At 45.2% G+C, this 72,089-nt stretch overlaps 2 long non-coding RNA genes across 6 annotated transcripts; one reads left to right on the top strand and one right to left on the bottom strand.

Moving 5' to 3' along the window:
- Positions 1 to 22,059: 22,059 nt before the first annotated feature.
- LOC102122087 (uncharacterized) lies at positions 22,060 to 38,872 on the bottom strand. 5 transcript variants are annotated; one of them, XR_012417237.1, is made up of 6 exons: positions 38,818 to 38,872; positions 37,917 to 38,062; positions 36,417 to 36,465; positions 36,087 to 36,184; positions 23,858 to 24,121; positions 22,890 to 23,354 (listed from the first exon to the last, which is right to left on the bottom strand). It is a non-coding gene; the product is annotated as an uncharacterized lncRNA (long non-coding RNA). The 5 variants fall into 5 exon arrangements; XR_012417238.1 differs by having other exon boundaries at positions 22,060 to 23,354; positions 36,005 to 36,184; positions 37,917 to 38,872; XR_012417239.1 differs by lacking the exon at positions 38,818 to 38,872 and having other exon boundaries at positions 23,899 to 24,121; positions 36,005 to 36,184; positions 37,917 to 38,756.
- LOC123575550 (uncharacterized) lies at positions 26,468 to 68,478 on the top strand. Its single transcript, XR_006700827.3, has 3 exons — positions 26,468 to 26,718; positions 66,047 to 66,217; positions 68,368 to 68,478. It is a non-coding gene; the product is annotated as an uncharacterized lncRNA (long non-coding RNA).
- The last annotated feature ends 3,611 nt before the right edge of the window (positions 68,479 to 72,089 follow it).

Genomic DNA, 72,089 nt, shown 5'->3' with positions numbered 1-72,089 from the left:
TCAAATGCCCTCAGCTGCACCTGCCACTCATTCCAGCTATGCTCTGTGGGACAGCCACCCTCAACTCCATGCCATGTGCCTCTGGTCTTCTGCCCCAGGGTTTCCCTGTGAACCTGCTTAGTGCCCACAGGTACACAACCCAGAGTTTAGGAGGATCACACCCTATGTGGGGCTCTTTGACCAATGGGGAATGGGAGCTGGTGGGTAAACATTTCCCTCTTTCTCTTCTGTAGAAAAGTCCCCGAGACCCCTGTCACATGGCTCCTTCGCTGTCCCTGGGATCAAGCACACAGTTGCCTGCTGCAGTGACTGACACAATGACAGACTTTGCACAGCTCTTCTTCTTTCCCTGCTTCACACCCCCGCCTTGCTCCTGTGCCCTGGACAGCACTTTCACTCCTGCCTCCCTTTCCAGCCATGCTTTCTGGGGAAGCCAGGTGTAGTCATTTAATTTTAGATGTCAACTTGACTGGACTAAGGGATGCCCAGGTAGTTGGTAACACGTTATTTCTGAGGGTACCTGTGAGGCTGTGTTTGGAGAAGATTAGTGTTTGAATTGGTGGGCTGAGTAAGCAGAGCCTCTTCACCAGCATGAGCAGGCACCAGCCAGCCACTCTGTTGAGTGCCCAAATGGGACAGAAATGAGGAGGAAGGGCATTGTCTACTGTTTAAGCCAGGACTCCCACCCTCTCCCGCCCTCAGACATCAGTGCACCTGGCTCCTGGCCCTCTGGGCCCAGACTGAATTGCACCTGGCTCTTCAGCATGCAGATGGCACATCAAGGGACTTCTCAGCCTCCACAGTCACGTGAGCTAGTTCTCATAATAACTTTACCTATATGTGTACATATATCTCCTAGATGCTTGTGTTTCTCTGGAGAACCTGACTATTATACCAGGACAAGTCATGTTACCCATTCCTAACTACCACTGAATTTGACATTCAAGTCCTACACCTTGAGTTCTCAGTCCCTCTATCAGCTCATTTCCAGTGCCTTCGCCTCCATTCCACTTTATCAGCTTGCCTCTGGTGCTTCCTAGAACACTGTCATCGCCCATGACTGCTGTATTCATGAGTCCAAATGTAGACATCCCTCTCTCTTCCTCAACCTTCCCTCAGTCCTTTCAATCAGTCCTTCTGCACCAAAGGCTTAGCATCATCCACACTTTCTGGCTTGGGAACCATCTCCTTTCTTGTTATCTAGCAGCCTCCTCTTGTCTTTTATTTGTTGGTTTTTTTAACCCAGTTAAGATTCCAGAGAACAATATTTCTTTCACACTTGCCAATTTCCATAATCCCCTTATTCTCCTCTCTCATTTCTTGAAAAAATCCCCTCAGAATTAATAAAACTCTTATATTAGTCCATTTTCACGCTGCTGATAAAGACATACTTGAGACTGGGAAGAGAAACAGGTTTAATTGGACCTACAGTTCCACATGGCTGGGGAGGCCTCAGAATGGAGGCAAAAGGCACTTCTTACACAGCAGTGGCAAGAAAAAGTGGGGAAGAAGCAAAAGTGGAAACCCCTGGTAAACCCATCAGATCTCATGAGACTTGTTCACTATCACGAGAATAGCACAGGAAAGACCAGCCCCCATGATTCAATTACCTGCCCCTGGGTCCCTCTCACAACACGTGGGAATTCTGGGAGATATAATTCAAGTTGAGATTTGGGTGGGGACACAGCCAAACCCTATCATCTGCCAACTGTTTCGTGCTTACATCCCAGGTGCTAATCACTGTTAGAGAAAAACCACAAAACTGAACAATTTGGAGCCATTATAATAGCTTGCCGTGTCTATTGAGAGCGTAATCCTCGCCAGATATTCTTCAAAGTGCATTACATACAATTATCTTGTTCTGTGCCCTGCATCCTGCTGGAAAGCTGCCCAGAAGCCCTGCCCTCCAATCTCTGAAATGCATTCTCAGAAAACTTTCTCTCCTGCTGCTCAGAGAAAACAGAAGTCATCAGCTGAGAACTTGGTAGACGTCTTCCTTCACATTTCAGTGTCATTCAATGGTGATTCCTTTCTTTTAATCCAAAGACTCTCTTTGGCTCCCTTAACCCCATCCTCTGCTAATTTTTATTCTGCCCCTTTGACACCCTTTCAGTTATCTCTCTTACCCCTCTGCTCATGCTTTCTTTTATATTTTGAATGTAATAATATTGAGGGAAAAAAACAAACTTAGTTTCTCCTGTACTCTCACAAAGCCGAGTACTTCTGACACCAGGTTCTGTAGGGGATTTTTTTCAGCACACCAGGCGAGTAACCAATCCTGCAGCAGTGGACACCAGCTGTGTGTCCTCCAATTCAATTCTGACATTCTATCGCCAGTGGTAGCATCAGATCCCACACGGTGAAGGCTCAGTCCCACAAGATTGCGCCCGACTTCCGATGGTGATTATAAGCCCCAGGTTATTTTACTTGTGTTTCTGACAAACTGGCTATAAATTGGATTTCCCATGATCCCCTCCTCAGTTTAGTTAATTTGCTAGGATGGCTGGCAGAATTCAGGGACACACTTATTCTTAGCAGTTTATTACAAAAGATATTTTAAAGGATACAGATGAAGAGATGCATAGGGCAAGGCATGTGGGAAGGGATGAGATGCTTCCATGCCCGCCCCACGGACCACCTTCCAGGAACCTCCATGTGCTCAGATATCCAGAAGCTCTCCAAACCCAGTCTTTTGGTATTTTTATGGAAGCTTCATGACATAGGCATGACTGATTATATCACTGGCTATTGGTGATGGACTCAACCTTCTGTCAGTCTCTCCTCCCCAAAGGTCAGGGGTGTGGGATGTGGCTGAAAAGTCCCAATACTCTAATTATGCTTTGATCTTTCTGGCAATTGGCTCCATCCTGAAGACATCAGTCAATCATTTGCACATGAAAAGCATGCTTTTGGATATTCCAAGGGTTTTACGAGTTGTATGCCAGGACACAGGATGAAGACCTATATATATTTCACAGTATCACAGTGGTCCTTAGACTAGTTCCCTCTCTTCTGAATCATTTTTTTTTCTGTTGATTTCCTTCAATTACATGGATTCCATTACCATCTCTTAAGAAAATGATTTCTGATACTTCAATAAAGCTGGAGAACAAAAACAAAAAGGAAGAAAATGATTCTCCAGTTGGATGCTCAACCTAGATGTCTCTCCAAAACTCAGATTCGCTCAACATTTTCATTCACGTCTAACAAACCCATATCAGAAAACAGAATGATCTTCCCACATAAACTACTTCTCTATCTCTATCAGCATCTAACAAGCCCTACAAGTCAGCAACATGACCTCACCTTTGACTCTCCCTCACCTCCCCCTCTATCCCCATACCTTCCAGTCACTTACTTCTTAAATATCTTTGGAAACTAATCTTCTGTTCATGCTCACTACCATTTCTGTAGTCTAGATCATTATCATCTACCTGCCTGACTGCAAGAAACTTCTAGTTAGTCTTCTTACCTTCACACATAGCTGTGATGGTTAATATTGGGTGTCAATTTGATTGGATTGAAGGATGAAAAGCATCGTTCCCTGCGGCAGCTGGGTGGGGAGATGGTGTCTATGAGGGTGGTGCCAAAGGAGATTAACATTTGAGTCAGTGGACTGAGAGAGACAGACCTACCCTCAGTCTGGGTGGACACCATCTAATCAGCCGCCAATGTGGCTAGAATAAAGCAAGGAGAAGAAGTTGAAAGAAACTGACTCACTGAGTCTTCCAGCCTTCATCTTTCTCCCGTGCTGGATGCTTTCTGCCCTCGAACACCAGACTCCAAGTTCTTCAGCCTTTGGATTCTTTGACTTATATCGGTGATTTGCCAGGAGCTCTCAGGCCTTCAGCCACAGACTGAAGGCTGCACTGTCGGCTTCCTGACTTTTGAAGACTGGCTTCCTTGCTCCTCAGCTTGCAGATGGCCATTGTGGGACTTCACCTTGTGATCCTGTGAGTCAATTCTCCTAATAAGCTACCCTTCATATATACATCTATCCTAATAGTTCTGTCCTTGTAGAGAACCCTAACTAATGCAATGCCTGTATTAAATTTAAGTACTTCTTCAGGCTCATGACAAGCCTTTTCTCATGTTTATCAACATATGTTGACATGTGTCATTAAGATTGAGTCCTCATCCCTGAACTCCCCCAGAACATGCCCTGCCATGAGCTTATTTTCAATAAACTTCTGTTGAATGAATAGATGGCCATTAAATAAATTAAAGAATTACTCCATCAATGAATAAGTCAATCAGTGTTGTCTACTTTAAATTCCTTGAGAGTGAATCAATTTCTATATTTTGTTTACTTCCCATCATAAAACCAAGCATTAACTTGAAATTATAATCATTATTAAATTTATCAACTGAGTGCATGCATCTTGGGTCTGGATAATAATCCTAAAATCTTTAGACATATTTTTGAGCCCACCAGATCAGAGGTTTCTATGGTCAAATTTGTTGGACTTCAAAAATGCAGATATCCCATATATCTTCATCTTTATTTTGTTTCTGTAACCAGTTTTGTGGCCTACAGAAAGGGTGAAAGTAGAGTCTGAGTATCCTGAGACAATGAGTTTAGAGGCCTGGATTCTGGGCATGTTGGCTGAGCTGTGTCATAGACAAGATATGAGGACATGTCCAACAAGGGTGGCCAGCAGCAAGGGCATGGTTACAACAGTCTTTAGGCTCTTGAGTCTAGAGGCCTAGATGTTAAGGGGCAAGAGTGAAGGGCTATAGCAGAAATGAGAGGACCTTCGAGGAGAGGCTGAGAACGTCAACTGTAGAGAGGCCAGGGGGCCTTAGGTCTGGGGCTCCACTCTAAGATGACTGCGCTTCAATCTCAGGTTTTCATAGTCCTGAGAGTGAGAATGTGATTGGCTGAGCTTGGCTCAGGCTCCTTTCCCTAGAATCAATCAGCCATGGCCTGGAGTGGAGTGACTGAGCACCACTCACACCCTGCAGGAGTTGTGAGCTAGATAATTCTGTATTCTGCACATCCCAGAATTCTTAAGTTTTTATTGAAGCTTGCTTAGCCAATTCAAGCCCAACTTCAGTGATGCAAATTTCACATCTATTACATGCAAATAGTGTGTGGGTCCCTTTTCTGTTGATGTATTTAGTCTTCAGAAACACAGGATCATGGGCCAGATCAAGTAGCAAATGAGTGTTAACACTAGAGGTTCAACCAAGCTCCGAGAACAGTTATAAGAAAACAGAATGAAGGCAAAGACTTTGCTCCAAAAGGAGCGGCTGAAAGGGAGGGGTTGCTGTCTGCAGTCCAGCACAGAAAAGGGCCAAGCTGGGAGCCTGGGAGTCTGAGCTGTCTCTCACATGTGCAAGTCTGCAGCAGTAAAGAATCCAGAGCATTCTCAGTGACACCAGATCAGCCTGTCGCCATTTAGCTCTGACATGCCTGAGTGTGAATTCTCCATAAAATGTCACAGTGCAGAGGGAACAAGAGTGATAGCAGACCCGGTGACCTCCCCAAATCACACACTGCCCATCTCTGGAAGCTGCTGGGAGGCATGGGCCTCTCAGCAGAGCACAGTTTAATGTATCTCATGGGATCTACTCCCACACAGCAGCGTAGAAAATGTTTGGGAAAGGAGAGCTTTTTACTGAGTGCCCAGCACAGATGTACTGCATCAGTGGCAGCACTGCCTGGGGACTTCCCTCCCCAGTCTGCACTCTGAAGGGCAGACATTGTCTGTCTGGGCCATGGAGTCACCCATCCCAGGAATTTGGTCACGACCACAGACTTCTAATTTGTAATAACTGTCATTGTTCTGCAGCCATGCAACAGAGCCCAAGTGCACATGACACAATTTCTTTTGGATAAAAAGTGTGGTGTCTCAGAGAAAGTGGGATGTTTTACCAGAAAGCACTGCCCTGCAGTGACCACCTTCACTGACTCTAAGAACCTCAGCTCAGTGTGTGTATAGTAGTTGGTAATGCTCAAAGTGGCTTTTTTATTGTTGTTAATTTGGATTTTTAATTTTATGTTAGATTGGGAAGTACTTGTGCAGTTTTGTTACATGGGTATATTGCATGATGCTGAGATTTGGGCTTCTAATGAACCTGCCGCCCAAGTGAACATAGTACCCGATAGGTAGTTTTTCAACCCTCCCTGCTTTTGGAATTCCCAGTGTTTATTGTTCCCATCTTTATGTCCATGTGTAGCCAATGTTTAGCTCCCACTTATGAGTGAGAAATGCATTTGGTTCTTGGTTGATATTTGGTTTTCTGCCTCTGCATTAATTCACTTAGGATAATAGCGTCTGGCTGTACCCAGGTTGCTGCAGAAAACATGATCTCTTTCTATTTTATGGCTGTAGTATTCCATGGTGTATGTGTACCACATTTTCTTCATCCAATCCACCCTTGATGGGCACCAGGGTTGATTCCATGTCTTGAAGTGGCTTTAGTCTTCTCACTTAACCTCGCACTTCTCTGTGAGACAGGTCAGGAAGGCATTCAGTGGTTCGCCCACTCATTCAGCAAACACTTAGCTAGCATCTTTGTGGTTGCCTCCCTGGTTCTCACCTGAAGTAGAATCAAAGCTCTAGGTTCCCTCCCTTGCTCAGCATGCTGTATGCCCAAACACAAGGTCTAACACATTCATTTAACTTATATCCTAAGGAGACGCTCAAAGTGATGGTTAGGTAAAAAAGGTGGGGAATCAAGAAAATTCTACTCACATTATTTTGGTTATCGAATTCAAACAGAACTGACCCTATTCAAAGGTGAATACAGTCATTCCTCGGTGTACACAGTGGGGGAGAATTGGTTCCAGGACCCGCCATGTATACAAAAATCAACACATACTCAGGTCTCCACCGTCAGCCCTGCAGAACCTGCTTCTAGGAAAAGTTGGCCTTCCATGAAATGAAGTTTCACATTCTGCGAATATTATATTTTAAGATCTGCCTTTGGTTGAAAAATAAATCCACATATAAGTGGACCCCTGTAGTTCAAATCTATTTTGTTCAAGGGTCAAAAGTGTATTTAAAATCACATCATTCAATATGAAGTGAAATTTGAACTAAAGAAGGAAGAAAAGTAGAGAGAAGAGAAGGAAATAGAGAATGAGTAGGAGAGGAGGAGAAGCAGAAATAGAAAGCAGGGCAGAAAAGCATGCAGGATGCAAAAGGTACCTGAAGTGAACACTGTAGGAGAATTGCTCCAGGAAAACAAAGAAGAAACTAATGACAAGGAAGACAAAGGAACGTAAATAAAGAAATAAAAGTGACAAAGGTGAAAATAACAGAGACAAACAGAAAACTGGAAATTTAACATAAAAATAATTATATACCTAAAGAAGAGACTAGAAAAAATTGTAATACATAAAATTGAACTAGGATTTTTTTCTACAGTGAAAGAAAAAATAAGCATAATTCAAAGGTTTATTATACCCTGATAAAAAGAATATAGGATGAAATACACTAAGACTTGTCCAACAAAGAACCACAGATACTTTGAGAAAGTAAAAGCCAGTATCCTAAAAGGAAAACTATTAGCTGACTATCATACTCTCCTCAGCATTTTCTTCTTACTGGAATGCAATGAAACAATCGAGATTTGAGGAAAGTAGGACTCAAGAGCTCTATTATTCACAGCTGTCATGTGTCTATGGCAAGAGAAATACATTCTAAGATAGGTAAGTCATCCAAATGTGGATGAACCACCAACTAATAACATAGCTTCAAGATACATGAAGCAAAAACTGCTAATAGAACTGTAAAGAGAAATAGAAAATGTCACAGTTAGAATCTAAGATTTGCAAATCCCTATCTCAATAACTAATAGAACAAGTAGAAAGAAAATCAGTAAGAATACAGATTTGAATGAAATTATCTATCAGCTTTAACCTGGTTGACACTGATAGAACACTCTACCTGACAAGCATGCACATCCTTTTTAGGTGTACCCAGAACATTTGCCAAGGCATACTCTTAGCCATAAAGTCTCAGTGAATGTAAAACCATACAAGTCATACAAAGCATGTTCTCTGACCACATGGAGCTACTTTAGAAATCAGTAAAATAAAGGTATCTTTAAAAATCCCCAATTATGTAGAAAAAAATAAGTAACACACTTTTAAATAACTCAGGGATCAAAGAAGGAATTAAAACAGAAATTAGAAAGTATTTTGAAGTAGTTATAAATGAAAATGCAACCTATTAAAATTTGTGATATGCAGCTAAAGTATGATTTTATAGCACTAAATGCCTGTATTAGAAAAGAAAGGTCTCAAATCAATAACCTCAGCTTCAACTTTAAGAAACTAGTAAAAATATTTCAAAATACATGTTGTATACAGTAACTATATACAATTTTTGTCAATGTTTAAAAATAAATAAATTAGAAAAAATATTAAAGACAATATTTTTGGTGTTATTTTTAAAGAAACTCCGAATAAGCAGAAGACAAGGAATAATAATAAAGATCAGAGTGGATGTCAATAAAACAGAAAAAAGAAAAACAATATAGGAAATTAATAAAGTCAAAAGTGGGATCTTACGGAAGGCCAATTAAATTTATAAACCCCTATTCAGATTGATCAGGAAAAAAAAGAGAATACACAAATTAATGATATCTGGAATCAGATCACACATCACAACATATTTCAAGAATCCAAGAAAGTGAAAATGGGTCCAAATGCATAAACCCCCCAAAGTGAGGCTAAGTAACGGTGCATCTACACCCAGAATGTGAGAGTGGAAAACAATGCATGTTCCCCAGAAAACGATGGTGCACGTCTCCATTTGTTGGCCCACAAAGGGGCTCCCAATAGCGTTAAGCTTAAAGAGTAGATCGGGCCGGGTGCGGTGGCTCAAGCCTGTAATCCCAGCACTTTGGGAGGCCGAGATGGGTGGATCACGAGGTCAGGAGATCGAGACCATCTTGGCTAACACGGTGAAACCCCGTTTCTACTAAAAAATACAAAAAACTAGCCGGGCGAGGTGGCGGGCGCCTGTAGTCCCAGTTACTTGGGAGGCTGAGGCAGGAGAATGGCGTGAACCGGAGAGGCAGAGCTTGCAGTGAGCTGAGATCCGGCCACTGCACTCCAGCCTGGGCGACAGAGCGAGACTCCGTCTCAAAAAAAAAAAAAAAAAAAAAAGAGTAGATCGAAGAACAGTTGTTTCAGTCCAATGCCAGTCAGGAAAAAGTATTGACATCTATTTCAAGAGGCATAAAGAAATAGCTGAAAAAATGCTAATCTGAGAGTTAACAATGGCCATCTTAGGCTATCAGGACTCTGGGGATTTTTAGCAATGAGCTTATTTCATTACACAATAAACAATAAAACTATTTTTGAAAGTTTTTATCTTCAGATAGAAATTCATGTTATTGAGGGTGTGGGCAGTGTATTGCATACACTGTAGTATTACAACTTTTTTGGAATATGATTTGGCAGAAGCCACTAAAATTTGAAGTATGTATCCACATTGACCGGGAATCTGATCTTACATAAATAATGGTTTTAGTATGCGAGGACTGCTGCATAAAATTTTGCAACCGTGAACTCTAAGGTGCATCATTTTCCTGTTAGTCATCACGGATCTGTATATATTTTATAAGAGTTTTCTGGCGGTAAAATGTCTTGGGAGATGCCTTTTTCTAACTGTCACCATTTGGACTAGCAGTGGTGCTCAAATGATGCAGGGATTTTTTTACACGGTTATTTGTATAGACCAGAAGAAAGAGGAGGAGAAGAGAAAGGAAGGAAAAGGAGAGAAAAGGGGAAAAAAAAGAAGAAGTAGAGGAAGAGGAAGAAGGAAAAGAGAAAGAAGGAAGGGAAGAGGCTCAGGAAGACTAAGTTACAGAATACTCATATCATGAAGTATTATGAAATAATTTTAAAAGAATATACTAGATCTATTTGAATTGACCTACAGAGATGTCCAGGATTTATTTGGGGGTACAGAGGCAAATCTGCAAAACAAATGAAATAGTAAGTCCTTAATTTTGTTTTGGTGGGGTTTTTTTAAGGAAAGAAAACATCCTTTGCATTTGCTCATATAAGTCTTATGACCGCTAAGAAAAATGTGGAGGGATACATACCAACAGTTAGCTCTGTTCTGTGAGTTTGGGGATGTGGGCATTATGTTTTTTCCTTATTTTTTAAATTGTATGTATTTAAGGAATACAGCATGATGCTTTGATATTACGTATTTATAGTGAAATGGTTACTACAGTCACGTAGGTTAACATATCCACCAATCATCTCACATAGTTACATTTTCTTTTGTGTGTATGTATGTGACAAGAGCATCTAAAATCTACTCCAGCAAATTTTCAATATACGACACAACAGATTTAACTCTAGTCCACTTGCTGTACATTAGGTCTCTAGACTTATCATTCCACATAACAGCAAGTTTATATCCTTTGACCTATATCTCCCCACTTCCCCCACGCCTGCTTCCACCTCTGGTAACCACCCTTCTACTCTGTTTCTACATATTCATGGCTTTTCTTTTTTAGACTCCATATCTAAATGAGATCATGCCATATTTTTCTTTCTCTGTCTGGCTTATTTCATGTAGCATAATGTCCCCTAGTTTCACCCATGTTATCATACATGGCAAGATTTTCCTCTTTTTAAAGGCTGAATAACATTCCATTGTGTATATCTACCACATTTTCTTTATCCAGTTATCCATTGATGGACACGGCTTGTTTCCATATCTTGACTATTGTGAGTAATGGTGCAATGAACATGATAGTGTTCATGTATCTTTACAACGTGTATCTTTACAACGTAGTGTATCTTTACAACGTGGTGATTTTATTTGAGTATATACCCAAAAGAGGGATTGCTGGTTCATATGGAAGTTCCATTTTTTTTTCTTTTTTTTTAGGAACCTCCCTACTGTTTTCTATAATGGCTGCACACATCTACATTCCCACTAACAGGGTACAAGGATTCCCTTTTCTCTGTGCCTTCATCAACACTGGTTATTCTTACTGGTTATTCACATCAACACTGGTTATTCTCTTGTCATTTTTACAATAGCCATCCTAACAGGTATAGGATGATACTTCATTGTGGTTTTAATTTGCATTTCCCCAATGATTGGTGATGTTGAGGACCTTTTCATATACCCTTTGGCCTTTTTTTTTTTTTTTTTTTTGTCTTCTTTGGAGGAGTATCTTTTCAGGCTATTTGCCCATTTTTTTAATTAGGTTATTTGTTTTTTGGTTTTTTTCTTTGTTTTGTTTTGTTTTTGTTTTTGTTTTTTTGCTATTCAGTTGTATGAGCTCCATGGCGATTTTAGTCTTTATCTGATATGTGGCTCACAAATATTTTCTCCCACTCCATTGGTTGCCTTTTCAGTTTGTTAATTGTTTCCTTTGCTATGCAGAAGACTTCTAGTTTGATGTAGTCTTTACTTTGTTTTTGCTTTTGTTGCCTGTGTTTTTTGGAGTCACATTAAAAAAAAAAAAAAAAAAAAAAGATCATTGCCAAAGACAATATCAAGGAGCTTTTCTCTGTATTTTCTTCCAGGAATTTTATGGTTTCACACCTTACATTTAGGTCTTTAATCAATTTTGAGTTGATTTTTGTGAAGGGTGTAAGACAAAGATCCAGTTTCATTCTTTTGCATGTGGACATCCAATTTTCCCAACACCATTTATTGAAGATATTATTTTTTCCCCATCTTGTCTTCTGGGTGGCCTTGTCAAAGATTAGTTGACCCTGTATACTTGGGCTTATTTCTGGACTCTTTGTTCTGTTCCATTGGTATATACAGTATGAGTGTTTTTATACCATACTGTTTGATTATTACTGCTTTGTAACGTAATTTGCAACCCAGAAGTGTAATGCTTCCAACTTTGTTTTTCTTTCTCAAGATAGTTTTGGTTATTCAAGGTCTTTTGTCATTGCATAAAAATTTAAGAATTTTTTTGATTTCTATGAAAAATGTCACTACAATTTTTATAGGATTGCATCGAATCTGTATATTGCTTTGAGTAGAATGGACAGGTGGACATGATTTTTTATGTATACATCTCTATCACATAAATTGATACTTCAAATATGTATCACTCTTTGACATCTAAAAAAAATTAAAATTTGTAAGCAAATCACAACTACGTAGGCCAACGATCTTTAAGGTTTTCTTCAGAATACTTCAGAATTCTATTGTCCTTTTGTTTTTCTAATATTCAGTTAAACTTACAGTTATTCCTTTATCTATGCATCCACCTGCCCTCAGCCCACACTCCCAGCCATCAACCAAGCATTTCGTGTCTCCACCCATCCTCTCTGCAAGGAACTGGAGACTCAGAACCTCCTGAGGAGTTGCTGGTGATGCCACAGGTAGCAAGGTAGACAGCAGCAAACAGGCACCTCATCACCTAGTGACAGCCTAGGGTATTGGAGCTAATTAGTGCAGAGCAAGGCCCTGCTTTCTCCTGTTTGGTAGTCAATACACCACTGGAAAAGTGAGTGTGGATTTCAGGTGACACAGTAAATCTCAGGTGGACTTGTCATTTTGGAAGGATTATTTCTCAATGACAACTCAAGGGACCAGCTATGTTAGAATTCACTGTGAGTCCAGTCAATTTCTTTCAGGCAGCCAATGGTCTCAGTCTCTCAGGCAGTGTGTTTTTGAAGGAGCCCAGGTAGAGGATCTTTTAACACAATCGACGTTTGAGAATCACTTTTCTACAGACTCTGCGAACCTCGGGTGGAATCATATATTACAAAGTGCTGAATGAAAGCTTCCAAAGTGTCCTCCTGCATCTACGTTCTCTGGGGCAGAAAGAATCAGCCCAGTTAAGGGCAGCTGCTGCCCCAAGGGCGAGGCATCAAACCTGCTGTTTGCAGGCTGGCCTGCAAGTGTGGAAGCTCAAGAGCCACGGTCCCCACGAGGTTCAGAATGGCTGAGCTTGGAGACCCAGCAGAGGGAGATGAAGGAAACTATGTAGGCTGGAGACTGCCCATTTTTCCCTCTCCTGGTGAGAGCTTCTGGTGAGAGAAGAGAACTGAAGTCACTGTCTTTATGTTTAGAGAGGTGAGTGTACGGTGGCAGGTCAGGGAGAACACAGCATAGCCATTTATGCAGTCAGTGCTGCTGCCCTCGGCTCACCAGGGAAAGCTTCAATGTGCTGCTCAGAGAAGCGAGCACCGTTTTCCTGAGACCCTGAACACCCAATTCCCAAATCTCGGGAGTTGGACCACGGCCCTGAACACGCAAGCTTTTGCTCTGGAAAGCTAAGCCATCCAGAGAAGTCTCTGTGTTTGTGAACAAGCAGAAGAGGGAGAATGGTGTTTTCAAGACTGGGAAGATGCCCCGGGCAGGCAGGAAAGAGCAGGTGAGCCCTGGGAACCTGTCCCCATCCAAACCAAGGTCTGGGGGTAGTTAGGGCTTTGGAGAGTGGGAAGCCAGTCCTTCACAGCTGCATGGAAGCTGGAAATTACCCTCTGCTGCTTCTGAGCCAAGGGGGAAACCTTCCTTCTGGCCAAGAACAATGTGGTAAGAGTGGCATTTCTGTGGCCCCTGAGCCGCAGAGCCCTAAAGATGACAGAATCATGAAGCCAAGAGGACACAGCAGTAGCTGTGATGCTGATCACAGGCTGAGGAGCAGCTCCTGCCCGTTTCCAGGGCTCTTGGGCTCCAAGATCCCTGCATGATCTAATTGAAGAGGAAGGACTTCAATTAGATGAGAACAGCCAGCATCGTGTTTCTTCTTAACCCTAGGGAGCAGATGCTCGGAGCCAGGTGTAATTTGATTTGAAAAAATAAAGAAATGTGATGCTTCTTGCATCTGATTGTGGAGGAGCAACTCATAACTTACACCCTCCGCTTATTAATTCCTCCATCTGCATGTGAGCGATTTTAGATCACCTTAACTCGGCTGCTGAAAGCTGCACCCTCCTTATCGCTCAACACCCAGCATACTCGACACACCTCTTGCAAGAGCTGAAGTTTATATAAATATTATGTCTTACGTTCTTATCAAAAATCAGTTTTCCAGTATTTATGTTTTAGATTTCTTGCCACCCCTTGCAGGTGGGACCAGGAGGGGTGGGGTGAATTCTTGGCCAGAAAATTTTTGAAGTGGCTCCCAAGAGAGTGAGGAGCTGAAAAATAAAGAAAGCAAACCTTGAATATGTTTGCAGCAGCCTGAAGCAATTTTATAAAGTAGGGTGAGAGGGCTTGCCAAAGATACAGGCATGGAAATTATTTCCCTTTTTAATGCAGATAGATGAAAATGAGAAAATTGTAATCCTAAGAGGTAATTCACCCAAATGGAAAGGTCTCTTAGCATGCCCACTAGTTATATGTTTCCATTTTTTTCTAGTAAATATACATATATATATAAATTGATACAAAATTCAAAGGAACCAAAGAAATACAAAATAAAATAAAATAATTGGTCTTCTCCCCTCTGCCTTTCAGTCCCTCTGGTTGTCTTCCCCAGAGGAGAACGTTACTGTTTTCTTCTCTATCTTTGCAGAAATATTCTATGCACATCTAGTTATATACGTATATAAATATATTTTAATACAAATGAGACCTTACTGCACACACTGCTCTGGGCCTTGTTAGATGGACCATACTTTATTAAACCAGATCCCTCTTAATGAACATCAGAACATGTCCAATAGTCCAATATTACAAATGATGCTGAAATAAATATCGGTGATGTATTTCCAAGTCTCTAGAATACTGAATGCAGGGTTTACCTAAGACACAGGAAATGTTTTTAAGGGCAATGTTCTGGGTTGAGTTGGCTCGTGGAAGAAAATATGAGAGCCGTGTTCAGGATTCCCTCGGGAACAGAATGCTGGCCCCTCCCCAGCTCAGACCCATGCCCAGCACTGTCGGGGGCCATTCATTTCTCCAGGACTCTCCTGGGAGAGGTCATACCGGGATGCCTTCATTAGTTAGGGTGGAAAGATGTTTCACCTTTAAGAGGAATAACTTTCCTCTTCACAAGTGGTCTAGAAAAAAGAACGTAAAATTGAAAAAGTGGAAAACACAGGTCAAGATGAGGCAAAATCCAGAATCACTTCAGACCTGAGCGGGGAATCAGCTCAACACGCAGAGAGAGAGAGCAGGGACCACCAAGGCAGCTCGAAACCTGAGCGAGTGTCAGAGAGGCAGAGTGAACTTTTGTAACAGGCTCGGCTATAGGAAATTCTTGGGACACTTCCTTTCCCAATAAAACTTCACGTAACAAAGCTGTTTTTGACAGGGTTGAAGATTTTGTGGAAGGGATACAGAGGCCTTCACTTTGCAGGTGCAAGAGATCCCTGAGATAAGTCCACTGGGGTTGTCGAGGTCATTTCATTTGTGGCGCAAGGTTGACACATTTTGAGGACAAGGAAGAAAACTAGAGAAAGCCTTGCCCTGGGAACAAGAGAATCCAACCAAGCCCCATTCTCCCTCTTTTTCAGGACAAGGTCGTCAGGACACAATGGGGTTATGGAGAGGGGAGAAACAAAGGAAAAAGCACTTTATAATCATTACCTCATTTAATTCCTGCAGAAGGGGAGGGAGAGAGCATTGTTTCCATTATGTGAACCACATTCCAGAAAAATTGGAGAATAGTAAAAGAGAGAGAAAAAAAATCAGCCCTAATCCCATAATTGAAGCAAAGTTATTGTTACCATGCTGGCAATTGTTTTCACACCGACATCTTAATGTGTTTATTATTATTTTTATATAATTATGGTCAAAGTGTTACAACTTAACTCTATAGCCTCCTTTCTAATTTTTCGTTAACCATTACAGCGTATACAATTTCCATGTTGCCAAATTCTCCAAAATCATCACCTTCCTGAACATGAACCAATCATCGCCACAGTGTCAGCTTGACTTGGACAGTTCCTTACTGTTGAACATTTGCATGGCTCTTGGGGCTTTATTTCTGCATTATTTTAAATAATAGTACAATTTCAGATTGTTTTGTTAAGATAAATTTCCCCAACGGGTAGGGGAGTAAGGGGCAGGGGAGAGGAAGTGAGTGGACAACCATCCTAAGATGCCCTCAGGAACTTGGAAATAAGATTTCCTTTGAGAGTTCTGCTGTAACAGCCGACCCATAATCAGGGAGTATAGCAATTTGAGACGTTACCCTGAAGGGTTAGAGGCAGCCAAAAGTGAAACAGTGTTGAAGGCACCAAAGTAGGTGAAGAATGTGACCATCAGAAGAGGGTGGGCTGACCCGAGGAGCCCAGAAAAAGTGGTCATACCAGTTAGAGTGTTGGGGGGATGCTGGGTAACCCTGGTTTACTCCTGTTTTCTCAGTGTCATCAGTAACAACTCCCTCCCCATCTCACTCTCAAAACTGTCTTATTTTAGAAAACAAATTACACAGTCCTCTCCTATGGATGACTTGGCAATGGGCAGGCCTCTCTCTTCCAGAGGGACCAGATGGATGCACCCTATTTTGAACAAAAGAGTTGGAAGAGGACAAGTTGCGTCTGAGAGAGGGGTGATGGTTACTGCCCCAGGAGGCTGGGTGCCAAGCCTGCCTGGACACATGTGCTCCAGTGGGACAGGGCCCACTGTACCTCCGGAGGTACGGCTGAGGAGGGAGCTGCAGAGATAAGCATGGCTCTGCACCCCAGGAGCCGCTGGGGGGACTCTGACCACCACATCAGGGGAAGGGTCACCCCAAAGCCTCCCCTTGCCTGCTGGGGCCCAGCACTGCCCTGCGGCTATAACACCTATGAACTGAAGGACCAGAGCCTTCCTCCTGGAGAGAGGGAGGCTCACCAAACACTCTCTGGACTTTGCACATGATCCTAAAGGCGAGCTGACCTTGCAGTGAAGACGTCTGCCTGCCCACCAACACTAGGGCAGTGTGCTCAAGCAGGTTTTGTGACATCTGGGAAAATAAAGGAATGCAGTGCCATTGGCTGGATCTGAGTGTGTGCAGCAATTCAGGCTTGACAGATGGGTGCAGCAGCCTGCAGGTCCCACACGTCCCCAGGTGCAGCCTTTCCCCACTCTGATGCCACACTCACCATAGTTCCCTGTGGGCGTGGCAAGAGGACCCCCAGGCAGATCCATGTCTCCCTGTCAGTTAATTAGGCACTATATTTTATGCTTTGGTTTTATGAATTTGGACAGCTCAAATCAGTGTACAGGGGTTCACTCAACCCTGAGATGGTTAAAAAAAAAAACCGAGTTTCTGAGCCACAGAATGAGGGGCAGACCCATCCTCAAAACACTTGATGAAATTTTTTTCTTTTGTCTGCCTTTGGTTGCTCTGTATTTTAACTTTTAAATTAATCTGAAATTTGCTTTTTGTTTAGGACTAAATTACTCTTTCTCCCCAACTGCAAGCAGGTTATTATCATGTGATTTGTGGAAAATACTTTTATTTATGAGTATTTGTGTTGCTTTATGAACCATATAGCTTATTCATTCATGAGCCAAGGTCTTTGAATTATTTATTGTTTCGTTGATTTGTCTATTCATGAACAATGACCAAATTGTTTTGAGCATCATATCCTGATAACATTAATAATTATAAAAACCAATCTTTTTATTCAAAGATGTATGTTGAACACTCATATTATTATTTTCACAGTTACTTCAGAACTTGTTCTATTTCTGAAATAGCCAGGAGGATATTGAAATGACCTACACTAAGTGTGTGCATTAATCTAGGAACAATTGATATTTTCACAACAGTCATTTTCTTATTCAGGGATATGATATTGTTCAAATGTGTATGTTATTTTTTGTGTACATTTTATATGCCAATGAAGTTTTGTAATTTTCTTGGTTGCAATCACACTGATTTTCCTTAAAAATGCTCCAAGGTGTTTTATGATATTTGTTGTTATTCTTTATATGTTTTTTCTCATTAAATCTGCTTATTGCTAGAGAGGTATGTAATTTAACAGCCATCTTATGGATGACAAAACTGGGGCTCAGGGTGGTTCATAAATTGTTCAAGATTTATGAAGCAATTAAGCTGGGGAGCAGCAGCATGAAGCAAATGAGGACAAACCCCGACACCCACACGAGTGTTTCCTTATTCTGCTCTGTGTCTGGGCTCTTGGCAGCCTGTGGTGTTGTGAGTGGGCCTGTTCCCTTCTCCCCTCCATGCTGACTTCCCTCCCGTGTCTCCGTGGAGACTGGCTTTCCTTCCCACTGTGCTGCACTTTCATCTCCAGCCCTTTCCAAAGTGCCCTCCTTTTCTGAGAATGCCTGCAACTCTGTCTCCCACAGGAAACGTTCATCATGCTCACCATCCTTGCCTTTCGTGTTTTCCTTGCGACCATTGGGGAAGAGACCTCAGTGAGCAGAATGCACAACCATGGGGCGGAGGTCTGAGCGTGGGGATCAGCTCAGAACAGGAGACCAGATCACAGATACCCGAGTCACCAGGCTACAGCCTGTGCAGCTGGACACGCTCGCCATCTGCTAGGGGTGCCTGGGGCTCTGCGGGTGTCCAGTTGGCTGTGGGGCAGGAGTGAGACTGGATACTCTGCTTCAGGTGATCCATCCAACTCACATTTGGTTTATACCCATGGAGCCACAGGCTTTTCCTGAAGGAAAGCTGTGGTGTGTGGCCTCCCGGACTGGCCACCCTCCCCTGGTTGTGATCAGTGTTCTGAAGCCAGTACCAGTGGTGGACAAATCCCACTTAGTGGTGATCTCACTCAGCCATGGCTTTTCACTCAGTTGCTCCTACAAGAAAGATGGACACAGCATGGTTATCCCACATCCATGGAACTTCCAGTTTTGGGAGACAACTTCTCTGGGTCCCTTTGTCACCACTCACAATTCTCTGTGCAATATCTTACCGCAATTCAGATGGATTAACTGAAGCATGGCAAAATGACAAGACTGGCCAAAGCCCACGGGGAAGCCGAGAAAGGGAAAGCTGGCCTCGAAAGCCGCAGACTGATGTCTGCTGGGGCTGCAGGTCAGCTGCCCTAGGTCTGCAGGCATTCAAAATGGAGCAGAGGCTCGGCCCCTGCCCTCCTGAGATGTGCCAGAGGCAGGCACCTGGGAGTGTAACTTGAAGGAGGAGCTAGAGGCACTGTGGGTCTGGTTCAGCTTCCCAGAGGGCCTCATAAGAAAGGTGTGGTTCAGAGGGAAGCCTGGTGAGGGCTTTGCGTAGAGAAGGGCAAGGAGGGCATTGTTCTTTCTTAGGAAGAGTCAGAAAGCCACTGAACCAGCACATGCTCTGTCCCCAGAAGCGGTGGCACTCTCACCTCACTCTTCCACCACCTGCCTCTGTAACCCAGTTGAAGCCACTTTCCCCTCACAGAAGTCCTGTCACTGACTTCCCAGAAATGAGGATAGGCACGTTCACCACTTCAGAAGAAAGGACTCTATAAGCACAAATGATGGGAGACTCTCAGCCCCAAGAAAGATGTTTTTCAAAAGACCAAAGAGGGTAAATAACAAAAGCACGGATGGTGTGAGGTCCAGGCGCTATTTTTAGGGTGGTTCAGGACAGACGGAAGATGGAAGAGGTGATGCTGGCTGCCGGTCCTGCTCCGTTTTGGTCCTCACCCCCGGAAAGCACTGAATCCTTGATTGTTTGGTTAAAAACATCCCAGAGTGGATTTTGTTGTTAGCTGCTCTTGATCTTTTAAAATTTCCTGCATGTGCTATTGACTGCACCCCCGGCCTTGATAGAAATCCAGACAAAATTGTCAGCCTATGAGCTGTGGCTTTGTCATCAGCAGGCTCAGCCGTTCTGGCGACAGGGGCAGGAGGCTGCGGGGCAGGAAGTCGGGCTGTGAGCCAAGCCTGAAGTGACTGGAGAACAGCCTCAGACCCACCCTGGCCTCTCGTCTCTCCGTTCCTGCTCCTGCACCGGGCAATGGATGATATTCCTACGTAGGAAACCAGAGGAGAAATTCTGCCGCAAGCACAAAACGGCCTTACACAGTGAGTTATCAGAAATGCCACTAAATGTTGCAGGTGTGCATTTGCAACTTTAAGGAACACGCGGCCCCGGGCTTCACTGGGCCCCTTCACCATCCAGCCCTATACCTGAAAGGTGGGGCCTACCAAAATGCAGATGGATGAAACCACCACAGCCGGATTTCTCCGTGTGTCCTAACTTCTGCATAGTCTAAGCTGAGTTAGCCTCACTCTAAGGAATGGCATGATGCGAGGTTCTCCTGGAAGGAGGGGGTTATCTTAAGACCCTCTGGATCTAAGTGGGGCCTAGCACATGACTGGCACCGACTGGTGAAGGAGAAAGAGAAATGGTGAAGGAGAGGAAGGGAATGGAGGAAGGGGAGAAAGGGAGAGGCAGGAAGGCGAAACCAGAAAACAGGCAGACACGAAGCAGAAGACCTTCACCCACCCAAACACAAATCTCCAAGCCAGAGCACTTCAGCAGCCGGCAGGGCTGGAACCAAAGGGGTCATAGCAGGAGGTGGCCTGAAGCAAAGGAGTCAAGAAGAGAGGACGGTGAAGTCACTGAGGACGTCTCATGCTCCCTCCATCGAGGCCTCAGTCACAGAGGCCTTCTTGCTGCTGAGTTCCTAAAATGGAAGAACCACAGCGTGGCAATGACTCGGAAATGTTTGCTCACGGCATTTAACAAGAGTGGCTCACGCCTGTAATCCCAGCACTTTGGGAGGCCAAGGCAGGCAGATCACAAGGTTAGGAGATCGAGAACATCCTGGCCAACATGGTAAAACCCCGTCTCTACAAAAAATACAAACATTAGCCAGGAGCCAGGCGTGGTGACCTGTGCCTGTAATCCCAGCTGCTTGGGAGGCTGAGGCAGGAGAATCGCTTGAACCTGGTAGGCGCAGGTTGCAGTGAGACGAGATCACGCCACTGCACTCCAGCCTGGCAACAGAGCAAGACTCCATCTCAAAAAAAAAAAAAAAAAAAAAAAAAACCGGACGCATTTTTGCCATTCATTTCTTAGCATGCAGACTTCATCAAAAGCAGCATTTAACTCTTCCTCTTCCTCTTTATCTCCCCAAGGGATGCATTATGATCTACAGCTCTACCCTTAGTCCTGAAGGAAGTTAGGTAAACTCTGGAGTGGGAAGACTGGTGTTTCTGTCTCCTCAGCTACGTAAACACGCCTTCAACTGTTACATGCTGCAACTATAAAATAAAGTTTTATAACAGCCCGTTTCATGTTTCACAGCCCGGCTTGCATTTCAGTTTGTGGGAGGGTTGCGGAGGGAGGTGGGCCGGGAACTGGGGAGAATACACACGGGGAGTTCATCAAGGTGTAGTTTAACGGTAACTGTTGAAATAAAAGATGAGAGGAATACCAATTTCTGTGAAAGGCAGACGTTAACACAGCCCTGTCAAAGCTCCAGACGGATATTGGCATTGAATATGTGCAAGGTGGGCTCCCATGACAGGCCACCCCCTAGCATTCCTCATGACCAGTTGTACAGTTATTCACAAGACAAGACGAGTGTGAGGTGCCTCCTCTGAGCAGGACACGATGGAATTTGCCCCGTCTTGTGTGAACCAGAGTCTCTGAAACTCACCCTTGAGTTAGAAGAAAGGTAATCAAATCAGAACACCCCTGAACAGCACTGTTTTTTAAAAAAATCTTTTATTTTAGCAGAATCTCCCAGTGGCCATTCCGACTAAGAAAAAAACTGAAGAGACTAATCTTCATTTCCATGGCTAGAAATACAATTTGAGAGCACATTTTACCTAAGGGTATTAAATTATTTGACTACTCTGAAAACCTTTCCCAAACCTTAAGGATTTTAAAAGGAGGGAGTGCCATTGCCTCTGCTTCACAGAGGGAGAAACTGAATGAGAGGAACAGGAGTTTAGACAAGTTCACCCAGCATTCATTTGAAGGAGTCAAGGTTAAACCTCAGCATTCCCAACAACGCAAATTTGACAGTACTAGAACCTCAGGAATTCTGATTTCTAAAGATCTACTTTATCGAAAGGTAAAAAATATAAAGAAAAATCTCCCAATATAGAAAACTGGGATCCCAACAGTTAAATATATGTTCTGCGTGTGTACAAAGTCAGAAGTTTAGAAAAAAGGCACGTCAGAAACTGTGACCTCCCTTGCCAGTGTAGCTCTCATGAGTAGCATAAATAAAGTGCCTGAGAATCCATTTTAAAGAATTATTTAATCTCTTGTAAGTCTGGAGTTAAGTATTCTGAATTCAGTGCAAACTCGTCTATATTCTTGTTGAGAATACATTCATTTACACTAATGTCAAACTTCTAAGGCCCCAGCATCTACATAGTTTTGGAAAATTCTTTCATGCTAGAACCAGAGAAGTCTCAGGCTTCCTTTACAGCCATGATTCCTGGTCACCCTGACACTGAAAGTGTCAAGTTTTGAACGTGAACAGAGTTGGTCATTTTATCAGTATTTCAGGACTCAGCAGGTTTTTTCTTTTTTCTTTTCTTTCTTTTTTTCTTTTTTCTTTTTTTTTTTTTTTTTGAGAAGGAGTTTCGCTCTTCTTGCCCAGGCTGGAGTACAATGGTATGATCTCAGCTCACTGCAACTTCCACCTCCCGGGTTCAGTCAATTCTTCTGCCTCAGCCTCCCGAGTAGCTGGGATTACAGGTGCTCGCCACCACGCCCAGCTAATGTTTGTATTTTTAGTACAGACAGGGTTTCACCATGTTGGCCAGGCTGGTCTCGAACTCCTGATCTCAGGTGATCCACCCGCCTTGGCATCCCAAAGTGCTGGGATTACAAGCACGAGCCACCGTGCCCGGCCCTGGGACTTCGCTATTTCTCACCATAAATCCAAAATCTGAAAATTCTCGTTTCAAAGAACTAGATTTGTTTGTGTTCATGCCAGCAATTTTCTAAGCTGAAGATGCTTCCTTGCTGTGCACTGAGATGATATGTAGGTCAACTTGACTGTTTTAATCAACTACAAGCTCATGTAATTTTCTGTGTCACAACAGCTTTCCAATATAATACTCTTATCTCTGAAAACACTGTATTTTAAAAACAAAACAAAACAAAAATTGGTCATTGATTTTTAAAACACAAAGAAACTCTCCTGTTATGTATTTTTTGTAATTTAGTAAAAGTGAGCACTTGGGAAGAGCTCCCTGCAACACACGATGGCCCTGGTGAGGCCTGCGATTCACATTCTGGGCTGTCAGCTCTGATCTCACAGTGCCCACAGCACTTGGCCACCACCGCTTCCTCAAAAGAAGCATTTAACTCTTCCTCTTCCTCGTGAATGCATCAGTGGCTAACCGGAGAGTGCGCTCAGGGGCCCTTCATGGAGTCTCTGTGGGGAAATCTGATTGTCTCCACGTCGCAGAGGGATTTGTGGAGGTCCAGGATCGGGTGGGCTGCCCCATGTCACACGGCTTGCAAGTGGAATCCTGTCTGAGAGGCACCAGATCCCATCCTCTTTCCACTGTATTGCTTTTCTATGCAATGGAAGAAATTGAAGTACACCTTTCATCAGGTGTCCACCATTGGCTCCAGTTTGATTTCTGAGTCTAATCTACATTACATATAAACCCATCTACCTAATCCATATTATAGGTAGAAATACATCCTTCACCGGCCTCATCTCCTTCATCCCCAATGCCTCCCAGTTTGAATCACAATGAGCCTGGCTCTGCAATTGGCTCTTAGCTGTGGTCTCTGCAATTCCACCCTTGCCCTCTGCCCCTATAAGCATTCACCACCCAGCACCCAGCATGATTTCATAAACACGTAAATAAATCCATCACTCTCTGCTCAGTGCTTTCTGGTGGCTTCCCAGGCCCTCAGAAAGAAACCCAGATTTCTTAGTGTGCCCTTTGTACCCTCTACTGAAGCACACACATGACCCCAGCCACTCATGCATGAATCTGATACAAAGGGCCATCTCATTCACCACGCTCCACATTCTTTGCATTCCCAAATGCTCCAACCTCATTCGCACCTGGGGACCAGTCTGTCCCTGCCTGGTGTCTTCTGGCTTACTTTCATGCCATCCGGTTCTCAACTAAAATGTTCTCATGGAAGCAGAATGGTCTGGAAGCCAAGTCCTGTGATTTTGCATCACATCCTCTTGCCTTCTCTTCTTCACTGCACTGTAGCTCTCTGACATTGGCACTCTTTCCCTCCATTCACTGTTTCCCACCATGCACCGTCAATTAGAATGTTGGCTCTCTGCAAACAAGGCTGTGTCTGCTCCAGGACTGAACTGTAGTTGGAAAAAACAGATGTAAAACTCACCTGCTGAATTTCCTGATGCTCCATAGGACTGTCCTCCCAGCACTGGACCAGCCTCCTCCCCTCTGGGTGGTCTCTTCTCCAGGTCAAATGTGCCTTGTGTGTGAGCTGTCCCCCATGCCACGTCTAAACTCTACCCCATGTGAGGGCCCCCTGAACTCTGCAGACTCCAGATCTGAGCTCAGCCCTGCAAATGCCACATAACTGGACGATGTGACTCCAGGGAGAGCCTTGAACACATGGAAAGGGGCCCAACATTAGCAAGAGGAGCCCGGTTCTGCAGAAAGCCTCGGTGCAGTTCAACTAAGATGGCTATAGTCCTTTCACTGCCCCTCACCCTTCACTCTACCATTGCTGGGGCCGGGGGTCCTGGATGGTGGGAGCTCTCTCTGCCCCAGCTGCTCCAGCCAGATCCTCCTCTCCCGGCCTCATCCACACAACCTCCAAACCTTCATGAGTGGCCTTATTGGCGAAGATAAGACTCCAGGCTCAGAGGAAAGCACCTACTCTTAAGGCTGAGAACCAAAAGCAAGGGCTTCTCTCCAGGAATGCGCCCCTCAGAGGGAAGGTTCTAGTGAGGCAAGGAGTGCCAAGCTCACCCTTGGAAGTTTTCTATAAACCTCTGGCAGGCCTCTTCTCACTTCTCAGGAGGTGAGCTAATTTCTTGGTTGAGTCAATGTAGTAGAAAGTCAAGATGGTTTGATATCCATCTGACTCGGAGTCAATGTAATTTGTCAATTCAGAAAACTCAGTCTACGACAGGATTCGTGATCTGGTGAATTTGACTTTTCTGCCTCAACAGCCACGTGTGGCAAATGCCCCCTCACTCTTGGTTTCTGAATTCTCCTATCTAGGAACTGGAAAGGCCCTTAGGTCTCAGAATCTACCTTATACTGTAGAACCCATGGGCGAGTCCCCCTGAAAAAGGCAGGATGGCACTGGGAGTCCAGTCTCCTGGGTCCTGGCCACGGCTCTGCCTCTACCCACAGGAGGTTCTGCTCTGATACTGCACATCTCTGCATCTGTGATCACAGCATAGTTATACCCTGTGACTTCTGAGGCTACTTTTAGCTCTGGGATTTCATACTCAGGATTTATAGTTGTAACTGGTTTGAGGCCTACCTCCTCAATGAGGTCTTTTTGATGGCCCTGTCTAAACATGTCCTTGTCTCTCCTCTGTGGCTGCACACTGCTTGCTTCCTTCACACCCTCACCTGCCCTACCATGACTCACCCCCTCCATGTTTGCACTCTCCACCTCCTGCGTGGTTCTCCAGGCACCAAGATGCCAGGGAGCCAGTACTCTCCTTCAAGGCCACAGCCCCAGGACCCAGCACAGTGTGCCTGGCACCAAGGAGGTGCTGGACATTTGCTGAGTGAACTGATTATAGCCTCTACCTCTGAGGATGCATTTGTGGGAAAGGGCAGTTCACCCTTCACAAGGCTGGGTATGCTGTGTGTGAGCCTAAAATATCCAGATTGAGCTCAAATCAGCCTCAGTCCAGTTTGGTCTCAGGTCTAACCATTGACTCTTCTAACCTTATTAGCAATTACTCAAATTAAAAAAAAAAAAAGCATAGAGTTTCTTTAGAATCCTCTTTTAAAATCCTTCCCTTTTAATTTGGAATATAGTGGCTTGGGAGAGCTGGAAGTCGAAAAACAAAGCGATTCATTCTCTGGCCAAGAAATGTTCAGAAGCAACAATGGTCACGTTTATACTACCATGGCAAAAAGAGAATGCTTAAATTAAACCATTACTGATTTAAATTCATGAACTAAGATAATTGATATTGAATATTGAAATTAAAGACTGCATTTGTGTTCTTAAGTCTGCCTGGTGGAGAACATTTGAGTAATATTTGTCTTTAAAGAGTACGTGGGTGATGAACCCTGAAAATAGCCTTCCTTCTATATCAAATATGACTTTAACAAAACAAGTTGGACTACATTCAAATCTGCTTACATAAATGGAGTTTGTAATTTTTCTTAATGATTTGAGATTCTATAGTAATTTCACGGCCACATGTGGATTTGAAGAGATATAAGCTTTACAAAAATCTAACATAAATTAAACTTCATTCTATATTTATTCAATACATATTCTTGTTTCAGGAGAAAATATTTACTGGATGATACCTTTGTGAGAACCATTCTCAGTAGCAGATTGTTATAATGACATGGTTTCTTGCTTTAACAAAAAATAAATGGTATCATTTAAAAAAGAAAAAGAAAAAAAAAGCTCTCCCCATTGGTGGCCTGGGAAGGGAGCACATGGTGACGCTCAGCAGCTATCTCAGCTGCAGCCCTCCTGGCAGGGTGGGGTGGAAGGCAGGCAGTTCTCTGCTCTGAGGCTGCAAATGTGGAGGCAGCAGAGCCCAGGGAAGTCAGGTGCCCTGGCCGCTGCCCCTGTACTCCAGCCACTGTCCTGGGGGCAGTGAATGCTGAGACAGGGTCCAGGTGGAAAGCTGGAATCGCTTGGATTTCCCCAGAGCATCCCTTGTCACCATGTCATATTCTGCCAGGCAGCCTACAGCATCCAACAGCATCTCAGAAATGGGGACTGTCTGGGGTAAGTGCACGTTTTTTGTGTGTATTTGGTGTGTTTGGTTTATTTTAATTATTTTAAGCTCAAAGTCGAACTCTACTCTCCCATCCTCCTGAGCTGTCATTTATGGAAATCGCAATGTCCCCACAGGACCTGTGTGTGAAAAGATAAGGCCATGTGAGAAGAACTTTGCCCATGGGCACCCCTCTGCGGGCTCAGCCAATGTAGGACTCTGTGTTCACCCTGCCCTGTGGCACAGCCCTCTCTGGCACTAGGTGACCTTGGGATGTTGTCCTCCTCTCAGCCTTGCACTCTCCTCTCAACTCTGAGGCCAGTAAAGGAAGGGAGTCCACTTGAGTGGAAATGCCGAGGGCGTGGCCCCAGGGGCAGATCAGAGCAGGCCAGCCGCGTGTACAGAGCTCCGAGTCTCCAGTGGGGCCGGGCAGTTGGCAGCTCTAAGCGGCCCCCGCGGAGCGCCCATCCTCTGTGGTTTAGAAGCACGTTTGCCTCACATGGCAAGCACTGCTGCCTTTGTTCTCCTACAACTCCTCAGGGGCTGAGCCCTTGGGAATGAACATGCACAATAACAGGTTGCAGAGGCCTAAGGATTGTTTCTGACAACAGCAGCTCTCTGTGACCGTGGCTCCCAACTGCATCTTCCCCAGGTCCTTTAGGCGCAGACCTGGGGAGGCGGTCACCCCTCAAGTAAGAGGGCGACAAAAACTAAATGAGTCAAGCCACCCCACCCACCACCCTCCCCCTGAGGCAGGTGCATGTTCTCAGCCCTTTGACAAGGCTCCCTAGAAGTTAGTCCCTTTATGCAAATCGGCCTCCCCCTCTGGCGTGCGCGTGTGTGTGTGTGTGTGTGTGTGTGTGTGTGTGTGTGTGTGTACACAATGGCATTGACCTGAAAGTAAAATCCAATAGGTAAGAAACATCCTATTCCAACCATGACAGACCCTTCCCCCAATGCACGTGGGTGGAGCTTGGTCACCATCCCCAAGATTTCTGGCTCTCAGTCTCAAAATGTGGGCTTAGCAATGTATGGAGTAGCCTTTCCAAGTATCCCCTATAAGCAAAGACAGTCTAAAACCAACATAAAAATGAGTGTGCATGTGGGTTGAGAGTTTTCAAGATCCAGGACGGCGCATTAAAAAGACCTAGAGAGCTTCAGCAGTACTGAGGCCTGGCCCCACCACAGACCAGTGAAAGCAGAATATCTGGGGAGGCATCAGGCATCTTTATTATTTGAACTCCTCAGCTGATTTTAACAGGTAGCCGGGGTGGAAAATTCTGGGTCAGGCCTTACAGAGACTGGAGTCCATGGCTCCTCCAGCTAGCCTGATAACAATTCTATCCACACAGGGAACCATCCTGTCCCCACACACTGCGTGTCATCCAGCCAGTTGTTCTCAGGCTTTGATGTGTGTCCAAGTCACTTGGGAGGATCATAAGGACCACAGAGCCCCAGGTTCCTTGGAGTGGGTGGGACTCGGGCCTGGGGATTTCTCAGAGCTCCCGTGTCAGTCTGATGCCCATCGGAGTGTGATCACCAAGGGCCTTGTCCTTACAGAGAGTAGAAGGTGGTTGAGCAAGCACAGCAATTGATGGCAGTGCTCCTTGCCTGTTTCACAGTAATACCAGCCAGGAGCCAGCTGAGCCTCCTGCAGAGGTGAGCCAAAGAGAGCCCCCCACTCTTTCACCTCCTCCTCCCACACACACCAGAGATCCGTTCTGGAGCTGTGCCTGTGCAAAACCCAGTTTCCTCAGCCATTGCGGGCTGGGGTGGGCTTCTGTGCTCTCCACCTGTCATCCCAGGAGCGCTGTCCCAGGCTCCACCTGACTCAGGGAAAGGTCTGTTTCCTGTGCTCTGAAATGCTGGGTCTCCAGACACTCCATCCATGAAACAAACAAAATAGTGTGAGTCTGTGTTCTCAAATGGGAAGGCCCCAACACACTCTGCCTCCTGGCCCCTTGAATTGGTGCTCCCCACCAGGCCCACCACGCAGGCTCTGTGGTCCATGAGGAGACAGGCTCATGATGGGGCCTCCTCCCAGGAGACCAAGCTCCCAAGAAACTTCCCCTCAGACCCAGGGCTCTGAGCTGGGTAATGTCTAAGGAGAGGCACAAGAATGACTGGTCAGGGACTGGAGTCTCTGCCTGGCCTACCTAAGGGTATCCTCAGCTGCAGGTCCCCTTACTCAATGAACAGAACAGGGAGGGGATGCCTCTGAGCATCCACCCCTGAAGCCTATCTGTCTCAGTCTGGCCACAGCCCCTCCAGCACCTGAAATGTTAACTCTGCTTCCTTCTAGAAAGCCTGAGGCCATGGAGGAGGCTGGGCGGGGGCAGGTGTGGATAGGTGGACTCTGGCCAGACAGGGCCCTAAGGTGCCGCCTTGCCTGGGTGCCCAGCCCTGATTCTGGGACAAGGACCATGCTCCACACCAAGCACACTTGCCAGCCTGCCCTGTCTGCTCTGAGCCATCTCCTCAACCCACTGCCTCTTCCCTCTGCTGGACACCCACCTCTGACGCCTCCCCCACAGCTCCATGTCAGCTATATGCTGTCTCTGTCTTCTCATTAGGACTTTAGGCACACTCCAAACAACATCTCTTTTAATTTTTATTACTAAAAAGTTCCTCTCCAGCAACACCAAACCACCAAGGGGTGGCCGGCAGGGCAGCACTCTCTGGGTCGGGCCAGCAGGGGTGCCTGGGAGGGGGCTTATGGCAGAGGGGCAGGGGTGGGCCACTCCCTGGATGCATTTAGGACTATTTTGCAGATAGGTGATGGGGAAGCACCCACAAGGATAGTGTTTGAAATAAAAAGCAAGCTAAAGCCAGGACTTTGAGGAATGGAGCTCAGATCCCCAAAACTTAGCATGTAGAACAATGTTTTTGAATCTTACTGGGCATAAGACTCACCAGAAAGAGATAAAAATGCAGATTTCAAGGCAGCCGAGGAAGCTGCTCCCACAGCAAGCCCTGCTAGGCCTGTGGTGTGTTTCCACGAAAGATTATGGGAGACTCGATGAAGAGAAAAGCAGAATCCAGGGATGGGTGAGGTCGGACAGCCAAGGCCAGAGCACAGGGTGTAAACCAGAGAGGTCCTGAGGTCCCAGCTGATGGGAAGTACACGAGAGGTAGGAGGGCTGTGAGTGGAACATGGATCCTAAAGTCACAGATCTCTGGGCATGACTTCCTGCGATTCTGAAAGCCTCCAGCCTTCAGGTCAACCCTTGAAATGTGAGCAGGTCATACAGAACCTCGGGGCCTGTGAAATCTTCCTCCTTAGAAATAGACTCTTAATTTATAGAGTTGAGAGTCCACCCAAGAGGAAAGAGCTGGATTTATTGCTGGCAAAATATGAAGGTTGTAACACGATACCTCTTCAAGTCTCCTTGTATATTTTCACGGGCCAGGCAGTAATTGCCTCCAGAGGTGAGGCCCTGATGGGTTAGGGGAGGAACCCTACCCACCCGCCCACCAGCTAGGAGGAGGGGGTCTGGGGCCAGGTACAGCTGTGGTAAGGATGCAGGACAGAATGCACTGAGAAAAATAAGTCATGGTAGGGTCCAGCAGGCCCAGGAACTAGCAAATAAGGAAGCCACAGAAACAGAGGGAAGGTGGTAAACACAGCAGAAGGGAGCCGAGAACTTCCTCGTTACAAAAGCAGGAGCCCTACTCTGTTCCCAAAGGCCTGAAATCTCTCCAGAGGGTAGCCGTGTCCACACAAGGCTTCCTTTGGGTGAATCAGGCACAATGAGGGTCCGGGATGAGTCACTCTCGCTCCAGCCTGGCATCTTCCCTTTGGGACCTTTCTGCAGACAGAAAACTGTAGCCAAATTAGGACACTCTAAGGATCTGAAGGCACCAAGACCTGCTGGCCTGTGACCAGAAGCATCCAGATTTTCCGCCTGATTTGGGGTGATCCTTAAGTCATCCGACTCTCATTTTCCTCATGGTGAAGGGTGTTTATTAAAACCCAGTGACTTGTGAAGACCACCAAATGGTACCTATGTGATGTCAAAGCTGTGCTGGAAGAAGGGAAGTGTATTCTCCCAACTAGTGGTTCAGGAGAAAGAGGCATGACTCCCACAAGCACTGGGAAAACTTTCATCCACCAAATAATCACACAAGTCATGCAAATGAACACTGTGGGAGGTGCCTCAAAGGAGAGAACATGCACCTGCCCCTGCCCCCTGCCCCTGCCCCTGGCCCTGGCCCTGGGGACGCTGGCAAAGATTCTGTGAGGAGCTCACCTTTGGACTGAGGTCTGGAGGATAAGCACATGCCAACAGGTCAAAGAGGGGGCAGACAGTATTGGGGGCAAACAGAGCACCATGCAGATGCCTAGAGCAGGGGTTTATGGTGAGCTCAGCCTCATGAGAGGTTGCAGCCAGAATGGGGAGGACTGTGGACCAGGTAAAGATCTAGCCATGGATCTGGGAAAAAAAAAAAAAAAAAAAGGCACGTGAAGCATGTAGAGCCATTGAAGGACTTTAGGCAGGACAGCGGCATAGTGAAGCTTTGAAAAAGGCCACGCTGGCCAGAAGCAGTGCAGGGAAAGGCCTGCAAGTTGCAGGACCAGCACAGAGAGGCGTCCTGGCCATTTCCACCAGGCAGTCTCAAGAGGGCTGCTGCAGCTCCAACTGAGACGCTGGCTGTGGATAAAGGCGGATGTGTGAGACCACCTGACAGACAGAATCAGCGGGGACAGACTGCATTTGGGGTAGATGAGGGTTTGCTGTCTCCACGGCAATATCCTAACAGGAGGACCACGGGAACAAGGTGTGACTTGGAGCTCCAGATTCAGGTTCTGTTTTTATTATGTCAAGATCCAGGTGCCATCTACATGGGAGCTTCAGGAAGGCAGTTGGCTGTGTGTTTCTGGAGCTGAGGAGAAAGCTCTAGAAGGAGATTTCAGTGTCTATGTCAGCTGCACACGGGAGTTCACGAAGCCAAGCTCCTGAATGAGGCGGCCAGAGGAGAGCTCCGCATGAGAAAGAGTGACAGCCAGAACTGAGTCACAGTTGCACCCCATGGACAGTAGCCGTGTGCAGTGCACAGAACAGGAGAGAATGGGGTCTGGAGGCCAAGACGGTGTGTCAGAAGGAGGGAATCGTTAGCAATGACAAAAGCTGCTGAGACCCTGGAAAAGAGAGACAACAAGAGAACTCCAAGGGTTGTACGGAGACATCATCCCGAAAATGCTGAAAAGTCAGTAGGCGACAGACTGTAGGGACATAGGGTTGCATGTGAAAACAATTGGGGTGAGTGAGGAAATGTCAACGCTTTTGAATATGTGAGAAGTAGGATTGGAGCTGTGCTTGGGAAGATCATGGTGGCTTGAAAGGAGAAGAAGCTAGGAATTTCATTCTCCGCGTTAATACTGCCATCTTGTAAGAAATAACGCGGTGTAGGACAAGGTTGGAGCAGTCCAAGAATGGATGGGAATGATCAAATCACAGCCACTAAGCTTGCGGGAACTGAATTAGGGGGTGACTCCACAGATATGGAAAGGAGAGCAGCTGGACTTAGTGTTGAATGGGCCACTACAGGGTGAAGGCACAGACAACTAAGAGACTGGCAGGAAGGAGAACAGAATCCATGCCCCTGTCAGAGCTGGATGGCCAGGGATTCTCTGCTGAGCCATTGTCAGGGGCAGCTGTTTCAGGCTCCAGTAGAATGTCACAATGTGGAGACACCCACCAGTCACTGTTACCTGAAGACCTGTGCTCAGGACACAGGGCAAGTGGGTGTGGGGCCGGCAGGGACTGCAGAGTTCACTCAGGGACACGTGTGGAATGCACAGAGGGGCTGTGGGAACACAGAGCCCCAGAGGAAAGGACAGTGGACAGCAGGAGTGAGCAGGAGACGCGGAGAAAAGGATGGATGAGGAATGGAGCCCTGTGGAGAAGGGCAAAGAGACTGCTTCCACCGTGGCTTTGCGGGGAGATGCCGGGCAAGGCTTCTGCAGTCCCCTGGGTTTGGAGGGCACAGTTTCCACTCGTGTGTAGGAGGAGGAGCCAAATGGAAAGGGATGGAGACAGAGGAGGAGGGCAGAGGGGCAGCAGCTCAGGACCACACCATCTGAGGATGAAGAGAGGGCTGGGAACACGAACAGCCCCGGGGCTCAGCGCAGGCCGCCAAGGGAATTCTTCAGTTGTCTGCTTTGGCCACTACTATTTGTGTGTGTGAATATGTGCGTGTGTGTGTTTTCTGAGCTTTATTGAAGTATAACTAAAAAATAAAAATTGAGTATTTAAGGTGTACAAGGTCATGTTTTGATATAAACAGGCATTGTGAGATTATCAAGAACAAGCTAATCACCATATCCATCACCACATTTTTTGTAAGAATACTTGAAATCTGCTCTATTAGCAAATTTCAAGGATATAGTGCAGCATTATTAACTATAGTCACCATGCCATGCATTAGGTCTTCATAATTTATCTAATAAGTAAAAGTTTCCTATCATGTTTTTCAATAAGAAAGATGTGTATGGAGAAGTCAAAATGGCCAATGAATGTGGAAAAAAGAACAAGATTAATGGCAGTGATTACCCGACATGCTAGTTAAGACACTGAAACATTGTCCATCTGTCAAAGTAGCAAATGCAACCAGTTTCTGCAGACACATCATTTGGGTTAAAGACAGGACTGCGTATCATAGGATGGCATTTTTCCCTGGCTCTGCGGCTGCTGCCATGGTGGCTCTCCCAGCCCCTGCTGTGGGCATGCCTGGAAGCGACCCCCAGCCTCCTCGCTTCCCTGTGGTGTGGGTCGCTTCCTCTAGAGCTGCAATTACATTTGAGCCAGAGTCAGACACAGAGGCTTCTGAGCCCTGAAGATGCTGCAGGATCTGCGGGGCTGCAGGAAGCTGCCTCAGGACCTGCTTGTGCAGGCGGGAAGGCAAGCTCAATGGCAACTCCATGATGTCTTAGAGATTTCCTCTAATGTCACAAAGGGAAGAAAGACCAAAAGTGCCATATTTGAGGTCCAGAAACAGAGCAAAGTGGGCACTGTAACTCAGGATGGGTCAAGGGACCTGGCCACTCACATATAGCTGAGAGGTGGCAGAGCCGAGATTTCATCCAGGCTGCCAAAACCCAAACACAGACCCTGCCTGCAGCACGCTCTGCCTCTCTAAGTCCACCCTGCCTAGGACTAGGAAGGCCGGGTGTCCTCCCACCCAAGGCAGGCAGTGGTGGGAGGAAGTCAGCAGAGAGACCAGGTGAGGGCCCCCAGCACAGCCACAGCACAGCCCATGTGAGCCTGTCGGACATCGACACATACCACGTGTCACCTTGTGCACAGTCAGCCCCCGAGCAAGGGCACAGCAGAGCACCTGGTCGCAGAGCAGTGTGGACAGAAGAGGGCACACTGGCCCTGCTGGGGAGAGTGGGCAACTGAGGAACATGCTGGGGCCAGGGTTGCCACCAGCTAGCCTGAGCCAGGGAAACTATTCAACTTTTTTTTTTTCCCAACAAAAACAATGACAATTTTCTGTCCATTGTCATTTCCTAAGAACGCTTACGGGACAAAGTCTGAGCTGCAGTAAACAGCCTGGGAGCCAAAGTCCTCTGGCTCCAGCGAGCACGTTAGGCATGATTCATCTGGTGAACATTCTCTTTCTAAAGAGGGAAGGCCAGGTTAAACAAGGGTTTGCACAAAGCTCTCTTCCTGTGACAAACAAAAGCCTGGGCTGGGCCAGCCATCAGTCCAGGCTCAGGAGAGGTCCCTAACCAAGTTCGTATGTGGCTCCCATGAGACCCTCCCAGATGGGGTTTGGGGAAGATCTGATGATGATGGTGATGATGATGATATGGTGTTCTTCCAGAAATGCCTAAAATGTGCCAGTAGAGTCTTCCCTGGGAAGTAATATTGTCCTGGCAAAGCAATGGTATCAGGAGGCCTTTAAGTCTCAATCAGAATAGGAAGGAGAAGGTACCTTTGGGAATAAATGAAGCACCGTGGGCCCCAAAGAGAGCCAACATGCAAATCATGGCCTAAAGACGACCCAGGAGGGAATGGAGCTCAGGACCAAAGAGGGGACACAGAGAGGAGGCAGCAGAGGGACCGGCAGCACCATGATCCAGGCATCCATAGTGGCAACGCCAAGCAGCAATGGCCCTCCTGTGCTCAGTGGTTACACGAAGGCCCAGATCAGTGCCAAGCAGGTGGTCTACTGGGTAGGCAGGGTATGAAGGAGACATTTCCTGCCTGATCTTGTCAGCCAGGCTCACATCTCAGACCAATCCCCATCCCACCTTAAATTGCAATCCACATCCTTCTCAGGAAACAAGAAACCCCTCAGTCTGCACAATGCTTTCTTTGCCATGATTTGTATCACCTATGTCTTGCTCTATGATTTGGGGATTATGTCCATTGTTTGTTGGCTACACTCTCACCCCTCATTTGGAATATGCATCAGCTGCAGGAGGGCAGGGAATTTTTTGTTGCTCCCTGATCTCCCCCTAGCACCTCAAGCAGTGCCTGGCACACAGCAGGTGTCCACAGCACTTGTTGAATGCAGAAGTGAATGAACGGTAGGATAGAGTCACCCAGCTGACTTGGACCCGGACTGGCCCAGCTGGTGGTCTACACCGTGATTTGCTGCATAAGCCACGCAGCTTTTCCTGCATCGACACAGATGCAGCCCCTCTGTCCAAACATGGTGCTCCCTCTGTCATTGATGGGAACCAGATGGAGTCTCGCCTGTAACATGACTGAGCACTGATTTCAGTAAAGTAAGTGAATTACCAAAATGTAGTCATTATAATCTATCTTCATCTTAGTGACACACTTGGCCGGCTGCTATAAACCAGGGCTTGAAGAGTGAATGTGAATTTACAGACCTCTCAGCTCTGCCCACAGGACCCAAATTTGGCAGAATTGTCATCTCTATTGAACTGTTACAACTTAATGATGAGCTCTTCTACCCCCAGATTTACCCGTAATATGTGGTAACCCAGTTATAGGAGCTGTCTGATAATTCATCCTAGTACATCAGATTTGGAAAGACCTTTAGGGTCATCTAAACAAATTCCATCTGCTTGAAACAAATGCCACTAAATCACAGCTACCACTCTTCTAAGACTGGGCCAAAGCCCAGCTCACACAACTCATCCCACTCAAACAACAGTCCCACACACAAAATGAAGTGTCCACTCCTAAAGCTGAGTCAGCCCTGAAAGGTCCGAGGGCTTGAGCGACCTAGCTCAGGCATGACAAGTGACTTTCAGAACTGTTACTCAAACTGAAGAGTGTCTGACTCCAACCCAGCACTCCCAACCATTATGCTCACCACAGACTCTGAATTCTGGAGAAAATTGTCAATAGAGATGTAGAGTATTGGTGACTCATAGGTCCTTGACACCTGCACTCACCAATCTTAACAACATTAAAAGCGAGAAGACCAGACATTGTTGCTTCCTGATGTGATGAAGGTACAGCAGGAAGTGCACAGCATTCATACAAAGTGGCTCTGCAAAAAAATAAAAAATAAAAAAATACGTGAGTTTAATCAAGCATTGGATATTAACCCCCTGTAAGAGACGTGGAAGATAAATCTTCAAGAAGAGGGCATTTAGCTAAATCCAGAACATAATCCACTCTACAGAAAAATGACCCATGACCAAGTTTTTTCAACAAATAAATGCATTTAAAAAAACAGGGAGATGTATTACAGATTAAAAGAGACCTAAGAGACACCTCACCCAACCACAGTGCGTGGACCTTGTCTGCATCCTGAATCCAGCAAAGCACCTGCAAAAGGACAATGATTTTTATATTTAGCTGAGATTCATTTATGATGACTGCAGTATACTATTCCATTCTACACCTTTTTCCTTTTTTTATTTTTGTAGATTTAGGGGGTACAAGTACAGTTTTGTTACGTGGATAGATTTCATAGTCGTGAGGCCTGGGCTTTTGGTGTAATCATCACTTGATTAGTATACATTGTACCTGTTAAGTAATTTCTCATCCCCCCCTTGCCCTCCCAACCTCCCCCCTTTCTGAGTCTCCAATGTCTGTTATTCCACACTCTATGTCCATGTGAACACATTATTTAGCTCCCACTTATAAATGAGAACACACAGTATTTGACTTTGTTTCTGAGTTGTTTCACTTGAGATAATGGCCTCCAGTTCTGCACATGTTACTGCAAAAGACATGATTTCATTCTTTTTTATGGCTGAGTAGTATTCTAGGGTGTGTGTGTGTGTGTGTATTATACACATTATATATATATAAAACATACATGTTATATATATACACCAATACCAATATGGTGTGTGTGTGTGTGTGTGTGTGTGTGTGTATATATATACTTCTAGAATTTGCTTCAAAATACTCCAGGAAAAATAAAACATAGAGTAAAGGGGTAGATGAAGTAAGAATAGCTAAGTGCTGATCATTATTGAAGCTAGGATATGAACAAGTGAGGTTTCATTCATATTAAGTATACTTCTACATATGCTTAATATTTTCCATAACAAAGTTAAATTTAAAAAGAAGTAATGACACCCAGGAATAGAATCTTAAACACCAAAGCAACATTGTACTTTATATGGAAATGGTCACGCTCTCCCTTTGAAAAGCTTTCTCATCACGGGAGATAAAGTTACCAACTTAGAGAAACGGAAGGATCTCAGTGAGAGACTCCCCAGGAATATACCACAGAAAGCGAAAGCATAATGGCTAAGAGATAAAACTATGGAAAATTTAAGAAAAGATGTATGTTTTTAAATACTAGTGAAACATTTAAATATACATAATGAACTGGTAAAATATAAAGTACATGTCAAAAAATCTTAACATTATCATTACATTAAAAATTTCATAATCCTATAAGAAAAAATAGACTATTCCCTCCAAACGGGCAAAAGATATGAGCAGAAAGTTTGTGGGGGGGAAAGGAAAGGTATAAAGACAGTGAATATGCATAAGGGAAAAAACAAGCACAGGTTCACTTGTAATAAAATCAGCACATATTTAAAAAGAACATCAAGGTCTACACATTATTGACAAGATGAGCTCATTGGAGAACATCGCATAGTCCCGCTGTGGCTGAAGGGAAACTGTTCTTCCGCCACACTGCTGGTTCACACTCGCTATTTATATGTAGCAAAAGCTCATTAATGCCCTTTGTTTCAGCAGTTCTTCTTACAACTATTTATTCATGAGAAGTAAAAACAAACAAAGGTTTGTCTTACCTACAACAGTAAGTACAGGCAGTTTCTTCTGGCGCTATGTAAAAATTCGTGCATGATTGAAGATGATGAACCCTTGGCTTGAAGTCAGAGGCCTGAATCCTGATGCTGGCCTACTTTTAGGACTTGGTTTCTTCTTATCCTATGGGCTAAAAGTTAGCACTTAAGTCTACAGCTACTGAAAAACTGGAATAGATCTAAAAGACAAAGTGTTTATTTTTGCTAATATATATAAGCTACCTATTAAAAACCTGCCTGTTCAGTAGATACCATTTTGCGCATCAGACTAAAATAATAAAAATAATGATCTTCTTCAGTCTTGAGTCTTGAATCTCAGAATCTTCATCTGTATGGTGAACTCACTGGGATAGTTTTAGAAAACACATCCATTGGCCAATACTCTGAGTTCTAGTCCAACATGAAAAGCATATCCTTGTGTTATCCAAGTCATGAAAGTAGAGCCAGTTTCCCTAAGATGTATTCTTGGAATTTTCCAGAAGATTAATTCTTCTCAAGCCTTAGATTGCTACAGGATTGACCTCATGGGCTAACATCCATAAGAGGACATTACCAGTTGAGAACCCACGGACTTACAGGTGAAACTGACTGCAGCTTGCTTCTATCTGAATTTCCCCTGAGGTGAACAAATCTGTGCCAGTAGGAGTTGCCCAAGTCTCCATTCTAGAGCAACAGGACTGTTTTGAGTACAGTTATGAAGGAGGAAAAGCAGCTCCATGCCTCCATGGAAACCCAGCCTGAAGATCTCAAGATCCTGGTCCCCGAAGAAGCAGATCCATGGCACCAAACCCCACACTGTACAGCCCATCTAAAGGTCAACGGCACCTGTGCAAGAGATATTAAGGAGGAGCAACGATAAACAAAATCAGAGAATCTATGAGCTTACTCTAGTGGCGAATTTGAGGAAAAGCTTTGGCGTTATCCAGCTTAAAATTGAAGTCAAATGCTGCAGCGTTTCCAGAAACATGAGGCACTGGTTTGTCCCCAGGACAGGAAATACTGATGTTGACTTTCATGATGGAAACAATGACTTCTGCCCACTCTCCACCCTCCTTTCTTACACTTAGAAAATTTGGCATTAAAATGAAAGGCAAACCAAAAAAGAAATGGAAGGTGACAACCAGAGAAAAGACCATGTCAGCAAAATCCCAGCTCCAAGTCCTGAGCCCTGATACTGAAGATGCATTCACAGTTTGACACAGAGGGTGGTATTAGGATCTAGGAACAGATCGGGGAAAATTTGAGTAAAGGAAGCACCTGACCAGGAGAGCCAGGCTGCACTTGGAATCACTGGGGAAGGAGAATCTTGGTTACATTTGCTTACCAGGATTACCCTCCTGTGGGTTAATCAATCCTAATAGGATGCTGAAGGGTTTTTTTTAAATTTTCAATTCAGAGGCCCATTTTTAAAAATATGCTCACTGTTGGTTAAGGCACACAGCTGATTTTATTAATATATATAAGGATCCATGTCTAAAGAACTCAAAGTTATTATTAAACTCATAACTACTAAATTAACAGGCACATATACAACATAAACATTCTCAAATACAGGACTGTGTCATGTTTAAAACCCTACTTGTTCACTGAGCACCATTTTATGCAAAACTATCTGAGAAAACAGCTGCCAATTAATATTGGAATAAGATAAAGTCAACCTATGCCAATGAATGGAGCAATATTGGAACCTATTTTCCAGAACTAACTTGATCATTCAACAAAAAATTCTGGCAGGAAAAAAGAAGAATATATACATACACACACACATATACAGGTTCTTTTCAGAAAACGTCTCAGAAATGTGGTCCTCATCATGTGAACGCAGTGTTCATATGTGTGCTGCCTGATTTGACTCTCAGCTTTCTGTCATTGCATTGGTGTTTGGGGGGTTTTGTTCTCATAGTACAGAAAAACTTTCAACAGTTAAATGTGTGCAAAATAAAATGCAAACAGCACAACTCAATTACTTTCCTTCAAACTGATGGCATGTTTCTCAGTGTCTGTCAGTTGTTTTAACAGAAACTTTTCTATCAAAATCATCTGCAAAGAATTGAAATTACCCTTTCAACATTTGTTTTCCAAAATCCCTGCTCTGTTTTCTCTTTGAAATTCAAAATTACTAATATACCATACTGCAAATATAAGTGCCTTTCTCCAGAAAGCTCTAGTGGCCAAGTAGAAATGTTTCCCTTCGGATCAAGGAAATGGTATTTTGTGATTAAATTAGTTTGAGCAACACAGTTCTGGGTGTTTTATATCACAGAGCTGTGATTTTCTAGCAGATGGCTTCGACATTTTTATACTGAGGCAAGTTTTAGTTTTCCAACCTCAGTTAAAATCTTTAAAACGTTTGCTTTAGAAGGAATTACTACACAATGGGAAAAGAACCATATGCAATACCTTATCATTTAGGAAAAATATTCCATTTTGACACTGGATTTCATTATGGCCTGTTTTGTGTAAGTAGGCTGCAGGTTTAGTTGCTACACACATTGTTAGGGCCCTGCAAGCGTCTGCTTTTCGTTACCCTCCCCACACAACCCGGCCCTCTGAACCCCGGTGCCTGCATCTGTGCGCATACATGCTGTGATTCATTACAATAACAGGAATCTGCTGCTGTTATGATTGAGATAAATCAGCTTTGTGGTCTGGGCAGCCATTCTGATAACCATGGCTCCACCTCAAATTTGCTGCCTGGTCTTTAGCCATCTGCAATACAGGCTGGTCGACGAAGTAGACACACAGATACTATATTTTCTTAGGAATTCGAATAAAATAGATACTGTGGGCCAGAAATTTAACTAACACCTTTCCCTACATTAACTAATTTAATCCTCACAACATCTTTAGTGGTTAACTCCTTCTCTTATCTGCCTTAGGTATACTAACGGATTGCTTGCCCACAGCACCCCAGTTGGTGTGCAGCTCAACTTGATCCCTGGGTCCCAGCTCTGAACAGCTGTTATGACATGCTGTCACCTTGCCATCTTGGCTCCAGGGTGAGGACTGGAGTCCCCCACTGTTCATTTCTCTAGTGGGTCCTGAAGGGAAGAAGAACCAGACTTGGTCATCCACACTCTCCCCAGCCCAATCACCTGTCTGCACCTTGGGGCTGGATACATCACTGGCCATGGCATAGACTGGTCTCTTGGCAAAGCTGAGGGGAGGTTAGCCAACCTGGAGTTTTCTACCTAGTCAGCTCCCACTAACAATGGTAACTGTGACTTCTCTCTCTCTTCTTTCTTACATCCTGTTTTCTTTCTCTTTCTTTTGTTTTTTGTATTTTTGTTTTGTTTTGTTTGTTTGTTTGTTTGTTTTGAGACAGGGTCTCACTTTGCCACATAGGCTAGAGTGCAGTGGCATGATCACAGCTCCCTGCAGCCTCTACCTCCTGGGCTCAAACAATCCTCCTGACTCAGCCTCCTGAGTAGCTGGGACTACAGGGGCATGCCACCACACCAGCTAATTTTTTTTTTTGTAGATATGGGGTCTCACTATGTTGCCCAGGCTGCTCTCAAACATCTGGACTCAAACAATCCTCCCACCTCAACCTCCCAAATGTTGGGATTACAAGCATGAGTCACCACACCTTGCCTCTTCCAGCTAGTTTTATATTTGCTTCCACAGCAGAGAATTTTAATATTTTCCTTTGTGTAACACAACTGAAAAATTTACTGTTTATCTAAAATTCAAATTTATCTGGGCATCTTGGTTTTATTTGCTCACTCTGGTCGCCCTAACTAGGTGATTGCCAACGCAGAATGCATCGGACTCCTTAAATAGCAGGACAAGGTCACAAAGGTGGAGGGCCTGGTCCCCGGTGCTCCCCGACTTCTCCTAGTGCCCCTTCCCTGGCTGGCATCCCACATGGAGTCCGCCCGTCACTCCTGCTCACCTGACCTAAGACCGTGGCCATCCCTTTGCCGCCAGCCAGTCTCGCTCGGATGTCCCTGCTACATGAGCTCTTCCCTGCCTGCCCCGTCTTGCACACCCTATATGTTCATTTATTTTATATTTATATATTTCATCCCACCCAATTAGACATCAGGGACCTGGATTGCCCAGGGCACTGCGGCAGCCCCATCTAGCACATGGTCGGCTTCCTGTTAGCAGCTGTGAATGGATGAATCCTCCAGGAAACCTTAGCATTCCTTGACACACTAACAAGGCTTCTGACACATGGTGCCTAACGAGGGATGTTCCAGTGGTCTGACCAGGTGTGAAGTGTCTCAAGCCATGCCAAGAACTCCTTGGACAGCACGCTGACACTGCACATCACTCTCCCTCTCAACTCCAGGGCCAACTGGCAGCTTCTATGTCACTTACCACAGTTGCCTTGCAGTTCGTTGCATGTCTTTGTTATCTGCCAGGCCAGACTGAGTTCACACAGAGCAGAAACCACTTCCCCGTGCCTTTCACCTCGTTGAGTGAGCATCCAAGAAGCACAGACTCTGTGGTGGGGGTTGCATTGTACACATGTTCAAGCACTCACACGCTCCTCGGAGCTCTGCCCAGGCCAGAATGGCCAGCATCGGGTCATGGCGGATGGAGCCTCACAGACACTGTGCAGACGCAGTGGAGACGTGGCAGTCAGGATGGAGCACTCATCCCCATGGGGCTTGATGCTGTAAGCCAGCTGCGAGGGTAGGAAGCAGGAGCTTAGCTGGAGTTGCCACCAAAGTGAGGCGCGTTTTCATTGGTGAGGCCGAGTTTGACAACAGGACAGAAGAGTAACCAGAGAAGGGTAATGTAGTTCTTGTATTTCCCGGGCCTCTCAAAACTATCTGAAGAGCTACTTTTTGCCAGGTGCTCTACTAATCACTAAAATACAGATGAATAGATGTGACCCTAACCTTGGGGGGCTTGTGATTTTCTCCCACGCTCCTCTCAGCTATCACCTTGTGAAGGATGAAGATACACATCCTTTATCACTTTGGCTGCCTGGAGCCTACTAGAGAATTGGCCTCAGTAAGATCATTGTTATTGCTCCATGTTCCTCTAAGAGAAGGGACTAGAACAAAAGGGAAAGACTCAGAAAAGGAATTGGGCAAAATCATATAAGCAAGAAGCTTTCAGCAGCCTAAATTCTCCAGCAGTGGAGTGGGCCTTCCTTTGGGAGGATGCATTTCCTTTTTCTGAATGTGGCCAAGCACGGGTTGGGCCACCTCCTAACAAGAACCCTGTGGAGGAAACTCAGGCACGTCCGCCATGCCTCTCAGGCCTCTTGTGACCCAGGAGGCTCCATGATCCCTTGGTGGTGATGTGGCTGTTTTCAGAGTCTTTTCAAGAACTCTGTATTAGCATTCTCCAGAGAAACAGAATAATAAGATAGAGAAAGAGATATCTATATATAGATACAAATAAAACGAGATTGATTATGGGAATCGGCTCATGGGATTGTGGATGCTGAGAGATCCTACGATCTGCCCTCGGCACCCTGGAGCCCAGGAAAGCCAGTGGTGTGATGCAGCCCAAACCTGAAGGCCTGAGAATCAAGAAAGCCAACAGTGTAGGTTCAAGTCTGAGTCTGCAGGTCTGAGAACCAGGAGTGCTGGCATCCGCAGGCAGTAGAACAGAGGCAACCCAGCCCAAGGAGAGAAAGAGAGAATTTTCCCTTCTGCCTTTCAGTTCTATCTGGGCCCTCAATAGATTGCATGGTGCCCAAACACATGGGTGAGGGCGGGCCTTCTTACCCAGTCTGCTGATTCAAACGCTCATCTCTTCTGGAAACACCCTCATGGGCACACCCAGAAATAATGTCTGACCAGTTGTCTGCATCCTTAAACTGGTCAGGTCGACACATAAAATCAACCCTCACAGTACGGATGATACTAGGTGATTCCCATAACATTTATTAATTATTCTGCAAAAGAGTCAGGAATGTGGATCCTTGGTCTTTCTGATGATCAAAATCTTTATTCACTGACACTGTACCTAGCAAGAAAACATTATCTAACAATCTGTCCCCTCCTCTGGCTCAGCTTTTCACCCTGCTCTGCCCTCCGCCTGCATCTGATATCTCTGTAGAGGGACTCCATTCCCTCACAATCCATATCCACGCAATGGGAAAACCCACAGGAGCAGGATAAGGGGACAGATTGCGGTCCTGCCACAGTTCTTCTCCCTCTAGATGACAGAGGCTCATCACATGCCGATCTGTGGTCGCATTCCATTCTGGTGACACATTTGAAAGGACGTGTTCTTTTAGGCACAATAAAATTGAATCTCATCTCCACATGTGGAGCTAAGTAGGAAAATTACCTTAATTAAACGCAGCAGAATTCAGATTTATTGCCCACCACATGGAGTGCTCTTAGTCTCTGAGGACCGAACCTGATATTCCAGAAAAGCCATTTCCCACTGGCACTGTGCACTTGTCCACCTATGGCCTTCAGATGCACGGACTCAAGAAGAAGAAATGTGTTCCACAATTTTCAATGTGGTAAAGAGATTTACAGTTTAATAAAAACCATAAGGCCAACGCAAGTAGTTGAAAAGTGAATGCAAAGTCAAATTGCTGTTTGGGCCGCATGTCCTAAGCAAGTGGGTTGACTGTTTGTCCTCCTCCCTGACCTCACTGGAATCAGAGGGTCTTCTTTGTTCTCAATAAACTCATGCTTTGGTATCCTATAGGTTGTTTTCAGTTCCAGGTAGTAAAAACTATTGACTGTGAGAAAGAGATTAGAGAAATAAAGTAATAGATCAAGAGGATATAAAACTGAAACCCTGAGAAGTAGATTGTTTTCCCTAACAAATAGGTCTAAGGTGGAAAAGAGGAAACACACAGAGGGCCCGGAACACGGTGAATGGCCCAATTGTGTGACAAGCAATTCAGAAGGGCAGGCAGCGAGGCTTGCCAATCTAGCAGGCGCTTGTGTGGGGCCAGAATTCCCTCTGAGTCATTAATTTTAAACAGTGCTAAAATGCTGGTATTCTCATTGCACATGAAATAGAATGAATGCTCTTTGTAGACAAAGAAGTACTTCAGGGATGCCGTCGATCCTTACTGTACTTGCCTTGACCATGGTTTTTCCTCGGCTTGTTTTCTTTGTTTTAACCTGAGCAATCTTACCAGTTCCCATCATCACCATAGCCACCTCTCATGAAATGACTCAACTGCTGGCTTCTCTTCATGGGTCCAGAGCCCCATTTCCAGTGTTTAACTGGGTGCCCCCACTTGTCCACTGGACATCTCAAACGGGGCTCCCACAGGCACCTCAAATTCCACATGCCCCCAACTCACCTCGGTGTCTTTTCCGCTAAGCAAGCTCATCCTCCTCTCTTCCCTGTGCCCATCAATTCCATCCGCAACCCCAGACAGACAGCTCAACCAGAGGCTGTCATGCTGTGCTCTGCATGACCACAGCTTTGTGGCTGTGATGCACCCACTCTGTTGGCACTGACCATTGCCCAGCAGCCTGCCTGAGTCGCAGCTCCCCGCATGCAGTGCAAGAGGGCCAGAGCCCCTGACCCCGGCTTCTCCTCTCCCAGTGTGCATTCCCGTGTGCACAGATGAGCTCCTCTTGCAGGGTTCCTGACTGGACCCATCCAGCCTGGAGCCGCTCAGGCCCCACAGTCCTCTCCCAGCCTGAGGCCAGCTCCAAGGAAGACCTCCAACCTGTTCAGCACTCATGCTCAGACCCCTGGCAACTCACTGATCCCTGCTGTTGTCCACTTGTTGGAGTGGTGCCTGCCCCGCCAGCACTGTCTTGCCCATAGCCACATTCCCATATTTGTCTCCAGTAGCCTGCGCCTATCCTCCACACTTGTCCCTTGAACAACACAGGTTTGAATGCATGGATCCACTTATACTCAGATTTTCCAACCAAACTCGAATGGAAAACACAGTATTCCCAGCAAGCGAAGGCTGCTTATGCAAAGGCCCGCCTTTCCTTACACACGGGTTCCGCAGGGCTTACAGCAGGACTTGAGTATGCATGGAGTTTGATATACACGGGGATCCTGGAACCAATCCCCACACACACCAAGGGAGGACTGTATGAAAAGGAGACTTATTCAGGGAAGTGGTTCACGTGGTTGTAGAGGCTGAGAAGTCCTGCAATCTGCCATCTGTAAGCTGGGAAGCAGGGAAGCCGGTGGTGACATGCAACCTGAGTCCTAAGGCCTGAGAGGTGGGGAAGGCAGTGGCTGATGGCCTAAGTCCCGGTTTGGGTAGGGAAACCTGAGAACCAGGAGCACCAGTGTTCAAGGGCAGGAGAGGATGGATGTCTCCACTCAAGCAGGAGTGGGTAGATCTGCTTTTCCTCCACCTTTTTGTTCTATTCAGGCCCTCAATGGATTGAACCATGCCTGCCTGCACTGGTGAGGATGGGTATTCTTTTTCAGTCCACGATTCTAATGCCAGCCTCTTCCAAAACACCTGCACAGACACATCGGATATAACGCACTGCCAGCCATCTGAGCATCCCTTAGGCACACCACATTGACATATAAAATTAACCATCATAATACCTAATTTTATAGATTGTATAATTGTGTAGATAAATACGGATCATGTAAGCACTAACAAAAAGAAGACAGAAGCAGTATTTCCAATGTAAAACTCAAAGTGACACATTCAATGAGAGAAGGGGATGCCACGTTAACAAAAGGCATGGTCTGTTTGCCCGGAATCCTGTCCCAGCTTTTCACGGGGCTGGCCACCTGTCCTCTGGCCTCAGCTTCAGTGTGCCCTCCCCAGGGTGACCTTCCTGACCATTCCACAAACAGTTCATCCCCTCCATACCTTGAAAAGGCTGCTGATTTCACCAACCTTCATAGCACCAACCAGGATTCTTTTAAATTAATACTTACTTATCTGCTTGTTTATTGCTTGTTTTGTAGCTATAATGTATGAATCATGAAGTACAGGAGGCCGCTAGATTCTCTCACCTGCCGTTGTATTTCTAGTGCTTAGCACAGTGCGCAGCATACCAAAAGCGTTTAATAAGCATTCCTAAAATGAGCACCACTGCATAACATCACAAATCGACGCACCCAAAAGTTCCAGGAATATCTCAATAAAATATATTTTAAATGCAGAAAAAGTTAGCCAAATTACATGAACCAGTACCAGTACGTGGCCCGTTAGGAACCAGGCCGCACAGAAGGAGGTGAGTGGCAGGTGAGTGAGCGAAGTGTCATGTGTATTTACAGCCACTCCTCCTGGCTTACATTACCACCTGAGCTCCACTACCTGTCAGATCAGTGGTGGCATTAGAGTCTCCTAGAAGCACGAACCCTACTGTGAGCTGTGCATGTGAGGAATCTATATTAGGTTGCACACTCCTGATGAGAATGTAATGCCTGGTGATCTGTCACTGTCTCCCATCACCCCCAGACGGGACCATCTAGTTGTAAGGAAACAAGCTCAGAGATCCCACTGATTCTACATTATTGTGAGTTTTACCATCATTTCATTATATTACCGTATAATGATAATAGAAATAGAGTGTACAATAATGCACTTGAATCATCCTGAAACCATCCCCTACCATCATCCATGGAAAAACTGTCTTCCACAAAACCAGTCCCTGGTGCCAAAAAGGTTGGGGACACTGAATTTCGTTCAACAAATATTTACTTAATTCCTATATGAATCAGTTTCTGTTAAGTAGTTGAAGCTGAGCTGAGGATGAAATGGACAATTCTGCCTCAACAAACTTGCATCGAGATGACTCCAGGATTTGGCTAACACAACTACCACTAACTAAATATGATATATAAACATATGCACATGGCAGTGTGTGTGTATATATTACTCTATTCCAACAGATAATACATATTTAATTGTATATCTTTGGAACACTGTCAAAAATGGATCATGTTTGAGGCTAAAAAAGATATTAATGCTTTACCTAAAATTAAAATCCTTCATATTATTTTCTCTAACCACAGTGTAATAAAACCAGACTTTAATAACAAAATAAGAGCCAACAACTCTAAGCATTTGGACATTCAAATAAATCTGGACCTACACATGGAAAACAAAATTGAAATTGAATTACAATTAGTATACCCCCTACAGAAACCTGTGGAGTTTGCTCAATGTGGTACATGGAGGAAAACTTATAGAATTAACTGATTTTTTAGAAGTCAAAATAACAAAATAATTGAATTAAGCACTTGACACAAGGATATAGCAAAATAATAATAAAATTTAAGCCAAAATAAATAGGAAAAAATATAAACTTAAACATTAAAGAAATAAAGGGGGAAATCACAGTGGAGAAGTAAAAATAAGCAGTTGGTTATTTTTAAAATAAAGATAAAACAGACAAACCTCTGTAAGTCAGGCCAAGAAATAAAGAAGAAAATCAAACACAAACAGGATTAGCAATAAGAAAGGATATATAACCACAGACCCAGTGGAGACTAAATACTTATGAGAGAACCACACTCAACTCTGCATAATAAATGTGATCACGTTAACGAACGGGGCAATTTTTTAAGAAAGCCAACAAAAGCAAAATTAAGTTAAAATGAAAGAATTGAATAAACCAAAGGAACTCCATGGGCTCAGATTTGCAGGTGGCACCAGGAGGTCCCCTGAGCCCAGTTCCTGGACATGGCCCTGGGACTTCTGTCCATGAGGCCTCTGGCCATCATGTCCAGTCCTCTAATGATGCCTTTAAGACAGGTTCTGTGTGTCCTTGCTTCTGATGAAAGCTTAGGCCAGTGTATCTGGTTCTTAGGGTCTGGGTCCTATGCCTTCAGTGGGAGCTGGGCTCTGCAAAATAAAGGTGGGAAAGGTCCTGCTGAGACTCGTCACCCAAAAAGAGAAACATATGACCACCGCATGAACACAAAAAGTCCTTATTGGAAATTAGAGTGGATTTGAATTCACATTTCAGCAACCTCATTTCAGTGCCAAGCAAGCTGTAACATAGGCACTCCTCTAGCAGCTCAAGTTCAGCACCATGGAGGAGCTACTTGGAATTTTATATCTCACCCCTATTACACGCAGCACTTATTTACTGAGTGCCAAATATGAGCAAGGTGTAATCTCAGTGGTTTATTTACACATGTCCACTTAGATGCCTCCTAAGGGGACCTCAAAGTCAGCAAGCCCGGAAAGTGACTGCTGATCACTGACCCTCCATTTAGGTTAATAAGAGCACCCACGTTGCATAGGGATTATAAAGCTTAAATGGGACTGTGAGAAGAACATGACTAGGGATAACTAAATATTAGTTATCTTTATTAGTATCCTCCTCTGCCTCCAACCTGAGCCTCCCATGACCCCTCCCTCATTATAAACTCACTCAAGCCAAGTGCAGCCTTTATCCCTGAAGACCCACCTCTCATATCACCTGCTCTGTACAGAGCAGCGGTCCCAGGAAGGGCAAGCCCTGGACTCTCTGCACTCCCAACACTGCCTCAGGCCTCCCTGACCTCTCACAGCTCTGTGCTCCTCAGGCACAGAGCTCTAGTCACACTGTCCTCCTTTGGTCCTTGAACATCCCAAGCCCATTTGTGCCCCAGGAACCTTTGCATTTTCCTGATAGTTTCTGCCCCAAATCTTTACCTGGCTGGATCCTGTCCATCCTACAAGTGTCATCCTATCTCTCCTGTCCTCTGAGACAACTTCCCCCATCACCCTAACTGGAATGCAGCTCCCTTCCCACCCCACCCTTTACTGCCCCTCCTCATCTTATTTTCTTCATATCACTGCCTGCAATGGGTCTATCTGTCCCCCCATTGGAATGTAAGCTCAAAGATCTAAGACCTTAGCCCCAGGATCTCAATAAATAAATAAAAAATTAATGCATGGATAGATGAATGAATGGATGGGTGGATAAATAGACAGGTGGATAGATGAATGGGTTGGTGAATGGATAGATGGGTGGATGGATGGATGGATGGATTCATGAACTAATAGGAACTTCTGTTTTAAAACTTACAATCTGAATGACTATCTACTTAATGTCTGTGTCCTAATAGAACATGAGTGCTGAAAGACAGAGAAGGTGTCCTACTGATTCCTGTCTACCTAGTGCCTAAAAGTATGCCATCCAGCTTTCTGCTGACTTAATTTAATGCATTCTATGTTGCCCTAAACTCTTACTGCAATGATTCTCAAATGTACCTGTTCAGTACAGCCTCTGCTTTTCCTACTCTCTCCACTTTCCTTGTAGTATATTAAAGATGGCCTCTTTTGTCATGTCTCCCGTTGAGAAGTGGGCTCTGATGTCCTTCCCCTTGAATCTGGACTGGTCCTGGGGATTTGCATGGCCAATAGAAGGTGGCGGAAGGGAACTACTGGACTTCTGAGGCCATGTCATAAGGAGCCCTGCAGCTTCTGCATGGGTCTCTTGGCAGTCTCATTATTGGAATCCAGTTGCCATGCTGTGAGGTATCCATGCCACGTGAAGAGTCTATGTCTAAGTCTATGCATGAGTTCCAGCATCAACCTGCAGCCAGGCAAGCAAGCCATCCAGGGTGCCTAGGCCAGCTGAGCCTTCAGTTGAATACAGCACCAGCCAACATATGACTGTAATCACCCAGTCAACCATAGAACAATGGGAGATAATAAATTCTTATTAAACCGCTAAGTTTCTGCATAGTTTTCTAGGCAGCAATAGCTGAAGAAATACTCTCTAATAAATATCAAAATAAAGATGTAATGAAAAATAGGTCAGTATACACAGTAGAACAGAAAGAACACTGGGAACTCTGCTACAAGCTAGTTGTTTAGGCTCGTGTAACCTCTCTAGGTCTTTTGGGAGAGAGTATTTTAATTTAAGAGATGAGACCTGTCATATGTAACCCTAAGTCTTTCATCCTGTGTACGCATTTTTACAATTTGTTTTTACCAAATTTTATTGTATAACTAAATAAAGTAAATAACGTATACAATTTAATTCAGATTTAATTCAGGTGTTCTTGTAATATGAGTAAGGAAGTAAAAAATAAGTGCTACCAACATCACAATTTTGCCTTGGGTTGGTCCAGTTTAAGAAGCAAAGAAAAAAGTAGGACACCAGAGTACAGATCCGGAGGGCATCTTCAAGAATAAAGACTCCAGCCTGCTGTAGAGATCCAATCAAGAAAATGAGTTGCCAGTAATTAAAATGTGCTTGTTAGAAATAGGACGGTGACCCAGGGTCAATGACAGGAAGGGTTTGGGGGTTGCATTGTTTTGCTTTGTTTTGTTTTTCTTCTGCGTTTAAATGAAGGGTTTGATGATGTTGGCAAGTTGCTTGCTACACAAGGAGAGGGTCGGAACTCAGTGAGGGCTTCCAGCTCAGATATCATTATTCCAGGATTTGGAGCTCTTCCCTTTGTTTCTAAAGCAGAAATGTGATCACATGGTTCCCCTGCTGAAAAATTTATCATGCTCCTATTGTCTGCAGCAAAAGGAACAATTCGAATTTCTGTATCTGGCCCTGCCTGCTTCCTCACCACCACCCACCCAGACCCCACACCCCCCACACCCCGACACACTGAGCACCAGTCTTTACTGGTCCTCCTCCCTCGGGGTGCTCATCTCCCAGATGGAGAACCAGGTAAAGATATGCTTCTGTCTTACCCCTGGCCCACTTCCTGTTGAACTTCCCTGACTGCAGCTACACCAACTTTGGATTTGGAAATGATTTGAGAGCAGCTTGCTTTAAAAGCACTCTACTTTGGGCTGGCAGCTGGACTTTGCCTTCACCATTTGCCATGCAGGTGATCCTTGGACTTAGCTGGTTCTTGGTGTGCTTGCCTCAGACTTGGTGACGCCCCATGCCTCCGCTGACAATCGGAAATTCTTCGCTTCCTGCCAGGTGCTTCCCAGCGCTCCCTGCTGCCAAGAGAACGGCGGCAGGCAGGCGTCTCTTCAGGATGCCCTTCCAGCTGCCCGAGGGCCCTTCTCCTCCTCTGCCCTTAGCATCAGGGACGCGTCCACTCTCTCCCAAGCCTCTGCAAATGCTCCCTGCTCTAGGAATGAGGTGGAGCACACAGCACTTAGCACAAAGACCAGTCTTCCACAAGGAGTAGCTGTTTTTACATCATTTCCTCATCCACTTATAATTACATAAATAATTCTTAAATAAGTAATATATGCATATGACAAAATCAAAAGCACAAGAAGTCAAATCAAAGGTCAAGAGGCACATCATTCAGTTTCTGACTCCACATTTGGTTTATCTGGCATACTAGTGTGTGGCACGCATAACACTCATTCCTGGGGTTTTTTTAAAATACTCAGAGAAATTTTATTTTCTCTTTAGTTTGCCCAATAAATTCAGCACATCTTTCTTGGCATTGCAAATCATGTATTCCTGATGTGGACAGTCCCAGTTCTTAAGTATTATGGGAGCTTATTGCGTTTTTTTTAAGTTGAAAATATTCTGATTTTTAAATGTCAAAAAAACACAAATGTATAAAAGGTTTATGATGAAAGGCCCAGTCCTATCTTTAGCACCGGGTTGCCCAACTACTCAAGACCCTCCACTGGGAGGCAAATATAATTTTTAAACTAGCTTTTAATATTTTGCTATTAATAAACTAAACTAGCCAACTGTAGTTGACCATGTCCTCCTTTTGCCACTGCGATGTCAAAATGCCCACTTCTATTTTGGGCACTAAGATAATGCAGTTCTGATTTTCCGCATGAGTCTCCTCGGCTTGACTGCAGGCACCTTGACCACAGGGAACACTAAGGCATCAACAGATGTCTCTAGGACTATGTTGACAGAGCCGTTCTCCCACAGAACTTAATAATCAATGAGACAGATAAACTGCACATACCTGTGGAACTTTGGGGAGCCAAGGGTCAGAATCCACATCTCTTCTTCCTGTTTCCAGAGCAGCAACCAAGGCTCATACCAGCCTCTCACCCGCTTCAGACACACCCCTTGCCCGTGCCTGTGGGGCAGGTTTCCCAGACTCTGGGGCCACTGCCTGTCTGGGCAGAAAGTGCCTGGAGAAGAGGTCCAGGGGGTGGAATGCTTTGGCCAGAAGAGCGGGCTGGCTCCAGGCTTGTCTGCTGGGAACGGGATGATTCCTTCGGACTCACAGCATCTGGCCTCTCTGGCAGCAGATTCTCCCTTTTCTAAGTCTGCCCCACCCCCTCATGATTCTCTGAATTTCTCACATCGCACCTGCCTCTGACCACAGGCCACTTAATGACCTCAGAGACTAAGTAACCACCATACCAACTACCACGTGACCTGCAGGCCCCTCCCTTGGTTATAATGTAGGTTTTACACCACAATCCTTTCTAGTTATTTGGCTTCTTCACCTGTTACTTGTCCCTATCACCAAAATAATAATAATAGCTAACAGTTAAGATGAGGGAAACTGAATCAGGCAAGGTGTAAGTGGCCTGCCCCAGGTCACAGGCCAGGAGACAGAGCCCCAGCTCCAGGGCCTGAGCGCTGAGTTCTGTGCAGCCAGGAGAAGCTGCTGCACACGCCAGCAGGTGGGGAGGGGATGGCAGACCTGGCTTTAGAAGTGGAGGTGCAATTTAGTCTATTGGATACAGCCAGGAACACACAGACCCTGCCCAAATCACAGCCACCATCCCATGAGGCTGCTCTGAGAGAGGAACACACCCAAAGGACAAGTCAGACGGGGAGAGTAACAGTACTTCAGATGGGGAAAGTAACACTATTTCGGATGAGGAAAGTAACAGTACTTCAGATGGGGAAAATAACAGTACTTCAGATGGGGAAATCAACAGTACTTCAGATGAGGAAAGTAACAGTACTTCAGATGAGGAAAATAACAGTACTTCAGATGGGGAAATCAACAGTACTTCAGATGAGGAAAGTAACAGTACTTCAGATGAGGAAAGTAACAGTACTTCAGATGAAAAAGGCAATAGTACTTCTGATGGGGAAAGTAACAGTACTTCAGATGATAGGGAAAGTAACAGTACTTCAGACAGGGAAAGTAACAGTACTTCAAATGGGGAAAGTAACTACTTCAAATGGAGAAGGTAACAGTACTTCAGATGGGGCAAGTAACAGTAATTCAGACAGGGAAAGTAACAGTACTTCAGGGCAGCTGCACTTTTTGTTACCCATCCCCTGTGCAGGACCTGCATCAGTGCTGGGTAAAAAGGTCCAAACCAGCTCCAAGGGGCCTCCCCAGCTTATTCCCACCCCTCCCTCCCTGCCACCCTTGCCCAGCCCCAGGAATGCCAGACTCCAGCCAGACAGAGCAGAAAAAGTGACTAGGTGAGACACTTCACAAGGATGCTGACCACCTGCCCAGAGCGTGGACTATCTCCTCCACCGGGAAGCATGGGGAAGACAGGACACCAATGGGAATCAGCCAAAAGAGGCTTCGAGAAAGTTTCCAATAACTGGCATTGAGTTTGTCCTTTCCTGTTCTCTCAAAATGTTAGGGAAGACAAACATAAAATACATGGGTACAATATGAAGTGTAGAGGGCCTGGAAGTGAAACCCTGCTTCTGCAGTCTGAATGTGTCTGTGTCTTCCACCCCACAGTGCCAGCCTCCCTCCAGAGCATGCCCAGCCTGCTGAGGGCGACTGACCCACCTCTCTTATTCCCGGCCCCCTCTAAGGTGCCCTCCGGGTACGTGGGGAAAGAGTCACATGGTCTTATGGGGATGGTAAGCAAGGTAAAGAGTTCCAGAACCCATGCTCAGATGCTGATCAACTATTCCAGAGTCTGAAACAGTCTCCTGTGTGGCACTGCAGGGGCAGTCCACCCTCCCTGTGCTCAGTCCAGCCAGCGTCCCCTGCTGCGGAGTCAGCCGGCCTCAGAGCACAGAGCACCCTCGACACAGCTTCACCCTGCTCTGCACCTGGCCCACACGGTGAACCCCCTGGCTCTCAACCCAGCTCCTCCCAACACGGGAGCCCATGGTTGGGCAAGGAACATTTCCCTGGGTGGGCTGACCCTGAGGAAGCAAACTAAACCCTGGCCCCAGTGCCTGGTCAGCAGTTAATTCAAGGTAACTCAGTGATGAGTCAGGGGTGACCCAGGCACTGGTGAAGTGTAGGGTAGGCTCTATTCCATCCTGGAGCACCCACATGCACAGAGCAGGGGGCAGGCTCTGCCCGCTGTGGCCTGCCAAGGGCCCTGGGCCACTTACACTGACCTGCCCCAGCTGGAGCCTGTGCTTCCAAAATTAAAATTAAAAAAAAAAAAAGAATATCTCCTGGGGGCTGTTGATCCTCCGTGAGGTCCAGCTTGTCAATTCTCCTTTGAAGGTGAACAGCAGAAACAACACAAACTTAAAACAAAGACTATAAACCACTAAACACACAGAGCTCTACTATTTCAAGGGGGTGGTGGAGAGAACACCAAGGAGGGGTAAGAACATGTTATAAATCAGCTCCCACCTGCCAGCATTCCAGCCATCTCACTAGGAGAGGTGGTGAGATGAAGTCATCAGCGGTGGGAATGCTGAGCCCACCCTGGGGCTACGGCAGGACAAAACACCCGGGGACTCTCCAGGGCAGCCCACGGCCTCCACCTCACTGGGATTTAGCTGATATATTCAGAGGTGGTCTTGGGCTTGGGCTTCGAGGAGACGAGAAGGGGGATCAGTAGTCTGGGTGTGTACAGCCACATTTTCTGCTGCAGTCAGGATGACTGTAGCTCAAATGCACCCTCGTTCCTGCTCCAGGAAGATGATGGGGCCCAAAGGAAAAAGCAGAGATGTCTGGGTTAGCAGAGGCGAGTTTTAATCTTGACTCAGCCACTGCTGAGAACCTTGGAAAGGGGCCAGGCAGACTACGAGAGAAGCCCCTGGGCATTCAGGCTCTCAGCAAGGAGGCCAAGAGATTGAGTAGAACCAATGGAGTGGTTCCACCAATCGAGTGGAATCCAAGTCAAGGAGATGTGGATGTTTCCAGTCGGATTTGGAAGACGGAGGAATAGATGCTGACCATGGGGAAGCGTGAGGATTGGAGTTGGGCATTGACCCTCCCAGTTCCTCTCCACACCAACTCCCACCCCCAAGAGCTGAGACTCAGAGAGGGCTAACTGCTAGACTGCACTCCTATAGTTTTTCCCTCAACAACCACCCAGAAGGTGCCAGCCCCTGTACTAGCCATGAAGAAGAAAAGGGTGAAGACCAAATGTGACCTCTCTGCCACTGTGACTCTAGGCATAGCCACCCTGGCCCACATCCTGGGCTTCCTGCACGGTGTCCTTGATTTGGGTGGCTCCCTCTGCACCTGCCCATTCTCTCTTATTTTTTTTTCTCTCTCAACTGGAAGCATCCGTGTACTCTGAACATTTTGTCTTCTAAAACTAAATGCCCTGGTAGAAACTAATCTGAGGGGCAACATTCTTTCCCTGGTCATGCCCGGCACTGGTTGCTCTGCCCTCTGCCCTCAGCGCCCTTTCTCAGCACATTCCTGTGTTTCCATAGCTGGCAATCCCACCCCAGACCTCTCTGTTCTCACCTGGCAGACAGGTGGCGGCGCTCAGGGTAGCTGAGGGGTGAAGACTGTGCACACCAGGAGTGACTCCTGGATCTTCAGAGGCTACCTTCAGGGGCTGGTAGCCGTTGTGAACACCAAGAAGAGGAGTCAAGTCCTGGTCCAAGGACACACCCCACTCCTTTCCCCGACATGGCCCACTCAGAGGCTCACTGCTTTCACATGTCTTATTTTACTTCCCCTGAAGTAGCCCTGTTAACTATGGTTGAGTGCGATTATGTACATGGCATAATTATAACGTATATCTGCCTCCCTCCACCCCAGCACCTTTTGCCTGAGTCCTCACCAGCTCCCACACTGGCCTTAGCTTCCAGAGCTGTCTCACTATGTGTGTGCACACATGATTCCATCAGATTCTGAGGGGTAGAAATCCTCTCTCCACCAGATTCTGGTTGGTAGAAATCCTGTATTTACACCTCAAGTTCAGCACATAGACAATGCATATAGACAAGCATATAGACAGCATATAGACAATGTAATGCTTTCCTGTTAAACCTCATTGAACCTTGAAGCTTATCATTTCAATTCTGGAAATAAAAAAGTGACTCAGATGATGGGCCCCAGAGCCCTGAAATAAGCATGTTGTGAGAGTGACTGCTGATGCTCTGGCTGTCTTCTCGAGGGCCTGTGGTGTATGTTAAGGGGGCTACAAACAGAACAGGAGATGTTTCTGCCCTTCTTCTCACCTGGTGACTTTCATGACCATTTTCAGTCACTCGGCATATGCAGGGCCTCCAGTTACACAGAAGCATTGGCTAGAGCAGCGTCTGCTCACTTATAAAAACAATGTCACCTGGACAGCTGCCAGGGCTCAGGACTGGGGGACACCTGTTGCCCCTGTGGAGGGAGCTACTCCAAAACTTAGGAAAAACAGAAAGATTTGAGAATTTAGGGACTCCTTAATGACTCAGCAGGGCTGCTAATAGGTCTCCCTTTTCATAGCTCTGTAATTTTTTTGTGTGGAGTAGAGTTCTGGAAACATTGGATCTCTTTTCCTTGCCACACAGACTACTTAAGAGACGTCGATCCTGTCTTTTAAATTGTCTGTTGTAAGGCTATAAACTTTGACAATTTTTGTATCTATGTAGCTGTTGTGAGTTCTGAAAACTTGAAACGAATCATTATTAACTATCAAATAAAAGACCAGTGAGAACACTTCTGGCATCTCCTGGACCTTGTAATTGTTATCACTGTAGATCTGGCATGTTAGTTATTATATTCTCTCCATCAAGCGAAGGCTGGTTGTTTGTATTGTTCATTTCTTACACACATGGAAACTAAGGATTATCTCATCCAGGATAACAGAATTGGCAGCCAGGTTTTCTTGCTCCTAATCTCATTATTTTCCATTTTATGAACAAATTTGCTTACTATAGAGTAAATTTATAACTTTCACTAGGAGGGAATCTGTTACACTGTGGGTAAGAGAGTCACAAGCAGTTTCTGTGCAAGTGAAAACAGATCTGGAGATGGGCAAGGCTTATTCCATGTGAGTTTCTTTGGAATAATCTCTTTATAAAGGGAATTGGATGGCTTAAAAGACATTAAATGTCATCTTACCTACAAAACAATGCTCTATCTTGAATACCCGCTGTGGATGCACTACTTTACAAAGCAATATACCTGTGTTATGTCAGTTCTAATAATCAGGTCTTCCTTCTATTAATATATCTTGGCCTCCATTTGGACAAGATGTGGTACATCTTTTCCACATCATGCAGCCACAAACATTCTTTTACAGTCCTGAACTGTGATCCAACACAGTCCCCATTTCTGTTAATTTTGTATCAACCCCACATTAAGGCCAGTGGCCAACAACTGTCTCCTAAAACATCTCTGGAAAATGTCCCTTCCACTTGACATAAATCTTTGGATACTTTCACTGCCCAAATGCACACAAACCTTTCTTCTAGCTTATCATTCAACCTGAGGCAATTCGTGTAAAATGTGTGCTAGATATTGGTTATCATGAAGGTGAATGGGACAGGTAGCTAACGCAGTGAACAAAAACAGGAAGAGTCCTTTCTGACATCTTGAAACGCTAACATCCAAAAAAAATTCAACTCTCCCAGACTAATATTCCCATCAAATAAACTGATTCATTTAAAATAACACAGTCTTAGGGTCTCATGGAACCCACAAAGCAACTGGTGATTACAGCATTATTTTGTTGTGGTTTACAAACTATCATTTCTAAAAACTCCGTTCTAAAATACTTCCTGAGATGATTGCCATTGCTCTGTTGTTTAAAGACACTATATTGTTAAGTGTTGTTGTGTTTTGTCATGGTTGTTTTTGGTTTGAGTTGGGACTGGTCTATCCATCTCGTTTATACTAACGTACTTTCTTCAAGTCTGAGTGATAACCTTTCCAGTGCTAATGAAAATGGCTGTACCATGAAGGTCAGGAAATGTTTCTTATCAAAATAAATATTGAGCTTCAAGAGCCAAGGCAAGGCAAGGGGACATGTGCTGGGGGAGGAAGGTAAGGTGGGAAGAGATTTATAAACAAAAGAAATAGCAAATGCAAATGGCCCAGGGATGAAGAAATCATGTCAGGATGCAACGGCAATTCTCCCAAGTGCAAGAGTGCTTTTGGCAAATTATTAGTACCAATAATAGAGAAAAGTTGTTAGACATAAGACCAACATAAAAAAATTCACCACGGACAACTACTTAGAAAATGTAATTTAAGAAAGAGATTGCATTTACTATAACAAGAGTCTACATATCTGGTGAAAAATTCTATGGAAGCAGCACAGAACCATTTTGGAGAATGTTTTTTTACTTTTTTGAAAGACATATAAGAGGTTAGGAGTTCAAGACCAGCCTGGCCAACATAGCAAAACTCTGTCTCTACGAAAAATACAAAATTAGCCAGGTATGGTGGCACACACTTATAATCCCGGCTCCTTGGGGGACTGAGGTAGGAGAATCGCTTGAACCTGGGAGGCAGAGGCTGCAGTGAGCAGAGATCAAGCCATTGCATTCCAGCCTGGGTAATAGAACAAGACTCCATCTGAAAGAAAGAAAGAAAGAAAGAAAGAGAGAAAGAAAGAAAGAAAGAAAGAAAGAAAGAAAGAAAGAAAGAAAGAAAGAAAGAAAGAAAGAAAGGAAGGAAGGAAGGAAGGAAGGAAGGAAGGAAGGAAGGAAGGAAGGAAGGAAGGAAGGAAGGAAGGAAGGAAGGAAGGAAGGAAGGGAAAGAAAGAAAGAAAGAAAGAAAGAAAGAAAGAAAGAAAGAAAGAAAGAAAGAAAGAAAGAAAGAAAGAAAGAAAGAAAGAGAAAGAAAGAAAGAAAGAAAGAAAGAAAGAAAGAAAGAAAGAAAGAAAGAAAGAAAGAAAGAAAGAAAGAAAAGAAAGAAAGAAAGAAGGAAAGAAAGAAAGAAGGAAGGAAGGAAGGGGGGGAAGAAGGAAGGAAGGAAGGAAGGAAGGAAAGAAGGAAGGAAGAAATCTGAAAGACTGTATTGGACACCATGGTTGTAAAGACTGATTATATAGATGTGACTTTTCCTCCAAATAATTCACAAGTGCAGTGAAATTCCCATCAAAATTCCAAGCAGCATTTCCATGGAGCTTCTTAGGGTCATCCTAAAGGTTATTTGAAAGAGTAAAGGCGGCCGTGCACAGTGGCTCATGCCTGTAATCCCAGCACTTTGGGAGGCCGAGGCAGGTGAATCACGAGGTCAAGAGATTGAGACCATCCTGGCCAACGTGGTGAAACCCTGTCTCTACTAAAAATACGAAATTAGCCGGGCTTGGTGGCACATGCCTGCAGTCCCAGCTACTCAGAAGGCTGAGTCGGGAGAATCGCTTGAACCCAGGAGGCAGAGGTTGCAAGTGAGCCAAAAATGTGCCACTGCACTCCAGCCTGGTGACAGAGCGAGACTCAGTCTCAAAAAAATAAAAAAATAAAAATAAATAAAATAAATAAAAAAGAGTAAAGGCACAAAACAGTTGAAACAAACAAAATAGGGAACCTGGAAAGAGGCCCACACATTTATGGGAATTGAAACTACAATAAAGATGGCAGTATAAATCAGTGGGGGAAAGAGGGACAATTTAATAAATGGTAACTTGACAATGATGTCAAATGACCCCAGGACCTCATGTGATCTGCTCCCACATCCTCTATTTCCTCATCTCTTACCACCCTCTTCTCCTTGTGCTCTGGCACTTGGGGCTCTGTGCTGGTCTTTGGATTGGGGGATGCTTCTATCTCAAGCCTTGCCCACTTGCAGGTTCCTTGGGCTGGAATGTTTTTCCCCAGAAAATCCACACCCCCTTGACCCTTACACAAGTGGCACCTTCTCAATGAGGCCTTTCTTTTCTAGACCACCCCTCCTAACTTCTCAATTCCACCACTACCACCATTACCTGCTCCACTGAAAATACATACACCATAATAATCCTGGTGGTTTTTGGTTTGGGTTTGTTTGGTTGGTTGGTTGGCTAGGATTTGTTTGTTTTGTTTTGTTTTCCCATGCCTTTCAAATGTAAGCCGTGGGAGGAAGGAATTCTTGTCCCTTCTGTTCACTGTGATATTCTTCTGAACAGTGTTCACTGGATAGAAGGCCTTCAATAAATAGTACTCAAATAAATAAATGACTGCATAAATTGCCAAGCTACAATCTTCCAGGAACTGTACTAACAGCTGGAAAACAGAAGTGGGAGGGGAAGAAAAAGAGGCCTCACCCTCAGGGAACTAACAATCTTCTGGAGAAAAAAAAAAAAAACAGGCTAATATGTATACATGTGGATATATAATTTAAAATTAAGGATGTTAGGAAGGAAAATTCTGTTGTTTCCACCCCACAGGGCAAGGTCGTTAGTTTTTGTTTTGCTTTGTTTTGTCATGCTGTATTAACTGTGAAAGCGTATCCTCCACCTCCTGAGAATCAATCACTTCTTGGTATTCTCAGTTGCTCCACTATCATTATAATCCAGATTTTGAGAAGTCAGAAATTCCTGTTTCTAGTCTTTGTTCTGATGTGGAGCGGGATCTCCCTGAGTTGCTTCATTGGAGACTAGAAGCCTGCAGACACAAGGCCCCCTCTTCCTGTGAGGTCAGCCTCGCAAACCGGCAACGCTCACAAACCCTCAACGCTCACAAACCCTCAACGCTCACAAACCCTCGAGAATGTCATCATCTACCTGCCTGGTGCAGCAGCCTCTGTGAGAGGTGGGCCCCGTGGCTCCTTCCTTTCATGGAATTCCATGAGTTTTTTATGACTAAAAAAGGATTTCAGAAGTCCACCTCGCACTGGTGAGATGCAGATGGTTTTTGAACATAAGAGCCCCAAGTCACCAGCTTTTCATCATTATTGCCAGCCCAACCCTAAATCAACATTCAGTTGCTTTTATAAGAAGTAGGTGAAAGATCTTGAGGAAAAAAGCCATGGAACACTTGAAGATTACACTGGATGAACAGAATTATCTTTATTGAACCCAGATCTAAAAAGCAGGGCTCACTCAGGAAGAATTCCACCCACAGACTAGCACATTCACTCTGGAGTGGTGCACCCGGAGCTGCACGACGTATGGAACTGACAGGTTCTGTCTTTCCACCTCTTTCTTTGGCAGGCTCGGCTCTGTTTTTCATTGTCTTCACCACATGTTCTCTCCTTGGTGTATGTTGCAATTGTTGACTCGTAGAGCATCAAAAGGAAACAAAGCAGAAATTGGCCAGAGCCAAAAGCAACTCAGAATTTGAACTGAACTTACTCAAAGCAGGGCAAGAAGGCAGAGGCTTACGAAACTGCCTTTTGTTTGAACCAAAGACTGGAGCCAAAGAATCTGTGTCCAGAAGCTCTTGTGCATGGATGAGCCTCCGATCCCAACCTTCAAGAAGCCAGCTGGACGAGGGGAGGCTGGCAGCTGTGTCTCAGAGAGCTGAAGTCACAAACCCATCCCGCTTTGGCACTGGAGTCTTGAGCCCCATGGAGCTTGGAGAGTTCTAACAGATCCCACCCCCATGGCAGTGGATCTATCCCGGGTTTAGGGCGATGTGCATTCCAGGCACACTGTATCCATTAACTCAGTGACACATTCTATTATTCTACTGATTGCATCAGCCCTTGTCTCAATTACCCAAAGATGCTGTGACTGTAGGACTCCAGATTTACATTACAGAGGCTTCCCCCACCTCAGGCCCAGTCCCCAGCACCCAGTTTGAGACACACGTGACTCATGCCACAGAAGCCCTCTGTGTGCCTGGCCCCCACATTTTCCAGGAGTAGCCCCTGTCCTGACTTCTAACAGCACAGATCAATCCAGGAGGGGCCACTCAGAACACAATCACCTTGTTATTACACACGCAGTCAGTAAGTGAGCATGCTGTCCATCCTATCCCCCATGTTTCATTCGTATCTCCATTTAGAGGCAGTGGAGCTAGGAGACAAGTCCCATTGCCAGGGTTTGATTCTGGCCCATCCATTGCTTAACCCCATGAGGATTCTGTTTCCTTATCTTTAAAATGAAGGCAAAAATGTCAGATTACTCCAAGGAGTAAATAAGATAACGTGTGGGACATATCACACGAACAGCTCCCCCAGCCCATAGAAAGCAGCCCAAGTCCCTTCCCCTTCCTCCTTCCTTCTTTCCTCCATTCATTCCTGCTGCTTTTCCTTTTTTCTTTCACTAATTCATTCTTTCTGTTCATCTTCCAAAGCAGTGCCTCCTGGAAGCAGTTCTGGCCTTGGAAGCCACTGCCACAGCCACTTTCCAGGAGGATGGGCCCTGGCAGCTCTGGGGCTCTCGCCCTCCCTGGTTCTCACATTACATGCAGGGAACCACTCATGGGGCAGCCCCAGAACCCAGTGGTGGCAAGGTCTGCGGCTCCCACCTGCCCTGTCCTGATCCTTCCCATGAGGCCGCTCTGGCTCCAGACTCCTCCCTCTCGACGCCCTGCCCAACCCCCGTGCTTCCTTCCACAACAAACGGCACCACCAGCTCCCACTTTCCCTGGCATTTCCGCCCCCAGCCTGGCCATCAATCCATTTCCTGATCCTTTCATGTTCCTTGCTTTTGGATTTCTAAAACATGCCCCTACTCCTTCCCCATTTCCACGCCTTCATTCATTCCAACATTTTTCCTCTTGTATTACAATGGTCCCCTCATCACAGATGCTGTCTCTCCAATCTGGGTTCTCAAAAGTGCATTTCTCAGGTCAGATCCAGCCCCTCCTACTCCTCCAGCCCCACTGCCCATCCCCTGACCCCCACCGGGAGCCCCCAAGTGCACTATCTCTCTCCTACCTGGCGCCTCAGCTCACACCCTCTTCACCTCCCACTGTGGCCTAGATCACAGCTCCCTGGACTCCAAGCCATTATTTGGCAGCAAGTCCTCCTGCCACGGGCCAGTGTGCTTGGCGAAGGGGGCATAGTCACATGAAGTCTGTGCCCCTGGGAATATCCTGGTTTGCACTGAAGACAGCAGCGACAAGGCAGTGCCTGTTTCCCAGGATCCTCCCTGCCTGCACTGTACATGCAAAGCTGTTACGGTCCCACATTAGGCAGGGTGGGGGCACACTGGGACATTGGAAAACACATGGAACAGTCCTCACTACCTGGAGTCCAAGGTCTGGCATTGTGAGCTCACCAGCAGTGTTGGTGCAAAGGTTTCAGGTGGCACCCCTGGGTATAGCTGTCTTCTTAGTCCAAAGCATCCCTCACTGGGGGGCTCAGCCATGGCAGCCTCCATTAAGAGATTCTCATGCTCTGGATGCTTCAGTGGGGGGTCAGAGAGAAACATCTTCACTCCTGGGCAGCTCAATCAGGCTGAGGCTGGATGAGCTGGGAGCTCACTGCTGGACACTAAAGTGGTATGTTCCCAGGCTTGGGGTCACTGTCTGACCTGTCAACAGCCCTAATACAGGTCATTGAGCAACCTGTTGTCCACCTCTCTGACCGACCTGTGAAATGCACGGCCTCCAGAAAGTGTGCTCTGAATAGGAGGCTCTGTAGCCCCTCCCTCACACACCAGAGCCCCCACAAGGGATTTCATAATTGTCGTAACATTGCCCCACATAGAACTAAAAAGAGGTTGCGTGGCCAGGCGCGGTGGTTCACGCCTGTAATTCCTAGCACTTTGGGAGGCTGAGGCACGTGGATCACTTGAGGTCAGGAGTTCAAAACCAGCCTAGCCAACGTGGTGAAACCATCTCTACTAAAAATACAAAAATTAGCTGGGTGTAGTGGTGCACTCATGTAATCCCAGCTACTCGAGAGGCTGAGGCAGGAGAATTAAGAGCTTTGGAGGCAGAGGTGGCAGTGAGCTGAGACTGTGCCACAGTGCTCCAGCCTGGGCAACAGAGCGAGACTCTGGCTCAAAAGAGAGAGAGAGAGAGGGAGAGAGAGAGACTGTGTGCCTTCCATATTACTAAGACAGAAAAGAAAATGCAAAGAAACTATAAACAATTTAGCAAAATGTGGAAAATACAAATAACCACTGGAAGAAATATAAAATGGAGCATAAGAGGATGAAAGTGGCCGGGCGCGGTGGCTCACGCCTGTAATCCCAGCACTTTGGGAGGCCGAGGCGGGCGGATCACAAGGTCAGGAGATCGAGACCACAGTGAAACCCCGTCTCTACTAAAAATACAAAAATTAGCCGGGCGCGGTGGCGGGTGCCTGTAGTCCCAGCTACTCAGGAGGCTGAGGCAGGAGAATGGCGTAAACCCAGGAGGCGGAGCTTGCAGTGAGCCGAGATCGCGCCACTGCACTCCAGCCTGGGCGACAGAGCGAGACTCCGTCTCAAAAAAAAAAAAAAAAGAGGATGAAAGTAAGAGCAAGTACATCTGCCATAACAATATATGTAAATAAGATAAATGCAACTGGAGTAAAAATTACTATGTGCTGCATAAATGAGAGTTTCCCAGCAAAGTAACCAGGAAGGTGAACAGAGAGGGACAGTGCAGAGACCCACGTGGACAGAAATGGGAAGAAAGCAGGGGCAGCTTCCATGACAATATCACAAAGCTAATTGGCTTTAAAGTGCTAAAAGGCATTAAAATTCCACATTATAATAATGAAACACATAATCTATAATAAACATGGGTCTGTCATAATCCTCTATGTGCCAAATTATCCACCATTAAATATCAAGCAGAAATTGCTAAATGGAAGAGGACACCTCCTTATAGACGTCCTCATTGTCAAAAATATCTCTTGTCTTGTTCAGGTTTTGTTAGTAATACTCATAAGTACATGAAATTATAACATTTATGTTTACCTGGCACTATGGTTTGAATCTTTGTCCTCTCAAAAATTCATTTTGAAATTTCATTGCCATTATAACCGTTTTAAGAGGTGAGAGCTTTAAGAGGTGATTAAGCCATTAGGGCTCTGCCTTCATGAATGAATTAATGCTGTTATCATGGAAGTGGGTTTGTTAGAAAGGGGTGTGTTTCAAAGAAGGAAACTACAGACACTGGGGTCTACTTGAGGGCGGAGGGTGGGAGGAGGGAGGGGAGCAGAAAAGATAGCTATTGGGTTCTGGGCTTAATACCATGGTGATGTAATAATCTGTACAACGTTAGGGGATTCTCATGCTCTGGGCGCTTCGGTGGGGGATCAGAGAGAAACACCTTCACCCCTGTGCAGCTCAATCAGGTTGGGGCTGGATGGGCTGGGAACTCACTGCTGGACGTTAAAGTGGTGTGTTCTCAGGCTCCGAGTCACTGTCTGACCTATTGACATCCCTGTTACAGGTCACTGAGCAGCCCGTTGTCCACCTCTCTGACCAGCCTGTGAAGTGCACAGCCTCCAGAAAGTGTGCCCTGAGCAGGAGGCTCTGCAGCCCCTTCCTCACACACCAGAGCCCCCAAAACGAATTTCATGATTGTCCTAACGTTTCCCCACACAGAACTAAAAGGACTGATGTGAGTATACCTATGTAACAAACCGTCACATGTTCCCCCGAACCTAAAATCAAAGTTTCAAAAAAAAAAGGGGGTGTGTGTTTGCCCTCTCTTCTTTGTCTTTCTCTCGCCCTCTCTCACCTTCCTCACCGTCTCCCTTCTGCCTTGGGATAATATAGCAAGAAGGCTGGCTCTTGAAAGACACTGACACCTGATATTGGACTTCTCAGCCTCCGTAACTGTGAGCCAGTGAATTTCTGTTCATTATAAATCACCCAGTCTCAAGTATTTTGTTATAGTAGCACAAATGGACTTAGACAGAAAATTGGTATCAAGAAGTGGAGGTTGTGCCATAACAAACACATGAAAATGTAGAAGCAGCTTTGAAACTGGGCAATGGGTAGAGACTGGAAGAGTTTGGAGAAGCTGACTGGAAATAGCTTGTATTGCCATGAAAGGAGCATTAAGAGCAATTCTAGTGAGGAGTCAGAGGAAGAAAGGGGCTGTAGGGAAAGTCTGAATCTTCCTAGAGATTACTAAGTGGTCGTGATCAGAATGTTGGTAGAAATAAGGACAGTCAAGGCAATTCTGATGAGGTCTCAAGTTGAAATGAGAGAAAAGGTACCAGACACTGGAGTAAAAGCCACCTTGTTACAAAGTGGCAAAGACCTTAGCTAAATTGTGTCCACCCCAAGTGCTTTGTGAAAGGCAGAATGTAAGAGAAATGAACTAGAACACCTGGTCAAAGAAATATCTAAGCAACGAAGTATTCAGGGTGCGGTGTGGCTTCTCATAACTGTGTATACTAAATTTTGAGAAGAGAAAATTTATTTAAAAACAAAATTGTATAGTTAAAAGAAAAACATAGTTTAAGGATTTAAAGGATTCTCAACCTGGCCTTGTGATAGAGGATGAAAGAGCATTTTCAGGAGAGGAAACCAGTGATGCAGCCACCTCACCATTTGATAAGGAGATTCATGTGGATAGAAGGAAGCCAGAGGCTGTTCACCAATGACCCCCAAGTCACTTCAGACATTATTGGTGATATCCCTCCCATCACAAGTCCAGAGTGCCAGATCCTTCCTGAGGATGGACATACGTCAAAAGAGAGGCCTAGGGGACCCTCCAGACTTTGGGCTGCACTGTCCAGGGCTGCCTCAAGTCTCTGCTTCCCACTCCTCCAGCTGCCCCAGCCATGGCTCAAGTAGACCAGGTACAGCTTGGCCCGCTGCTTCAGAAGGTACATGCCAGAAACCCTAGCAGCATCCATGTGATGCTGATTCTGCAGGTGCACAGGATGCAAGAGCTAAGAAAGCATGGGTGCCTGCCATAGATTTTAAAAGATGTCACAGGCAGAGACTTACCACAGGAGTGAAGTCATTGCAGAGAGCCCTCACTTGGGCAATGCCCAGGAGAAGTGTGAGGACAGAGTTGCTGCAGAGAGTCCCCACTAGGCCTAATGGAGCCATGGGGACAAGGTCACCTCCAAGACCCCAGAACTGTAGAGCCGCCAGCCTGCAACACCAGCCTAGGCAAACTGCAGGTACAAGATTACAACCCAAGAGAGCTGCTTTGCAGGCCGAGTCCAGTAAAGTCATAGGGCTGGAGCTCCCCAAGGCCTTGGGTGCCCAATCCCCACCACAGCATGCCCAAAAGGTGGCATATGAAGTCAAAGATTATTCTGAAGTCTTAGATTTAATGCTGTTCACTCTGTTGGGTTTTGAACTTCTTTGAGATCAGTTACCCCTTTCTTCTTTTCTATTACTCCCTTTTGGAATGGGAATGTCTATCCTATACCTGTTCCACCATTGTATTTTGGAAGCATGTACTTGTTTAATTTCATAGGCTTACAGATGGAGAGGAATTTGCCTCAGGACGAATCATGCCTTGAATCTTGCTCATGTCTAATTTTGATGAGACTCTGGATTTTGAACTTTTGAGTTGATACAGGAATGAGTTAAGACTTTGGGGGCCACTGAGATAGAATGAATGTCTTTCGTATGTGAGAACAACATGAATTTTGGGAGACCAGGAATAGAATTATATAATTTGAATATGTGTCCCCTCCAAAACTCATGATGAAATTTTAATTGCAATTGCAATGGTATTAAGATGTTTAACTCTGTCTCTCTTTCTCTCTCCCATTCACCTTCTACCATGGGATGATACAGCAAGAAGGCCCTCAACAGATGCCAGTGTCTTGATATTGGACTTAGCATCCATAACTGTGAGCCAATACATTTATGTTCATTATAAATTGCCCAGTCTCAAGTATTTTTTTTTACAGCAATGCAAAATGGACTAAGGCACTTGGTCCTTGTCTATCTCTCCCCAACTAGACAATAAATCCCACAAAATTCCAAAGACCTACAATAATAACTATATGTTAAGCCTTCAATACTTATTTATGGAATGAGTCAGTGAATAAATAACAAAATGAGAAACCAATCCCCAAATTAGAAATCAGAAAGGAAAATTTATTCCAAACACAAAGAAAGCAATTGTAAGGGACTATTATGTTAGGCCATCTGGCAATAAGAAAACTTGAATAAAATCGAAATTTTTTTCTGAGAAAAGATAAATTACCAGTATTAACTGAAATATAGGCTGAAAAGAAAGTACTCGTATTTGGCTGGCCACGGAGAAATAGGTCCATCTCTCTATGCGTGTGTGTGTACATATATATATACATATATATACACATACATATATACACATATATATGTACACACACACATATATGGCCAGCCAAATATATATATGCAATTGCATATTTTATATTATTAATTAGAAAAATATGATTATGGAGGTGGCTGGCAAGATGACCAAATAGGAAGAGCTCTGGTCTGTAGCTCCCAGTGAGATCAACACAGAAGGCGGGTGATTTCTGCATTTCCAACTGAGGAATCCAGCTTATCTCATTGGAACTGGTTAGACACTGGGTGCAGCCCACAGAAAGCAAACCAAAGCAGGGTGGCATTGCCTCACCCAGGAAACACAAGGGGTGCTCCCTCCCCTAGCCAAGGGAAGCCACAAGGGATTGTGCCATGAGAAATGGTGCACTCCAGCCCAGATACTATGCTTTTCCCACAATCTTCACAACCTGCAGACCAGGAGATTCCCTCAGGGGCCTATACCACCAGGGCCCTGGGTTTCAGGCACAAAACTGGGTGACTGTTTGGGCAGACACTGAGCTAGCTGCAGGAGTTTTTTTCATACCCGAGTGGCACCTGGAATGCCAGTGAGACAGAACTGCTCACTATCCTGGAAAAGGGGCTGAAGCCAGGGAGTCAAGTGGTCTAGCTCAGGGAACCCCACCCCCACAGAGCCCAGCAAGCTAAGATCCACTGGCTTGAAATTCTCGCTGCCAGCACAGCAGTCTGAAGTTGACCTGGGATGCTTGAGCTTGGTGGGGGAAGGGGCATTCACCATTACTGAGGCATGAGTAGGCAGTTTTCTCCTCATAGTGTAAACAAAGCCACAGGGAAGTTCAAACCGGGCAGAGCCCACCGCAGCTCTGCAAAGCCACTGTAGCCAGACTGCCTCTCTAGATTCCTCCTCTCTGGGTAGGGCATCTTTGAAAGAAAGGCAGCAGTCCCCATCAGGGGCTTATGAATAAAACTCCCATCTCCCTGGGACAGAGCACCTGGAGGAAGGGGCAGCTGTGAGCACAGCTTCAGCAGACTTAAACGTTCCTGCCTGCCAACTCTGAATAGAGCAGCAAATCTCCCAGCACAGCACTCAAGCTCTGCTAAGGGACAGACTGCCTCCTCAAGTGAGTCCCTGACCCGTGCTTCCTGACTGAGAGACACCTCTCAGCAGGGGTCGATAGACACCTCATAAAGGAGAGCTCCAGCTGGCATCTAGTGACATCTGGGACAAAGCTTCCTGAGGAAGGAACAGGAAGCAATCTTTGCTGTTCTGTAGCCTCTGCTGGTGATAACCATGCAAACAGGGTCTGGAGTGGACCTCCAACAAACTCCAGCAGACCTGAAGCAGAGGGACCTGACATTTTTCCTTCTAACAAAGGAAAACTAACAAACAGAAAGGAATAGCATCAACATCAACAAAAAGGACATTCACACAAAAACCCCATCCAAAGGTCACCAACATCAAAGAACAAAGGTAGATAAATCCACACAGATGAGGAAAAACCAGCACAAAATGTCTGAAAATTCCAAAAAACAGAACTCCTATTCTCCTCCAAAGGATCACAACTCCTCACCAGCAAGAGAACAAAACTGGATGGAGAATGAGTTTGATGAATTCACAGAAGTAGGGTTCCTCTGAGCTAAAGGAATATGTTCTAAACCAATGCAAGGAAGCTAAGAAACTTGAAAAAAGGTTAGAGAAATTCTAACTAGAAAAACTAGTTTAGAGAAGAACATAAATGACCTGATAGAGCTGAAAAACATAGCACTAGAACTTTGTGATGCATACACAAGTATCGAGAGCAGAATCAATCAAGCAGAAGAAAGGATATCAGGGATTGAAAATCAACTTAATGAAATAAAGCTTGAAGATAGATTAGAGGAAAAAGATGAAAAGGAATGAACAAGGCCTCCAAGAAATATGGGACTATGTGAAAAAAACAAACCTAGGTTTGATTGGTGTACCTGAAAGTGACAGGGAGAATGGAACCAAGTTGGAAAACACTCTTCAGGATATTATCTAGGAGAACTTCCCCAACCTAATAAGACAGACCAACATTCAAATTCAGGAAATACAGAGAACACCACAAAGATACTATTCGAGAAGAGCAACCCCAAGACACATAATGGTCAGATTAACCAAGATTGAAATGAAGGAAAAAATGTTAAGGGCAGACAGAGAGAAGGTCAAGTTACTCACAAAGGGAAACCAATCAGACTAACAGTGGATCTTTCAGCAGAAACCCCACAAGCCAGAAGAGAGTGGGGGCCAACATTCAACATTCTTAAAGAAAAGAATTTTCAACCCAGAATTTCATATCCAGCCAAATTAAGCTTCATACGTGAAGGAGAAATAAAATCCTTTACAGACAAGCAAATGTTGAGAGATTTTGTAACCACCAGGCCTGTCTTACAAGAGCTCCTGAAGGAAGCACTAAATACAGAAAGGAACAACTGGTACCCATCACTACAAAAAAAAATTGTAAAGACCACTGACACTATAAAGAAACTGCATCAACTAACGGGCAAAATAACCAGCTAGCATCACAATGACAGGATCAAATTCACACATACCAATATTAACCTTAAATGTAAATGGGCTAAATGCCTCAATTAAGACACAGACTGGCAAATTGGATAAAGTGTCAAGACCCATTGGTGTGCTTTATTGAGGAGACCCATCTCACATACAAAGATACATATCGGCTCAAAATAAAGCAATGGATGAATATTTACCAAGCACATGGGAAGCAAAAAAAAAGCATGGGTTGCAATCCTAGTCTCTGATAAAAAGACTTTAAACCAACAAAGATCAAAAAGACAAAGAAGGGCATTACATAATGGTAAAGGGAACAATGCAACAAAAAGAGCTAACTATCCTAAATATATATGCACCCAATACAGGAGCACCCAGATTCATAAAGCAAGTTCTTAGAGACCTACAAACAGACTTAGACTCCCACAAAATAGTAGTGGGAGACTTTAACACCCCACTGTCAATATTAGAGCAACGAGACAGAAAATTAACAAGGATATTCAGGACTTGAACTCAGCTCTGGACCAAGTGGACCTAATAGACATCTACAGAACTCTCCACTCCAAATCAACAGAATATACATTCTTTTCAGCACCACATAGCACTTATTCTAAAATTGACCACATAATTGGAAGTAAAACCCTCCTCAGCAAATGCAAAAGAAAGGAAATCATAACAAACAGTCTCTCAGACCACAGTGCAATCA

The sequence above is a fragment of the Macaca fascicularis genome, chromosome 9 (assembly GCF_037993035.2).
Source record: "Macaca fascicularis isolate 582-1 chromosome 9, T2T-MFA8v1.1".
Taxonomy (NCBI): domain Eukaryota; kingdom Metazoa; phylum Chordata; class Mammalia; order Primates; family Cercopithecidae; genus Macaca; species Macaca fascicularis.
This window is presented reverse-complemented; position numbering and strand designations above follow the sequence as displayed.